Source organism: Gossypium raimondii, chromosome 11 (assembly GCF_025698545.1).
Source record: "Gossypium raimondii isolate GPD5lz chromosome 11, ASM2569854v1, whole genome shotgun sequence".
Taxonomy (NCBI): domain Eukaryota; kingdom Viridiplantae; phylum Streptophyta; class Magnoliopsida; order Malvales; family Malvaceae; genus Gossypium; species Gossypium raimondii.
This window is the reverse complement of record NC_068575.1, coordinates 52,009,546-52,081,634: the sequence shown is the minus strand read 5'-3', so window position 1 is coordinate 52,081,634 and position 72,089 is coordinate 52,009,546. Positions and strand designations below refer to the sequence as shown.

At 33.0% G+C, this 72,089-nt stretch overlaps 6 protein-coding genes across 15 annotated transcripts; 2 read left to right on the top strand and 4 right to left on the bottom strand.

Annotated features, from left to right (window-relative positions):
• Positions 1-20,062: 20,062 nt before the first annotated feature.
• Positions 20,063-23,677, top strand: LOC105803095 (protein trichome birefringence-like 11). 2 transcript variants are annotated; one of them, XM_052624456.1, is made up of 5 exons: positions 20,063-21,163; positions 21,868-22,006; positions 22,112-22,257; positions 22,533-22,691; positions 23,193-23,677. In XM_052624456.1, the coding sequence occupies exons 1-5, from the start codon at positions 20,688-20,690 to the stop codon at positions 23,524-23,526; spliced, it is 1,254 nt and encodes a 417-aa protein (XP_052480416.1). In that variant the 5' UTR covers positions 20,063-20,687; the 3' UTR covers positions 23,527-23,677. The 2 variants fall into 2 exon arrangements, with proteins under 2 accessions (XP_052480416.1, XP_012490546.1); XM_012635092.2 differs by having other exon boundaries at positions 20,074-21,163; positions 21,868-22,257.
• A 340-nt stretch (positions 23,678-24,017) lies between these two features.
• LOC105803097 (antifungal protein ginkbilobin-like protein) lies at positions 24,018-24,692 on the bottom strand. Its single transcript, XM_012635093.2, has one exon. It carries the CDS (start codon positions 24,606-24,608, stop codon positions 24,207-24,209), a length of 402 nt encoding a protein of 133 aa, XP_012490547.2. The 5' UTR covers positions 24,609-24,692; the 3' UTR covers positions 24,018-24,206.
• Positions 24,693-29,038: 4,346 nt separating this feature from the next.
• LOC105803098 (aluminum-activated malate transporter 14) lies at positions 29,039-31,396 on the bottom strand. Its single transcript, XM_012635094.2, has 6 exons — positions 31,108-31,396; positions 30,872-31,012; positions 30,376-30,648; positions 29,804-29,913; positions 29,551-29,694; positions 29,039-29,446 (listed from the first exon to the last, which is right to left on the bottom strand). The coding sequence occupies exons 1-6, from the start codon at positions 31,394-31,396 to the stop codon at positions 29,117-29,119; spliced, it is 1,287 nt and encodes a 428-aa protein (XP_012490548.1). The 3' UTR covers positions 29,039-29,116.
• A 6,738-nt stretch (positions 31,397-38,134) lies between these two features.
• LOC105803099 (E3 ubiquitin-protein ligase UPL7) lies at positions 38,135-41,322 on the bottom strand. 9 transcript variants are annotated; one of them, XR_008191141.1, is made up of 5 exons: positions 40,723-41,305; positions 39,937-40,041; positions 39,646-39,735; positions 39,049-39,508; positions 38,135-38,845 (listed from the first exon to the last, which is right to left on the bottom strand). XR_008191141.1 is itself a non-coding variant. In XM_052624226.1 (5 exons), exons 2-5 carry the CDS (start codon positions 40,309-40,311, stop codon positions 39,425-39,427), a joined length of 318 nt encoding a protein of 105 aa, XP_052480186.1. In that variant the 5' UTR covers positions 40,312-40,419; positions 40,723-41,322; the 3' UTR covers positions 38,135-39,424. The 9 variants fall into 9 exon arrangements, 6 of the variants coding, with proteins under 6 accessions (XP_052480186.1, XP_012490551.1, XP_052480185.1 ...); XM_052624226.1 differs by adding an exon at positions 40,273-40,419 and having other exon boundaries at positions 38,135-39,508; positions 40,723-41,322; XM_012635097.2 differs by having other exon boundaries at positions 38,135-39,251; positions 39,399-39,508; positions 40,723-41,306.
• An 11,390-nt stretch (positions 41,323-52,712) lies between these two features.
• Positions 52,713-57,719, top strand: LOC105803102 (transcription factor BHLH42). The gene is made up of 8 exons (XM_012635101.2): positions 52,713-53,227; positions 53,319-53,573; positions 54,665-54,761; positions 55,031-55,045; positions 55,165-55,221; positions 55,312-55,831; positions 56,363-57,216; positions 57,320-57,719. Exons 1-8 carry the CDS (start codon positions 53,124-53,126, stop codon positions 57,398-57,400), a joined length of 1,983 nt encoding a protein of 660 aa, XP_012490555.2. The 5' UTR covers positions 52,713-53,123; the 3' UTR covers positions 57,401-57,719.
• On the bottom strand, positions 57,475-63,237 carry LOC105803101 (general transcription and DNA repair factor IIH helicase subunit XPD). Its single transcript, XM_012635100.2, has 12 exons — positions 62,420-63,237; positions 61,820-62,100; positions 61,457-61,539; positions 60,957-61,360; positions 60,314-60,507; positions 60,013-60,193; positions 59,668-59,792; positions 59,309-59,398; positions 59,070-59,148; positions 58,895-58,971; positions 58,327-58,435; positions 57,475-57,973 (listed from the first exon to the last, which is right to left on the bottom strand). Exons 1-12 carry the CDS (start codon positions 62,951-62,953, stop codon positions 57,854-57,856), a joined length of 2,277 nt encoding a protein of 758 aa, XP_012490554.1. The 5' UTR covers positions 62,954-63,237; the 3' UTR covers positions 57,475-57,853.
• Positions 63,238-72,089: the final 8,852 nt, after the last annotated feature.

Genomic DNA, 72,089 nt, shown 5'->3' with positions numbered 1-72,089 from the left:
TTTGACATAGGGTCTCTAAATTTTCTCAAGCCAAAACGTTCCTTCAAGCTAAGAGCATAACCTAGCCAATTCAACATCTACAAACCTCGATGTTTCTGAGCGTGAAAATAATGCCAGTCCAGTGCTCGACCCTCCAAGTTCAACATGATTGTACAGACATTGTCATTATCAAGAACTGTTTCTGCTTCGAAAAATTGCTCCAGCTTTGACCACCTGGCTCTGAAATTGGTTCCATCAAAGTAATAGCAACCTAACCTGCAACTTTTATCTTGGAGTATTCCTAACTGGTGATGTTGTACAGAGGTATAACGTGAGACTACTGGAGGTCTAGGGACTTCAAGGGGTTCTTTAGGAGGGAACCTTGGGGGTGGTCTCCCTAACACGCCCTTTCATCGGTCTTGTACAACAGCATGGGTAGACACAACAGGGTTGCCAAAATATTGCTCAAGCAGACCATAAGCTCAGATCTAAGATGTTGAAGTTCATATCTGATTTCCCCCTTAAAATCATCCTTGAATCATTGTAGTCAAGTTTCTAGCTTTGCATCGAACTTAACATCCAGCTGGGAAAGCTCTACCTGAATCTTTTCCACCTCTTCATTAAAACATAACCATTTTATTAAAAACCCTACGCATCGTTTAACTCAAGTTTTCTAGCTCATAACTAAACCTGTCCATGGGTCGGGCCACCCGACCCGCTTGAGAAGTAGGAAGGTTTGGCTAAAAATATAGGCCCAAAAAATGGGCTGTAACACCTTTAACCCTTATCCGTCACCGAAACAGGGTTAAGGAACATTACCGAACTTTACAAATTAAATATGGACATTTCTTAATCTTTGGTACACATATTAAGAATCAATCACATAACACTCATATTGTCCCTTAGATGGATCCTCGAGGCCCAATATTCACTTTAGAAGTGAATCGGGATTAAACCGTGTACTAAGGGAACCTTTTTCAAAATCTCAAAAATTTTCTTAGAAGCAGGGGACACACACTCGTGTGGTTGGCCGTGTGGGCATTTGATATGAGGTACACGGTTGTGTCCCAGCCCGTGTCCTTACCCGTGTAACTCTCTGACTTGGGTCATACGGCCAAGTCACACGCCCGTGTGCCAGCCCGTGTGAGTAATTAATTTATGAAATTAAGGTGCAGGGGTCACACGGCCAAACCACACGCCCATGTGTTAGGCCGTGTATCACACATAACTGAGACACACGCAGTGTCTCTACCCGTATGAACGAAAATAAGTCATTTTAAGGCCACTTTTCTCACCCATTATGATATCACCCTATACACAATATTTTAATACCTCAATACATCCCAAACAAGCAATTAGCTCAAGCCAAATATCACATTTCAAGTATGACATACATCCTAAATACTCAAATACTTAAACTTACCTATTTAATCCATCTTATTAGTTTATCAAAATCTACTACTAGTTACATAAACATACATACAATATATATTATTCACAACCACATTTCAAATTATATCATTGCCAATTCAACCTTGTACATGCCATATAAACCAAAATTTACATTGCAAAAACTACCTGATTAAACTGAATAGCGTAGCTTGATGTGTTGATCCGATCTCCCGATTACACGTTAATCTACAAAAATATTAAACAACACGAGTAAGCTTAATGAAGCTTAGTAAGTTCAATAGGTTAAACATTGATCTTACCGAACTTAATATAATAAGTTAAATTGTAAAAAATCACACTTACTTCAGATCAATATCAATAATAATCTATAAATCTTTCAATTCAATCACATAAGTCTTTTACCATTTTCTTTCTGAATCGAAGAACGGTTTACGGATATAGGTACATCTTTCTTTTTGTGCCATAGTCCAACTATGGCCTTACACATGCATTGCCATAGCCCTGCCATGGTATTACATTTGTAGTGCCATAACCCAGTTATGATCTTATCATTAGAATGCCATAGCCTAGCTATGGTCTTACACATGTATCTATAATGCCATGGTCTAACCATGGTCTTACGTTCAATGTGTCATTACCCAATTATGGTCTTTTCATTAAAATGCCATAACTCAGCTATGGTCTTACATTTAAACATTGTCATGGTCCAAATATGGTCTTATCCGTCAATTCATTCTTTTTCACGGAACGATCGTACTCAATCCTATGCTCTACTCGTTTTAAACATTCAATTCAATTTTTATACTTTTACAATAATCTTAATTTCAACAAAAAAATATGAATAAATATATTATACCATTCCTAAATTAACAAATAATCATTAAATTTTAACCATATGAATTTACCTGGGTTGGATTGTAAAATTGGTAATAGTTCAGAGACTACTCGGCTAATTTCCCTTTTTCTCGTTGATCTACGAGCTCTTGATCTAGAATGTAAAATTTTTCATTCATTAGCATATATTTCAATTTTAGTCCACCTCACAATTTATACCCTTCAAATTTCAAAATTACACAATTACCCCTAACTTTTACAGTTTTTGCAATTTAGTCCCTTACTAATTAACTCATCAAATGAGCTAAATTTTCTCAATTAACACTTTATCTAAATATTATAAGCTATTACATAGCCTTTGATAAACAAAATTTAATGTCAAACCCTAAGATTTAATCTTCTTCACAATTAGGTCCTAAAATTAATTTCTATTGAAATTTCTTGATAAAATCTTTATATAACAAAATTAAAGCTTCAAATCAATGTTAATTCATTATAAACATCCAGCACTCATCAATGGTAACTTTCAAAATTACCAATAATATGAAAAACTAATGAAATAGATAGTTGGACGTAATTGTAAAACTCTCAAAAACATAAAAATTTCAAGAGAAAAGCAAGAATTAAACTTACATGAAGTAAAAATATAAAAACCTGCTTAAGAAGCTCTCTAATGGCTGTTTTCAGCTAAGAAATCTTTAGATTTCTTTTATTTAAGCTTAATTTCACAAAATTTACAATTTTATCCTTAAATAACGTAATTCCAAGATTTTTTCTGCTTATGCCTCCTCATCCATTCCTTGGGTGTCTAATTTCCCTTTTATTCCTCCCTTATTTACCATTTATGTTATTTAATCACTTTAACAAGTTTTGCACCTTTTTCAATTTAGTCTTTTTTAATTAATTAACTATCGAAACGATAAAATTTTCTAACGAAACTTTAATGCTATCTTAATGACACTCCGTAAATATTTATAAAAATATTTACGGCTCGGTTTATAAAATCGAGGTCTCGATACCCCATTTTCAAAACTAATTAACCTAATAATTCCTTCTAAACTCAAATAACTATTTGAAAAATCTTTCTAACATCACATTTAATTTGTAAATACTAAATAATAAGATTTACGAGCTTACTCATCGGAATTGGTGACTTCAAATCACCGTTTCCGTTACCACTGAAAATTCAGGCTATTACATGGGCTTATGTAAAAAAAATATGGCTTATTTAGAAAATGGATCGGGCCTTGAGGAAGGCTTTTTGGCCCGATCTTGGCCCAGCCCCGGCCCTAATATGCAAAATAAAAAAAACTGTAGTTTTTTTGTTGTTTTTTTAATTATTTTATTGGTTTTTTTCACTATTTCGCTACCATTTCACAATTATGTTGCTACTATTTTGTTGTTATTATTTGGATATTGTATAAGTCTTGTTTTATTGTTAATTTTGTTACTATTTTAGAGGTATTTGCTTGTTAAGTTACATATATCTTAGTGTTATTTAAGTATACATATATTTTTTTAAAATTTATTTTTAATTTGTTGGGAAATATTTATTTAATGTTTTAATATTTTTATGTATAATATTTTAAAAAAATTATATAAAAATTATATAAAAAATTAAGACAGTCAGGCCGGGCGAGCTTTAGGCATTTTTATCTGGGTCAAGCTTTGATAAAATTTTAGACTCCTTTTTTAAGTCGAATTGAATTCAAACTTAATAAATGAGCCTAAAATTTTTAATTAAGCCGACCCAAACCTAATCAAAGCTGACCCATAGACACCTCTAGTGTAAAAAAGCGTGACCAATAAAAATGAGATTCCTGTTGATTATGATGAATGAGTTGCGTGAATTTCAATTTTATTCAGAATTAAATTAAATATATTAGAAAAAGCGTAAGGCGCTTTAACTTGCTTTTCATAATAATAGAATACTGTCCAAAACCAATTTATGAATTACGTTTTCTTAGATGCCGACCTAGGAAATAAATCTTTTGAGTACGGGAAAAATTTGTATAAGGCTTAATCTAATCCTTTCTAAATTTAAATTCTTTTAAAACAGTTTAATTTATTTATCAACTTTTAAAAGAGTAAAATTAATTTTCTTAATGAAAATATCAATTAAAATGTTAAATTTTAAACATAATAGTTCATGTGACATTCCAATCGCACTTCATGCTTCTTCTTCTTTTGGAATTTTAAGGAATTTTTATATATATTTTTATATTTTATAAAATTTAAATTATTCTGATATATATATATATATATATATTAACATGAATTACGTGGGTTTTCACGGATTGTCATTCAGTTTTCTTTTTTTTTCTTTTGAATAATAGTCGGTTTTTCTTTAAAGAGAAGTGATTTAACTCTTTTTGAAAATTAATGGTCAAATTTAGCTAAAGAAAAATATGACCAAATTAACGTTAAATGTAAACACTAAAAGTTAAATTTATCATTATGTCAATTATAAAAGCTACACTTTTAATTAAACTAGATTATGACATATTCATTATGTAAGTAAAAAAATTGTAATATTAAAAGTTTATATAAAATTAGATGCTATTTTGGTTGAAATGATAAAGTTAAAAACTATAAAAAGTCATATTGTCTACGATTCAAATCCTTTAATTTATAATTTTTTTTTGATTGATATAAAGTATAACAAGTTAAAACACCCTTATAATAATATAATTTACTTTGTATAAAATAGTTTTTTTAGTCATTACCACAGTAGTCAATACCACACCAATGGTGGCACCATTTTTCTACAAGAACTAGTACGTCTTGGCATCAGTTTGTTTCGATATACTGTTTCGGAGCCAATTTTTAAAAAAAGATTTAATGAAACAATTCAATTTTAAGAGGTGTCGAAAAATATGGATTCGAAATCGAATACCATAAATAGAGTTATAAATATATTAAATATGGAAAATATATTATTAGACGGTTAAGTAATTGAAGCGAGAGCGATTAATTATAATAAAAATTACATTATTAAATTTTAATATAAAATGTCATGGAGTTGAACTAAGGTTCAAATAAATAACCATTTGTATAATCTGGATAGTGGAGTAGGATGTTAAGAAAGTTAATTATGTATTATAATTTAAGTAAGTTTAATTAATTCGTTACTCTAAAATATTTAAATTTAAGCGAGTGGGCATCATTTTTTTAGTTTTGTCGTCCAAAACTTGAACGAAAGACAGATTATAGTTTTAAAAACAACATATAAATTTAAAATTTAAAGGTTTATTTGTTAACAACGACAACTATAAACTGAGAATGATTTTGATATCATTTCCTTGTAGATGAAGGAAGCAGCAAGCAAGATGCGTCATTCATGGTGCTGTGTGTGCATATAGGGAAGAAAGTTGTTTAATGACGTATACATAGATACAGGCGTCAAGTTTGAAAACGTATATCATTTTTGTTTTTCCAATTTACACTTAGGAACTTGTTTTTTTAGTTTTGGATTTGTCAAATAATTTTATTTTTTTAATATTATTATTAGGTAACATGTGACGTTTTAATAAAATATTGAAAGAATCAAATATATTAAAATTTTACATTGATTTTTTAAAAGAAAATAATTTTTTAAGTTTTTTTAATTTTTGATAGGATAAACCTGGTCGTGCATTTGTTCATGTTCATTCTTAACATGCATCTTTTTATTTTTCTAATTTAAAGATCTTAATTTAGTTTTATTTATTTATTTTCTATAATTTTTATATTTTTATACTTTTATAACATTTATTATAAATATTTAATTTATATATTTATATATTCCTTTTTTTATTTTTTTTAATTATGTTATATCCCTTTTGGCCTAGAATGCATGGCAGCATAGTAAGTCATCTGAGAAGCCCCAGCAAACACCACTCCACTCATCACTGACTAGCTAGTCATGAGAGGACCAGTGACCTAAAATGCCTACTTCCACCCTACATCTCGTTTTCTTCAGGTTAGTCTTGCCTTACATCTTGTTCCTCCCTAAAAAGATATTGGTTACTCATCCACTCTCTTTGAAATGGTCTTGCCTACTCACCTCTGTGAACAAGCCACTCGTTCCTCAAGGAATCCACTCTTCTGTTGTGAACGTGATTCTTTAGGACACCAACTTTGCACTGCAACTTAGAATGAATGATAAAATGTGTCCTATTATAGACATAAAATGTGTCCTATTATAGACATACCTCCCATGCATTCCACAATGATGACCCAATAGCAGGCTTACCACGACAACACCACTAAACACATAACCTCCACTATATACACCCCCAACTTGATGAAGAATGGATCGATCCTCAAGCATTCTAGCCATCTTATTGTCCTTAGTCTACTCCTTTGTACTCCTAACCTCCTTGCTCACTTTACTCCTCTAGCTCTCCGCCCTATCAGGGTGAACCAACCTTCACCAGAACCACCACATCCTCCTTGTGGCTCCTCCCTTGTTGAGACCCCACATCAACAAAATATTTTTTTTAAACCTAGTTGATTGTGTGGAACTTAACATCAGTAAAAGCAGGATTAAACTGTTTGACCAAATCCAAGTTTTGAAATTAATGTGGACTAAAAAGAAGTTTAGGGAAAAGCTGTCAAGTTTAAAGATTAGATGTTACTTTATCACTTTAATTTAAATATTGATTGACTACTACTAATGGTGAATAAAATAAAGACACAATTTGTATATAAAATTATATATTTGTTAAACACGATGCCTAATACCTCCTATGCCTCCCATGCATGAACATCATGCTCAATGAAGAGAGTGTCGCCACAATGCCATCAATGATGTTTGTTACCTCATATCCAATCCCATTAATGTGTTCAACTTCCCAAGCTCACCAACTCTAAAGATGATCACATCAAGACACATCCAAGCCATACACTGACTAAGGTTTAGATTGGACTTTACCAAGGAGACAATCATACAATAAGTGACCCAACCCAAACCCTCTTTCACATATAAATACATTTCTTCCAAAATTAGAAAAAGAGGATAAGATCTACCATGCACAGACTGCTCAATACCACCTTTAACCCTTTTAAATAACCTTTCTTAGTGGTTTTCCACACCACCTACAATGTGAACAACCAACATTATCTACCCCACACCTTTTATAACTTAATTGGTACCAAAATTGGCACTGTCTGTAGAAAGTTGGATGAGAAACTATGGGTTAACAATACCAGAAACATTACAAAAATACAAGTAAATAATGTCAACTATGAGTAGTATGATCAATATTACTAGAACGAGTACTACAAATTAATATGAGTATAGAGACAATTGGCATGGTCAATTGGAGAACTACTAGTATGGTTATGATCAAAAGTAATATTATCAACAACAACTAGGAGCGAACTATCAAGGTTAGTCTTTTTACAACCAATAGGCCAACTAGGTGGCCAGGGAGATTGCTATCAACAACCTTTGCAAGAGCAACCACTTAGATATTATCATAATTTCCCAAATCAACCAAATCTTCCTTAAGGCAACCAATAATAGTAACACCATGAGACTAAGAGCCCTATCTTACAAAATAATAATCCCATTGCACAACAATACTTTAAGCTTCAAAAATTGTTTAGGCTCTTATTGGAAAAGTACAACTAGCAAAACGAAGATGATGCAATAGAACACCCAAATTTGTATATATTTGTTGAGGAAAAATAAATTTCGTGTTGGGCTAAAATATCTACAAGCCCATTTTGGGCCCAACATTACGTGTAGCCCATATTGTGTGAGTGGGCCCCAACCTTGATGAGTTTGGACCTGCACCCCTTGCACGCGAGGCAGGATTCCAAGCTTAGTTATTCAATTACCCTTTAAGAGGGTTCTCATATATATACACATCTCACACTTGGTATTTAGCCAATGTCGGATTTAAGCTTTTCTTTTCCTTAACAAATATTTCCAAGTAACTTACTTTGAGCATCAATTTCTCATTCACCACTCAACCATTTTGAGCACATGATATCGTTGTAAAGGTCTTATGCAGTAGAATATGACACCATAATTTTATGATTCAAATATCCATATTTACCTATTGAGAATATGCCTCAAAGTTCTCATAAATTACAATTTTTCCAATAGGGACCACCCCACTAGAGTAGGAAGGAGAGATGCGGAATGTAGTACATAAAGGGTGGTATAACAGCCCGATTTTTTAGTGGTGTAGGAAATAGTGATTTCAAGGCCACCAAATCCGACGAATAAGTTCGTAAATATTATTATTTAATATTTACGTGTCAAATATGGTTCTAAAAAGGTTTTTGATTTGGTAATTTATGTTTTATAACGATTTATTAGGTTCAAGTGGTAAGATCTTAACGTCAAGTGGTTTTAGAAAGTGAGGTATCGAGACCTTGTTTCTATAAACTGAGCCGTAAATATTTTTATAAATATTTACGGAATGTCATTAAGGTGGTATTAAAGTTTCGTTGAAAAATTTTAACGTTTCGATAGTTAATTAATTAAAAAGGATTAAATCGTAAAAGATGTAATATTTAGTAACTATTTGATTTGAGTGATTAAATGGTTTATTGAATAAGGAAAAGGGACTTATTTGGAAATTAGACCATTATTAAAAATAATGGACAAAGGTGGACATTAAATGGGTGAATTTTAATATTATAACAAAGGTTAAATTAGTAATTTAATAATTAAAAGAAAAGTAAAACAAATAAAATGTGGCATCATCTTCTTTAACCTTTGTTTTTCCACCGAAATTGTTAAAGAAGGAAGCCATAGCTAGGGCTTCGTATTTGGCCAACTTTGTTTTGATGATACGGTAAGCAAATTTTGCCCATTTCTTTTAATTTTTATGTTTTTGAGATCGTTGAAACTAGGTCTAGCTAACCAATACCTTCGTTTCTGATTTTGCTAAAAATTTTGAAAGTTTCCATTGATAAATGTTATATTTTTTTATAATAACATGAATTTGGAGCTTTGATTGTGTTGTGTGATGATTTTGTAAAGTGATTTTTGCTAAATATTGATTTTAGGATTAAATTGTGAAAATGTCAAAATATTAGGGTTTGATAGTGAATTTTAGGTTTATTAGGGGTTGTATAAGGGCCTAGAATATTTGGATAGATTATTGATTTGAGAAAATTAGTTAATTTGATAGATTAACTAATTAAGGGACTAAATTGGAAAAATTGTAAAAGTATAAGGTGATTACGTAAATTAAAAAAAGGTATTAATTGTAAAATGGATTGGAAATGAAATATATGCTAATAAATGAGTATTTTTATATTTTAGATCAAGATCCCGTAGATACTCGTGGAAAAAGAAAAATAGCAGAATAATCCCTAAACTTCTGCAATTACTACAATTCAGTCCAGGTAAGTTCATACGGTTAAAATTTAACATTTGTATAAATTGATTATTGGTATTATGCATATATTCTATTATTGGAATTGAATTATTGTTTGAATTATAATATGAAATTTGATATTTGGTTTGAATTGAACACGAGATTTGAGTACATTCGTGATTTGGTGTGTGACGAGGGTTTGGAGTGGAGATGGTATTGGAGGGAGATATCGGCATTTTACCTAAGTAAATCGGGGTTCAGAATTTGTTGCGAACGCTCGTGTTTTACTTTCTGTTTGGCTTGATTGGGTGGATCAGCTTTTACGAGCTTCTGTTCAGCTTTCGACCTTCTGTTGGCGTATCAGGAGGACCAGCTCTTATGAGTTTCTATTGGTGATGTAATCTTATCCATAAGTCGTTCTTCGAATGGAAAAATCTCGGTAAGGTGATTTAATTAATGAATTTGAAAGGCATATTATTTATTTTTGTATTAATTTGAGTACGGATGTATTTATTGATTGAAGTTGTGAATGATAGGGAATTGCCATGGATGATTTTTATTATTTGATTTATTATAGTTAGTTTGGTAAGATTTTTGTTGATCTCATCGAACTTACTAAGCTTCATTAAGCTTACTTGTGTTGTTTAATGTCATTGTAGATTTTCGGAAGGTTAGACGATTGGATTAGCACTCAAGTCACACTATCCAATTTATCTCGGTAGTTTTTGAAACGTTAAATTCGGATTATATGGCATGTATAGGCTCTTGTGCTATTTTGGTTAATGTTTGGCTTATGTAAATGTTATGAATGATATTTTGTGCAAATAACCAATTTGCAAAGGGTATGAAAATGAGTATGCTAGTATGTGTGGCTTACCTATATTTGATTTGTTGTGGTTGTGGTAACTTTGCTAGGTATTTTGATTTGATATTGCTTGAATGAGTTGATGAATTGAATTAATGTGTATTTTGAGATTAAATTGTATATAATTGTGGTACCAATGAGGGTACACTGGTTAGGCACATATTAGATTGGTTTTGATGTGTTTTTGACCTGATTAATGTCATTTCGATTTTGTATTTTGGTTAGTATTTGAGTTTCTTAAGGTCCAAGCAATTTGATTATGTTTGTATTAATGTATGATTTGAATGATTTACTATTTTGTTATCCTGTAATACTCCGTAACCCTATTCCGGTGACAGATACGGGTTAGGGGTGTTACAGGTGGGCTCTTCTCTTGAATAAAAAATGGAGACATTAAAGAGAAATGAACATGTTAAAAGTATTTGTAAATCCATGAGAGGCTTCATTGGTGTAATATGAACATGATCCATTAACTATATAGGTTGCCTCCCCTCTTGAATAAAAAATGAAGACATTAAAGAGAGAAATGGAAATGTTAAAAATATTTGCAAAGCTAGGAGACACTTTATTGGTCCAATATGAAAATGATCCACTAATTGTATTGGTGGCCACAAGGCCAATCCCAGTTTTTGTTTGCAAACTATCAAAGGACAATATAAGGGAACAAAATATTCAATGGATCATTTACATCAATATAAGAGTTATATGAGGATTATGGGAGCCTCTAGTGCTTTCAAGTGCAAGTTGTTTTCCTTGAAGTTGCGAGAGCACATTAGAAGGAGCCATGCCATTTGTACTCCCCTTTCAAAAAAGTAAAATGAAACAAGGCTTAGCTTCTGCAATCTAGTGAGAGTAAAATGAAACCCTTGCTTATAGCAGTTGAACTAACTCGTAGCAAAGCCATTTTCCACGTTGGGTCTCCTGATCAATTTCTTGGTGCCAAGTTCCTTCCAAGAATAACAAATGCGACAAGAAACTTACTAGAGTAATAAATTTGTTGAACTCCAAAAAGAGATAGGAGAACATTAGAAAACAAGAAAATGCACAAGTGAAGTACCCATAAAAACCCTAAGGTCCCTATTTCTATAAAAAGATTTAGACTTGGGAAATAGTAGAAAAATAAAAAGAATGGTCCTATAAATGATGTAATCGTTGGCCAATAGAACGCTACTACATAAAAAGGTTAGCAATTACAGTCATTAAAAGTTGTTTTGAATTTTTGAAATAACCAGAAAGTAATTATTAATCAAAATATAGATAGTCCAAATGAAAAAAAACTTCTTCTTCACCAAAGAAGTGACACCCCATCACCCCAAAATCATAGTATCAGTGACACTCACTTTATGAACTTCTCTTTGATTGGATGGCAATTGTTTACCCCAACGACTAGATACCTCAAATGCCTCCCATGCATAAACATCTCGCACCATGAAGAGAGCTTCGTTGCTATGCCATTAAGGACAATTGTTGACCAAACAGACTCGAGCCTGAAGCCCGCCCGTGACAGTCCGAGCTTGGAATGATTCAAGTTCGAGAAAGCCCAAGCTCGCAACAGATCCAAGCTTGAGAAAATTCAAGATCGAAAAAGCCCAGGCCCGAGAAAGCTCGTGTTCGACAAAATCTAAGCCTAATAAAACCCGAGCCTAGAACAGGTCCGAGCCCGAGATAGATCTGACCCGAGCTTGAGATCAATGTGACCCAAAGCCTGAAAATGCCCGATTTTATAACTAGACAGCCATAACAGACCTTAATAATTAATATAATTTTATATTATTACTTAAAATAAAAACATAAATAAAATATAAAGAAATGACCAATCTTTTTTAAAATGTATTTATAAGCATTGCATATTTATATTAAAAATTTATTAATAAGAAAATTAATTAATAGTAATTCTTTATGTTATATTATAAAGTGAAATAATTTTTAAAAATATTAATTTAATATAAAATATTTTTAATGCTATAATTATTTTTATATAAAATAAATATATAAAATTAATAATTACTAAAATCTATAAAATTAAACTTTACTGATAATATAATAATGTATTATAATAAATTAGTATTGTTAATACAGAAAATAAATAATATATAACTATTACTAAAAATATTAATGACCATTTTACCATTAAAGGCTCAATTCCAACTTTATTTACGGAAATGGGCCAATTTTTTTATTATTTACCAAAAAGGGGCCAATTTTAGCAAAATGCGTCTACGTAGGAGCATTTTTGGGGGAAATTTCAACAAAACGTGTCCCTAGGAGAGCTATTTTGCCATGTCAGCACAAAATGCGCCGACGTGGACGCGCTTTGCTAACGTGGCAAAATTGCTCCCTAGATATGCGTTTTAGCCTGTGTTTTTCTAGGATTAGGGCTTTTTGCATGTTTAGTCTCTAGGGTTTTTTGGTTTAGGGTTTTAGGGTCTTGTTAAAATAATTTAGGATTTTTTATAGGTTTACGGTTTAGGGTTTTTTTAAAAAAATTAATTAAGTTAGATTTTGGTGGTTTTAAATAAATTAAATTAGGATTTAGGGTTTAAAAAAAACTAATTAAATTATGGTTTAGTTTTTTTAAATAATTTTGTGTTTAGGGTTTAAGGAAAATTTGACAATATAAAAACTTTTATTTTTTTTCTACAGTAGTTTTTGAAAAAATAATTTTGAGAAGACGGTTCTAAAAGATAATGTAAAAAACGCTTCAAGCAGGATGCACTGTTAGCAAAATTACTAAAAAATAGCTCCCATGTGGATGCTCTTTTTCTACAGTAGTTTCTAAAAAAAATAATTTTGAGAAGACGATTCGGAACAAATAGTGTAAAAAAACGCTTCAAGCAGGATGCACTGTCAGCAAAATTACTGAAAAAAGCTGCCACGTGGACGCTCTTTTTCTACAGTAGTTCCTGAAAAAATAATTTTGAGAATACGATTCTGAACAAATAGTGTTAAAAACTCTTCAAGCAAGATGCACTGTCAGCAAAATTACTGAAAAAAGTTACATAAGTTACAGCAAGAAAAATTGAGGCTAACTAGAATAAAAATTGAAGATGAGTGAACGTATTAGTGTTGTTATTTACTATGATGGTGAGGTCCGTGACACCGAGAACGGCATTTTTTATCAGAGAATGCAGCACGATTGGTTTTTAACCATAACATAGATTTGACCGAACTTCGTAAAAAAATTAAGCGTAAAATATTCGGAACGATGCCAGTGAGAGTTTCCTTTATTAAGTATCAATTTTTTGCTTTGGTTGATCCTATGACATATGACTCATTTGATATCAAAGGTGGTCGTAGCTTGAAGGCGATGGTACAGACTCATCTCGCTAGTGGATCACCCTATCTTGAGTTATATGTACAATTTTCATCTCCAAATGAAGTATTTGCGACTTTAACATCTACTACTATTCAAGAGGAATACACGACCCCTGCCCTACACTCTATTAGTGGGACGCAGAACACAGAAGTGCCCGTGTTTGGTAGCAGTATGAAATACACAACCCCTGCATGAGACTCGATTAGTGGATGGGATATGCACCTCAGTCGGTCGAGGTTCGATACTGAAATACGTACTGGAAATGACATCAACTTCTAGTGGTTGGCAATCCGCATCTGACTGGGGACGTTATGAAACGTCCACAAGAACGGATGATGTACTTCCTACGACGTCCACCTGCGAGGGGACCTCGTACTTTGCAGATAATGGTGGGTTAGATAATGAGTCCGATGTGGATCCACCTTGAAAGCTCTGCCCCGATGGTGCAGAAGTTGCATTATTTTTTGAACCGAAGCCTGTTCTAATCGAACTTGAAGATGTTGAAGGGGGTTCAGATGAAGAAGAAGATTTTTGATTCAGGGCGGACTCGCCTCCAGCAACATGCATAATATCGATCTATTAGCAAATGATGCGTTAGAGTTTCCAAATCTACCGCACAAAAGGTGGTGTATTGAAACAATGCAGAATCATGAACGGGGTTAACTACAATGTGGTTAAATCCAAATCCGAGAAGTTCGAGGCCAAGTGTGCTGTACAAGACAGTACATGTTCATAGAAAATCATGGCTTCGGTTAAGAAAAAGACAAACTTGTGAGAGATGAAAAAGTACAAAGGTCCACATACATGAGTTGCTGGTACAGTATCACTGGTGTTTAGGGTTTTTGAATAATACTGATATTACGTAATGTTGCATTATTTAACGTGCTTCGTTGACAAGTGTTTCACAAGATCATCCCAAGATGGATTCAGATATGTTAGCTAGTTTAATACTACCGACGGTAAATGTGGATCCCAGAACTTCAGTGCCGGTCTTAATTGCCAATATTTGTAGCCAATTAAGGTACACGCATTCTTACTGCAAGGCTTGGATAACTAAGTAGAAGGCATTGGAAAATATACATAGTGGGTGAGACGCTTCATATAATGAGGTATGACAGTGGTGTCAGGTGCTGGAGAGGTACGTCTCAGGTTGCATAACAGACCTTGAAATGACACCTGCGTACTACAACGATTGATTGCTCCGTGGATGCCAAGTGTTCAAGCGTCTGTTCTGGAGTTTTAAGCAATGCCGAGACACATTTATGTACAGCAAGCCATTGGTACAAATTGACAGTACCTTTATGTATGTAGATATACCCATCGGCTATTGCTAGCTGTGGCACAGGATGGCGGTGGGAGAATCCTTCCAATTGCGTTTACAATAACACCGGGGGAGTTAGGTGATGACTGTGAATTCTTTTCTTTCTAGGTTAAAAAGGCATGTCTGCCACTAACCTGATATCTACGTTATATTGGATCGGGGCACTAGAATACTAGCCGCAATTGAGCAACAGGGAAGCCTATGGGATCGTACACAACATGGGTATTATCTAAGGCACGTTGCGTCCAACTACTACGGGAAATATCGGTCTACCACTAAATGACGACAAGTGACCAATATGGGTATTTAATCACTATTAATATAATTTCGTCTGTAATATTCAATTTATTCTAAATGGAAGAGTGGTATATGATTTTCGCTATCAACTTATATTGGTAGGGTACGAAATCAATAAGGACCGTTTTCATAAGATGTTGGCGATTTTGCGTTCAGTTAACGAACAAGGCGTAGACTACCTCTATAATATACCTTTCGAACAGTGGACACAAGCAAATGATGGCGGCCTACGACATGGTCATATGTCCTCAAACCTGGCTCAATGCATAAATTATGTTCTAAAAAGAACGTGTCATTTGCTGATAACCTCAGTTGTGCGAGAGACAAATTTTCGTTTAGCGACACTATTTCCAAAGCGAGCAGCGAGTTATAAAGGCCAAATGCAGGGAGGCAATGTATGGTGCCAGAAGGTATTGCAAGAAGTTGACAAGGCGAAGACGCGGGCCAACACCATGCACACAGTGTGTCACGATCGCGACAACCTATGGTTTCGTGTGACAGAGTTTGATAGACCGAACCAAGGTATTACAGGCGAGCAATATCATTTACACCTGAGAAATAGGACTTGCGATTGTGGGACGTTTGATGTACTTCGTTATCCATGCGCTCATGCAATTGCAGCTTGTCAGAATCTCCGTCTATATCGCTTACACATATACAATGTGTGGAGACAAGTATTGCCACTGGTCCTAGATGAACGTAAGTGGTCGTCTGTATTGCTTGCTCCATTTAAGTTGTTATTAGATAGAGAATTTCATCGCAAACCAAAATGTCAACCTTACTCGAGTAGGATATGTAACAATATGGATATCTGAGAAAGAACGAACCAACAGAAGTTGTGCGGATGGTGTAGGAACCCAGGTTATACAATTCGATTATGTCCAAATTAAAATAGTTGATAGTTGTTGTAATAAAATTATGATGCATTATTTCTATTTTATTAAAAATATAAAAATATTAAAAATATTACCTTATTCAAAAGAACTTCTATTTTATTGAAAATATAAAAATAAATTACTATTAAAATATTAAAAACAACTTTTATTTTATAAATTGAAACAATATAAAAATAGTTTGTACAAATATATTAAAAATATAAAAAATAAATTACTATCAAAATATTAAAAATAAATTTTATTTTATTAAATGAAACAATATAAAAAAATTGTACAAATATATTAAAAAAATCAATGTTGGTGCCGGTTGGAATCAGTGCCACATAGGGGTTGTCGATGGTTACGCGTTGGATTCCTCATTGTTTAGCTTTCAGCGGGGGTTGTGGTTGCTCCGGCAGGGGTTTTGGTTGTGGGTATTGGGAAGATGACCCATCTTGATAGAATAAAGAATGCAGAGGTGTTTGCATCACCCATGGGCGGAGGTGTTTGAATCCCATAAGGCGATAGAGATTGGTAATGAGAAAAGTTCACTGACGGTGCCTCATGTGACCCTCCTGCGATAGCGGCCTATATATCATTGGTTGAGTCAGAGTCATTAGAAAATGATATGCACCGAGCCATGCATTCTGACTTGGCATAGGACTGAGAAAAGGAAACATATAAGGTTAGGATACATATAAGGGCTAGAATACTCACCTGACATAATCTGAAGAGGCTGTGATGTGGGTGTAGTCGGTTAAGGCGTTGAGCCCGATGATTGTGTGGGCGTTGTTGATGGGCCCGTGTTGTTATCCCTTCTCCTTGGATTTAAAGGTCCCTGTCGTTCCTTTTCGACATGAATTTGCCGACGCCTCTGCTCTTCTGATAGTAAATATGGCTTACCATGGATCCTAAACCATAGCATGTAATCCGGCGCGTACGCTAACTCTGGAACAATGATTGGTTCCCAATTAGGTATATGATCAAATTAATTTTCCCATATTTCGATATATTTCGATCAGAATATCGACCAATTTGTATTCGATTATCGTAAGTCAATTTTGTGCTCATCATTGAGCTCCTCTAGTGCCATAGGAATCGGTTGTCGAAATCTAAATTGTCGTAACACTCTATCCGTCTGGTGCATCTCCACGGTAACATAGTTGACCAATGGGACCTTCACATGAAAATGTTCAGATTTTGAAAGAATTCATCTGAAATTACCGCCTGAATTTTCAGATCCTCGTATAATGTCCATTGAAACTACAAGAACATGATAAAAATATTAGTTATATACATAATACTAAATACTAAATATGAAATTACTATTTTATTTATATATATTATTTAATACTTACTTGCTCTTCAGACTGTTGGTATAATAGAAGCCGTATATCTTCAAGGGCAGTAAGTATTCCAATATAACTCACCGAATGGTTCCACCTAATTAAATATTTTTTTAGCATACAATTATATTTTAAATCTATGTAATAATTGTAAAATCTAATATAGATTTTACCTCGTTATGAGTGAGAATATATATGGGTGGTCCACTCGAGGACGTAAAAATAGAAAGCGAAACTGAGCCCATGATTGTATTAGTGATAGGCAACCTCTGTTTTTGGCTTTAGTTGGTGGCGTCGCCCCGTACATCTCCTGGTACAATGTTGCCAACACGACAGACCCCCAACTAAATTCGCCAGTTGCTCTAAAATCAACAAGTTTTAGCAACCACTTCAGATGTACGAGGTTTCGTGACAAGTCCGGCATTAGATAACCTCCAATCATCTCAAGATTGTATGCCCGGGCATATCGTATTCTTTCTACTTCAGTCGAATCATTCACCTGTTTCGAGAATGTGTCTCATAACCAGCTCATCTTGATCTGACATTCGTAAATATTATCTGGAATCGCACCCAAAAGATCGTAACATACGGCTCCCCAATTAGTAGATTGAGTGGACCCGGTGAGTGCGGACCCATCCACCGGCAATCCCAATTGTAACTGCACGTCCTTCAAAGTGATGGTACACTTTCCGTATGGAAGATGGAATGTGTGCGTCTCTGGTTTTCACCTCTCTATCAACGCATTGATGAGTTTTGGGTTCAACTTGCACCTCGGCCAATAGTGGCCACGTGCCAAAAACCCGCTTCCCGCGAGTATTTCTCTATAAACGGTGATAGAGGACTAGACATATTACAAATATAACATTGTAACACCCGATCTACAGACTGTTATAAAAAATTATAAAATGAAAATTAATTAAAATTACATAAATGAAAAAAACTAAATAATATTGAAAAATTAAAATTAACCCTTACCATTTTCATTTGTTCGACGGAGATATGTTTATGATCGAGACGAATTAATTCCCCGGTCATTGCTAACACGATCAAATATTTTTGAAATTATAAAAAGAAATACTAATTCAGAAAAAATTAAAGAGAGCTTTGAGAAATTTAGAGAGAAATTTGAGAGAAAATTGAAGAAATAATGTGTGAAAAAATAGGAAGGGGTTTTATAGGTTTTTTTTTACCGTTGGACCCCCCAATGGTCAAAAAATCAAATAGCCATTGGGAAAAAAAACACGGGGTAAAACGCGTCCTTAGGGGAGCGATTTTGCCACGTCAGCAAAGCGCATCCACGTAGGTGCGTTTTGTGCTGGCATGGCAAAATCGCTCCCCCATGGACGCTTTTTGCTGAAATTTCCTCTAAAAACGCTCTTACGTGGACAGATTTTACTAAAATCGACCATTTCCGGTAAATAATGAAAAGATTGGCCTATTTCCGTAAATAAATTTGGAAATGGGCCTTTAATGGTAAAATGGTCAATATTAATATATAACTATTATTATAACATAATTTATAGTAAAAGATATAGCATTGCATGATTTTATAATGTTTAATCATCGATGCATATATATAAACTATAAATATATGATATGATATGATATGATATAACATTATATAATATAATATGAGGAGTAAGTTTCAAATGTACGAAAAGTATAAGAGCTTAGAGCTTGTTTCAACCGGTATAATAAAAATAAAAATAATATATAATGTACTACTTCTATATATAACTAGTATTATAATAAAAATATAGTATTACATGATATTATAATGTTTAATAATTGATGCATATATATAAACTATTAATATATTATACACTGTATGATATAGCATTATATAATTTTATAAGGTAAATTTGAATTGTGTTACTATTGTATAAAAGCAAAATAATTATAAGATGTGGTATGATAGTTACTTATTTTATCCTTTAATTAAAAGGTTTGAGGAGAAACCCATGAGAATGAAGTATATTTTATGAACAATCGTTAGCTTTTTAGATAAGATTGTGACGAAGAGATTAACCATTTTATCCTTTTAAACCTACATCTTTAGGGTTCTTTGCAAAACATACCATGTGAATTGCACCATTGTTATAAAAATATCTAGTATATTTTATTAGCTTTTTCTAGAAAGTATAAATAACTACACATTTTAACCGTTTTTGAACAAAAATATTCCACCGGATATAATAAATTATAAATTTCTTTTTGTGTATTTTACCTTTATTTAATGAAAAAAATGATTCCGTGTTCATAAACTTGCACAAAGGGATACAAAAGGAATATGAAAAACAAGTTTCCGCCATTAATGCAAAGTACATAATCAGTGAAAATAGCTTGAAAGGGAAGGAGATTAAAAAGAAGGAACATTATGGACTCTAGAAATGCATTATTGAATTATACTGAAACAATTTAGTCATGAAAGAACTCCAACAAAACCTAGATTCCTTAAAAAGTTTAGGACCATTTATTTTTCTTTTTAAGGACAATTTCCTTTTTTTTTGGTTCATTGGTTTAAGGTCCATTTCATTTTTCATGTTTATTTATTTTTAGATAAGCAATTAATGGCCTTATCAACAAATAAGCTGACCCAGATTTGTTTATGTTTTCCTCAAAGAAGAAAAAAGAAAGTTGAATGCTGTTGAAATAATTGCACTTTTTGAAGCTCCTTCCTGCCATCAATGGCAGGGCGATGCTATTGTCGGGGGGTCTATATTTTCGTTTTGCTACGTTCTATATCCACCACGCAAGAACAACGGTCCACACAAGTCCTGAACCGCACGAATGACCGCTTGAGCCCACTCCAACTCTAACCGTTGCCTGCCATTTTCACTACTATCTACCTCCACTCTCCCACACCCCCTCTCTCTCTCTCTCTCTCTTTCTCACTCTGGTTTAGTGTTCTTCTAAGTCAACTTAATTTTTAATCATTCTGCTTTCTTTGGCTAAGACAGCTGCACGCTAAAAGCATTTGTTTTTTGGAGTCGTGGTAATTTGGGATTGCTATATTATTTTTAAGCATTCTTTTCTGTAAATTTTTGGGAACACAGCTCGTTAATTGGTGTTAGTTTTCCTTTTGCTTTTCTCTTTCCCCGTAACTCCATAAGAGGAAGATGACAAAGAACACAACTTCACAAGACTTGAGCAAAACGACCACCCACTTAGATTTCTCCAAGAAATCCAAGAATTTTAGCCCCCTCGAGCCTTTTCTGGGTGTTCTTGGCTTCACTTTAGTCACTTGTCTCTTCATTGGGGCATTCTTTTACTTGGATTACCGGGCTGTCCTCCACCCTGGGTTCTCTTTGTTTGGACGTAGTGGCACTACCACTCCATCATCATTACCATCAGAAGCAAAAGCAGCAATAGCTAAAGCACCAGCAAAAGGGAATGGACGGCTGGGATTCCTAAATGGAGGTGGAGTTACATGTGACATTTATGATGGGAAATGGGTGTGGGACGATAACTACCCACTTTACCAAAGCCAAGATTGCCCTTTCGCAGATAGCGGTTTCCGGTGTCTAGAAAATGGTCGGCCTGATAGTTACTACACCAAGTGGCGTTGGCAACCTCATGATTGCGATTTGCCAAGGTCCCTTTTCCTTTCTCTTTTGCCGACTCTTTATTTTTAGTAACTAGTGCCATCTCTGTTCTGCTTGCTGGAAAGAGCAATGGAAGCAAACTGTGTTGAACTCTATGTTTGTCTGTTTGGTTAGAAGAAGGTTGGAATTTTGGCATGTCTATGGAAGATGATTCACTTGTTATTTCTTATTTATCTACCCATAATGTTCATGTTTTTTTGTTCTTGATTAGTGTCTTTGTTTTTATCTTTGCGATTAAATTCGAATTTTATTGTAGTTTGTGGACAGTTTGTTGATCTGTTGGTAAGTTCTCCCCATTACAAAGAATTTCTGATTTTCATGGCTGACAATTTCTTTTTTCTCCCTTGAATTAGCCTAAAAATCCTTCATTGAAGCGTCAAATTTGTATTCTCTGAGAAGCTGCATTATAAGTTTATATCTTCTTCCTTTTCTTCACTTAGTTAATTCTACGGAGGCATTATTCATAATTTTTTTTTTTACATTTTGATTAATGGTCTTATCTGTTTGTTAAATAAAGCTGAAAATTCCCTCTTGTATGCGCTAACATCATTTTTACACCTTGGTTTTAACATGGTTCTATTGCCAAAACGAGCATGCCTCTTTTTATGATGTTCCCAACTGTTAACTATGTTATTTAGAAATTCTGTTTCATTGAAAAGGTATATTGAACATGACTTTATCTTCTTGATGACAGATTTAATGCAACAATGATGCTGGAAAAGTTGCGGAACCGGCGCCTTGCATTTATTGGTGACTCCATTGGAAGGAACCAATGGGAATCTATGCTTTGCTTGCTTGCTACTGCTATTCCCAACAAGGATTCAATTTATGAGGTGAATGGGAACCCGATTACTAAACACAAAGGGTTCTTGGTTTTTAGGTTTGAAGATTATAACTGCACGGTTGAATACTACAGATCTCCATATCTAGTGGTGCAGGGCAGTCCTCCGAAGGGGTCTCCAAAAGATGTTAGGATGACTCTCAAACTGGATCACGTGACCTGGACTCATCGTCAGTGGAAAGATGCAGATGTGCTAGTTTTTAACAGTGGCCATTGGTGGAGTTATGCGAAGACAATAAAACAGTAAATATCATCAACCTGATATATGATATATGTTATATATATTGTGTGGTCTTGTTTTTGTGTGTGTATGTTGAATTATACGAACTTAGTTTTTGAGGTGCTATGCCTGTAAATGGAAAATGTAGAGAATGTACTTAAAGTTATCCATCCTTTGTTGCAATAGAAATGACTGTGAGATAACAGATTACAGTTTGTTTGATGCTAGTTTAACAAAGCTGCTGTTGGTTCTCGTTATAATCACATTGTCTAATCTTCGGATTTATGTAATGTGGCAGTGGTTGTTATTTCCAAGAAGGGATGGAGGTGAAGATGAAGATGGACCTTACAAATGCATTCCAAAAATCCATCGAAACTTTAGTTGACTTTGTTGCCAGTCAAGTAGATACTAAGAAGACACAAGTTATGCTTCGCACCTATGCTCCTGTTCATTTCAGGTATGCCCCCTTTCTTTTCTCTTTAACCATCAATGCTTCATTTCTGATTCCTGTTCCTTTTTTTCTTTTCACGATCTTCACACTTTCTGCTATTGGCATTAAGATTGTTACATTACAGGATGCTACATTAAATATTTATTTGCTTGTATGTGCAAGTAATAGAACTAAAAAGGTTAGTTCATGGCTGTGATGAAATGCCTTTGGCCGAGTTTAAATGTGAAAGTTTTCAATTGTTTGCATATTAGAGCAGCATTGAACTTAAGAGGGTTGTAGATATGACTCGCTTTCTGATATAAGTATTTCCGGTAAGCTGAATGCTAATGAGCATGAATTTGTTTGGCATTTATAGTTTTGATATTGTTATGCAGTCTATACTTATATGAATCAGTTTTTCAACATTGGCTATTAATCTATTTTCAGTTTCCCTTTTGGATCAAAATGTATATATGATACGAAGATATGAATATGATTTAATCACCATTATTGTGGATGGATGAACAGAGGTGGCACCTGGAATACTGGTGGACACTGCCATCAATTAAAGCTACCTGACTTTGGTCCATTGCCGAATAACACTGGGAAACTTGTTGACATAGTCTCTGGTGTATTGTCAAAACACCCACAAGGATTTCAAGTGATAAAGCTGATGAACGTAACTCCCATGACATATCAAAGGCAGGACGGGCATACATCGTTGTATCATTTTGGCCCAGGAAACGGGCCAGGTCCTATGAACCGTCAAGATTGTAGCCACTGGTGTTTGCCTGGTGTGCCTGACACATGGAATGAGCTTGTTTATGCCCTTTTTCTCCAGCGGGAATACTCACGCTCATAAAGCTCCCAGGTTTCATTATGATGGGTATAATGTTTTCTGATAGTTGATCATATACGACAAATGGTTCATATTCCTCACCGATGTAGAGAGTTGAAACTTGGAAATCTTGTTCATTTGATCAATGAAATTATAACAAATTCTTTACTCCTCACTTCTAGTTTCGTCCATGTTCTAGCTAAGAGAGATTTCAATGAGGTCTCTACATCTTTTTCCTACGTTTTTTTTTCTTTGCCTACCATAAATTGCAGAATTGTTTTCTTGAAACTAGATTATGTCGGTAAAAAATTGCTGATAATTTGCTGGAGCCTGGAAAATGGCAATGAAACTTCTTTCTTGGTTAAACTGCATGGACTAAACAGAACCATGTCTTTTTTCCTTTGAATTTTGACAGATAAGCATGTTAAACTCTGCTATATACCCATCAAGGATCCTAAAAGGGAATGTTAATGAAAAGCCTTTATGGAAATTCTGTTGTCTGGAAGAACCCAGAATTAGATAAGAAAGTGAACCGCTGAATATAACATGAATCAATGATTACACCAAAATAGATAAGGTTTCAGCGTTGCAAGCACCTCTTGCTTTTTTTGAGGTACAAAATAAACATTATTAGAGATAAAAAAAGATGTCCATTAACACCAGTGGAGTGGAGTGGAGTGGAGTGAGTGGGAAAGGTGTTTAATTCAGTCATCAAATGGGTATTGCTCATACCTAATGGTACAATCATGGAGCACCGAGCGAGACCCTATTCGACTTTGACAAGTTGCAAGCATGACGGTTTTAGCAGCACCCAAACAAGTAGCACAATCGGAGGTGGTGAGGTTTTGGTTACAAGCCGCGTGACCGTAGGCAAAAGCATTAGGGTATGGGGAGATGTTGAAGTAATCGTAACCTTTGCGCTCAGGCGTGAGGGTCTCTAAGTCTTGGAGGACAAAGGCCAAACTAGTGGCGAAAGGATCGCCCTCGGAATAGCTACCAGAGTTGCAAAGAACACTTGTGATGCTTGTATCTGGAACACTTATGACATTACTGCATAACAAAAGCAAGCCGATCATGGCTGCTGCCTGTTTTGGAAGATAACCCATCTCAATCTCTTTTGCTTCTTCAACTGTTTCTGATAAACACAACGAAGAATCCTATGATTTTAAATGGTCTTTTTTTTTTCTTATTGGTTTCTCCATCACCATCAATAAATGGAGATTTATTAGAGTTTTTGTCCTTGTGCTTTTGTATTATTTTGTGATTTAACATAGATAACTATAGCAAGGCATATTAAGCATCATTTATGCGATAGCTAAAGAGAATTGTTCATTTACCCCTAAGGGAGAATATATATATTTTTGGTTCTCTGCAAATCCAAAATTATTGCGAAAAATAAGACAATTTAATAAAAAGGTTGATTTGTTTTTACTGTATTTGAATCTAAAAAGAGTTTCGGTTTGCTGGACAAAACAGCTTATAATAGGCTCAAACAAGATGATAATCCTACTTTCTGAAGCCTTGCACATCTCTCTTCTATTACAAGTCTATGGATTAAAAATTGATGATCATAGATTTAAAATTTTCAAAAATTGAACCACTTTGTGATATTCATAGTAATAAACTTAACTGTGTGAGATGGATTTGAGTCGATCTTGACTTTTAACCAAGCGACCTCCTCTATTATCCTCATACCTCAAATTGCACCGAATGTGGGCTCGAGCAACACAAACTAAACATAGAACAATATAATTACTTTAAGTAGAAAAGTAATTCCTTCCAATAGAAATCAACAAATATCATCATTCTCATAAAATAGAATTTATTCTTATTATGAGGTACAAGAATGTTGGTTGAACAATCGGTGTAAAATAATATTATTTAAACATAAAACACTCTCATAATCTAACTATAAGAGGGGCTGAAACGCTCTCTTAATTTCTCCTAAGTTGTCTCCTCACAAATGTTATGTGAGACTACTTTAGAATTTAATACAACTCAATATTTGTTGCCTTTTCTCAAAATAAATATTATTTATTCAACTAATTTAATTAATTAAATTAACTAAATTAATTTCTTAATTAAATAATTTTCTCAATCTAATTCTAATTCCGTTAAAGTCATGACAACTTTATCATAAAAGAATCTATGAGAAAATATATTTAATTTTTATTAATTTATTCTACAAATTCATAATGACTAATTAATTTAATTCCATCCTCAAACTTCAATTATTTAATTCAAAAATCTTAGTTAGTAAGAAAACACATTCATTTGTGAATGCAACACATTTATCTTACTTCATCATTTTCATTTATTTCTACTAATACAAGTTGTCTTTTCATATTAGATCCAACAACATAATACCGCTTAGCATTAGTTAAACCCTAGATAACGAGTGAATTAATATTTGTTTTCATTTTGCTTTATCTGCAAAAATTGTTGAGGACAATATGCAAGAAATATTAATGTAACCAATGGATATTTTATTAAACCAATTTGTTGAAAAAATACAAGTGTACAAAAACAAATACAAGTTGCACCGACTTCCAATAACAACAGCAACCCACAAGCTTACGGCAACCTGTAAAGTTTTTGATCATTAATAATCCACTCCAGCAAATCTAGTGTGTCGGAGGAAACTAGTGAGAAATGCAGATTCAATATAATGGTCTTTACCCACACGCTGTGACCGTAGCAAAGTTGACAATATTCTTTAAAAGTCTAAAACAAAGCTAATCTGTTTAGTATGTTTCTTTGAAAATTATAAAAGTTTCATTCAAATAATTTGTATAATAGGTAGCTATATGATCAAAACTATTTGTCTACACTGGTTATATTGCGAATTTCGCCCAGTTTCCCTTTTATCTTGTCCATGAGTTGCCAACTTGTTAAAGGAAACAGACAAAAATGAAACCAGAACTTATAATAGAATAACCAGGCCTAGGAGGACAAAGCTTCAACCCTCCATTGTATATTTGCTTGAACTAAAGTTTTCCGAGTCACTAATCAATTATTGAGGATTAGAACTTAGACAATCCCATATGCTCCATCCAAAAAAATGCATGGATTTACGGACCTCGGTCAAAGGGTCAAGTTTTCAAACATACAAAGCAGGTCATATTTACATATGAAGATAATGGGATGACAATAAAGCAAACTCAAGGCAAAAGACCAAATTGTTCCATCAAGAGCATAATGCAATTGCAAAATGGATATCAAAGAAAATATCTCATCAGAAATGTAAACATGGAATCTAGAATGAGGGGAATACATAGTCTAATTGCTCAACATCAAACCAAATGAACTCAGAAAAAGAAGCAGGTCTGTAGCAAGACAAACCTTGGAGGAAAACACGAAGCAATTCTATATCATAAATATCTCCAAGCTAATTATCAAAAAAAAAAATCACACGTATCAAACACAAAAGCAATTTTATCTAAAGAAAAGGTCAGAACTAAAAAAAATAAAAAATAAAAAATGCTACAAGCAAAAATAGCAATCAAACTTGAGAAACGGATATTATTCTATCGGGTTAGGAAAACTGACCAGTGACGCAAATCGACAGAAACTGAGCAAATCGGCCGAAAAAGAAAAGAAAAGAAACGGGGGGAGCAAATCAGTAGAAAAGAAAAGAAAAGAAAAGAAAAGAAAATCGGATGAAAAGAAACTGGGAGGGTAAATCGGCAGAAATGAAAAGCAAAGAAACAAGGAAGCAAATCGGATGAAGCTAGAAGGAACATAAGAGAAACAAAAGGGATCGGGGGAGGGTAAAACAGGGAGGCTTTGCTGAAGCGTCACCTAATCTGGGGAAAAGAGGGGGAATAGAAATCGGTGGTTTTCACCGATTAAGAAAGTAACGGATTAGAGGGGGATTAGCAATACATTGAACCAAACGGCGGATTAGAGGGGGATTAGGTAGGGCCCACCGATTAGGGTGTATTGGCATAGCCAATACACCAAACCAAACATAGTGTTAGGGTATTAGGTCCAACAATCAGTTCCTCATTTGCTGCTCAACAAGATTAAAGCATAAGTCATTTCATCAAAAAGTCAAACATGCCAACTCAAAATCTTTAATTGCACCAAAACTGTTGTTTTATCAATTGTGAAAGTTGCAATAATTAGCAATTTTAAAAAATCAATAACAAATTATTAGCACATAATCCAAACAAGTTAAAGGAAACTAAAATGTATCTCCTCCTAAGAATAGAACTATGCTCGATCATACACTTCCCTTATCTATGCTTTCATTTGTTGCACAAAGTATCCTCCTTTGTTATCAATAACTATCAATGTTTAAAATTTTAAAATTTTAAATTAATAAAGATAAAATTACACTTTGGCCTCCCTAAAATTATAAAAATTATAAATATATAGACTATAAAAAATTAAAATTTCATTCTCCCCTAAAAAATTGTTTTAGCTTCGCCCCTGTGTCCCCCCAACAAATTAGATGACAAAAGAGCTACCTTTCCATTTATCAAGTAAAAGTTTTCAACTAAAACCTGCTAGTTTGCTGTTCCATTTTTTGTTATAATAGGATTTTGAACATAAATATTCTCTTCACAGGTCGACTCATATTTTCCTTAGCATGTACTTCCATTCACCATTAGTTCATAAAGTACACAATTAAGTTTTTATAAATAATTCTCTCATTAGGTTAAAAACCATAAGAATAATGATAAGTATCAGCACTTCAAACTTCTTTCTTCTCCTTCAAGTTAGTCAACTAAAAGATGATGATCATAACATGGTTGCTGAATAATATTAAATCATAAATCATATCAACCCAAAAATTTTAATTGCACTAAAACTATTATTCTATCTACCGTTTCAGCATGAAGTGTAACAAGAGAAATAGTCAAAGTTGCAACATAATGTATATGTATTGTGAAAAAGACACCCAATGTTTATATAGACATGGAGGAGATGCATTTAAAATTTTGAAGAACCCTAAGTAGTTCCGAAGTTAAGAAAATAAAGACAAAAGTATAGGCATTCCGCATTGATGAACCAAATGGACCTAATGTCGATATGATGAATTAACCTATGTAATCTTAGTGGACCGAAATTAAATGATTTCATTAATTGACATAAATGTGATATAAAAATGAATAGTAGATTAAGTTCATATATTGGTTATTATGTTTTATATATTAAATATAACTTTGAAAATTAATAAAATTTACGTTTGAAAGGTTCTCATGAAGAAGGCAATACACTTTAATTATATTAATGATGATGTTTTTCCTTTTAACAATTACTTTTTTGAGTTCAAATACTGATAGGGACCATGAGCAAGATTTTTCAAATTCCATTTTCTTGTTCTTAAATTCAATTATTTGAATCCTGAGTTATTTTTGTTCTCATCTTTTCTTGTTTATTTGCAAAATAATAATAATAATAATAATAATAATAATAAATTATGGAGTCAAATTCATCTAACATTCAACCAGGACTCAATCTTTTGGAACCCAACTCACTTCCACTCGATTAATTAGCCTCAAATTATGATTTCAAAATTCATGTTTATAGCCGGCCAACGAGTAATATACCTATTTATATGTACAGTACAATCAATACATATGCACATACCTTGAAATAGTTTAATCTAACTGAAACCTCCACGTTGTCCAAGTTGTTCCACATGTTTTGCCAATTCTTCCATCTTTTCAACCATCTCCACCATCGAATACATGAAGGTAGCCAATCCTAACCCATCAGTTCTCTCCAAATTATTAGTTCCCAATGTGGAAGGACCCGGAATTTGGCTTAGTTCTTGTCTCACTGTCTTCAATTTGGGTACTATGGTATCCTCGGATCCACATTTTTTCATCTTTTTTATGCTTTCTCCCAGTTCTCTTAGTGTCCATGCTAGTGATGCTACAATTGCTTCACATGGTTCCTTCACCGGCTGACGACAGGTATTACTTTCTGATGGCTGATGATAACAATATTTGAAAAAGAAAATTCAGCAAAAGCGACTAATATATGGAAGATTCTCCCAAAGAAACATTTTGGTTTGTGAAGAAGATTTAGTCGTACCTGTGTAGGTGATTTAAGGCAGCCTTTGAGTGAAAGGATAGTTGTAGCCAAATCTCTTAAATCTTCCCCTAATTTTAGGTATATTCCCCAAGGGTAGCAAAACCCAAATTTTGCATGCCAGGGTTCCCAGCTTGCAAAATTTACCTGCACAAATTTTCGTTGTTTATCAAACAATAATAATTCTGATATTGATGTTAAGATGACAGAAACAAAGAAATACTATACTATAAACAAAAAAGAAAGAATAATATACCAATGATTCATCCTTTGTCTTGGAATGCAGGACTGATTTGCATTTACTACTGAAATTAAAACTAGACTTCTCCTTCTCATTGACATTTTCAAAGTACTCCTCGGAGAACCCTACAATAGGTGTATCATAATAAAATTCAAATTTGTGGCTATAATTTTAAAAATATAATTTTTTTTATATTCGATAATTACATTGGGTTTCAATTAAATTTAAAATCAAGTAAAATCAAATTTTTAAGTGACAAAACTCTTTGGATATTATTTTTTCTACCCACAACATTTGGACTTGAAACATTATTTAAAAAAGATTGGGTTACAACAAGCATGGGTATAAACTTTGGAATGATTTGAATGATAAAATTGATACACTTATCACAAGCCTAGGTAGTACCCAACTAATTTGAGATCTCTCCTTAGGCTTAATGTAAGGTATAAATTCTAGCACCAGGTCTAGCCCCAGGCCCTAACCTTGGGCTAAGGTGGAAATGGACAAAAGCATATGTAGAACCAAAGATTTAAGCATAAGGGTAAGTTTACTATGGCTTGTACTGTTAAAAGAAATGATTAGAAAACCTTCGAGAGAGACAGCAAGGTCTTCGAAGCGGGCGACTAAAGAGTCATGGAGTTCATCACTAGCCCAAATGGGGAAGACGAGCAAACTTATAAAGAGGCAGATAGCGAAGCCCATGGCAATTGTGGAAAGACGGTCACGGGCTATTTCCAACACTTGTTCAGCACGTAAACCCGACACTACAACCAGGCTAAACGTGAGAATGAATATCATTGCTCCGTAATCGAATTTCTTTTTAACGTTTGGAACCTGTCGAGTGTATGTTGCGGCCGCACCTGAGAACAAGATTCCAGTCAAAAGTTCAAAAATCATCGCAATGACTTCAAACAAGTCGAAAAACAACCCTTGATTACACAACAATGGTTTATCCATCCATGGACTCGTACAGGGAAAACTTGAATATAAAAAGTTTCTTTAGTTATGTCCATCCATGGACTCGTATAGGGAAAACTTGAATCTTGAGTAGAAGAGAATTTATTGCAAGCGCGGCAGCCATACCAAATATGAAGACAGTAATGCCGACAATTATAGCTTTGCCAACCCCACCCACTGCTTGGGCGAAAATTGCCGCTAAACACCCCAGTCCACCTCCTAATACTGTCCCAATTCCTCGATTTATGCCCTTGCTTAGTGTAGCGCCTGACAAACAGGTAAAAAAAAAGGTAGCAAACTTGTAAATTTAACTGAAACGAACCTAATAAATGTACAAATTAAGAAGCAATTAAGCATATCACCTGCAAAGAACTCGAAGACAACCACGACAGTCATAATGGCCCACATGGCATTTTCTCCAACTTGCTTGTACAGAGGATCAAGTAGATAGAGCAGTGAAACGAAAACTAAAGCAACACCAACCTTGATACTATGAATCACTTTTCTCGTCATATGCTTATTACTTTTCATTTCTTTAAAAAACAAATCAATGGGGAATTGACAGCAAATGTCACCAACTTTCTTCTTCTTTTCTTTAGAGCCAGGGACAACCCCTTCTCCATCTGGAATATCTATAACAGTCGAGCCCATTGCTCAAACAAACACTACCACTAAAACTCTCTTGCTCGTGATATATATATAATTTGATATCTGTTGAACCTTGATCACTTGCTAGTTGAGGGGTTTGGTGGGGGAGAACGGGCTATATATAAGCATGTCAGGTGATAGAGACAGCCATAAAGTGGGAACAAGATGATGCCTCAGCTCCAAAAGAAAAGTGGGCACGAACTAATACTAGCACTTTGTACTTACCTCTATAACCTAAAGATATGAAGCTTCAAACATACATGTGCGTAAATCCAAACATAGGATTAGCAACACCTTATCAAACATTTAATAACTTTTCATGAGTTTTTTTTTGGTTATTAGAGTGTATACTTTTTTTTATGTTTTGAATGAGAAGAATTATCAAAAGCTCTAATATTATATTAAGTATCCAACGTAAATAACTAATAATAGATGGAGGAATTGAATTTAATATAAAACTACATAAGGAAATTGTATTTTAAGAAGAGATACATATTTGAATTTTAAAACATATTATTCAGAGAGATAATTATAAACTCCAAATATAAAACATAAAACCAACGTAGAGAATACTAATAAAATAAAACATATTTACTTTAATGTTTTTGATGTATGCATAGTGTATTTTGCACTAAATCACATGTATAATATAACCATATATATATATATATTTAATATAAGATTTTCATGTAAATAAGAAACAAATCTTAAATGAAGGAGTTTATAGCGCAATGTGACGAGCCTATTGATAAATATGTAAACATTTTATAATATTAAAATAATATTTTTAAGAGATACTAGTAATCAAAATGAATAATATTTTATTATTATCTATTTTGGAATTAATTTAATTTTGGAATAAATTATTTTTAATCTTAGAACATATATGGATGTCTTATTTTTAATGACTATTTTTGTTGTTTGTAGGTTTTAATATTTGGTGTACTATTTTATTTTTTGCTATTTCTATAAATATTTAAATTCTTATAAAATGAAAAATATTGTAACATCCACCATTTGATGTTGGGCAGCTTTTGTTATATTTTATTGTCGTCCTTTTTGGCGTTCCTTAGCGATTGTGTGATGACTTTGGCAATTATCAGGCATTTTCATTTATTAATAAAAACTTTATTTTTGCTAAGAAAAAAATTTTAATATCTACCATTAGATTTAAAACTAATTTAATTTTTTAATCATGAATATTATAAAAATAATTTAATTAACCCATATAACTAATACAACAACATACATATAACTAGGAGTAAGCGTTCGATCGAATCGAATCGAATGAAAAAATTTCGAGTTAATTGAGTTAACAAATCATATTTTATCATCCTAACTCCATTTGTAATTTTCTCGAATCGAGTCGAGTGAGATGAAATTCGAATCGAATATATTTGTTCGAGTTAAATTAAAAAAAATAGGTCATTGTTACTACTGTCACCCACCGTAATCAAATTTGTTATTAACTTTCATTACCTCATAATTTATTTATTAATCTTTTATATATGGGTTAACTTCTTTGACTGCTTAGTTATTTCAATTATCTTGATTCTTGTCACTATGTATTTTGAAATTAAAATATATTAAGTGTAAAATGTGATTTTCTAATAAAAGTTATTTTAAAGAAATTGATACAAACATAAAATTTTAACATGAATATTTTATGACATCATTAATAATTAAATTTTAATATAAATATTCAATATGATTAAACAATTCAATAATATAAATAATAGAAACTATGAAATTTAATTTAATAATACAAATAGTAGATATAAATAAAATTATTACTATTTAGGTTTAAGGATTTTTTTGGATGATTTTGATTTTTTATATAGGAGTAAAGGGTGAGAAGTAAAAGTTTATGGGGAAAATAAAAAGTTTTGGGGGAATAAAATTTTGAGGGAAAGTAAATAGGTAAAATTTTGGAAGGAAAATATTAAAAAAAATTGGGGGGATGGGTTTGGGGTAGATGAGGGTGGGAAAGGAGGGGAGTAAAAGTTTTAGGGGGAAAGTGGGAGGGAGTAAAAATTTTGGGGAAAAATAAAAAGTTTTAAGGGTTTTTGGGAGTAAAATTTTGAGGGAAAGTAAATAGGAGAGTAAAATTTTTTAGGGAAAATATTTAAAAAATATATTTGGTGGGAAATGAATTTTGGGTAGATGGGGGATTGGGATGGGAGGGAAGTAAAAGTTTTGGGGGAAGTGGGAAGGAGTTAAAGTTTTGGGGGAAAAGTAAAAAGGTCTGGGGTTTGGGGTAAAAATATTAAATATTATAATTTGATATTCGAGTTATTCGAATTCGAAAATTCAACTAGATTCGAACTCAAATTTTGAAAAAAAAAATTGAGTTGACTCAAATAACTCGAATAACTTGATTCGCTTAACTCGAAATTTAAATTTTTTTCAATTTTTTTGAGTCAAATTGAGTTTTGCTCACCCCTACATATAACAGCATGAAAGTCTTGTAATTCTTACATATTACGGTCAATTCTCCCTATAACAACTCCATTTGTTTACTCAATTTTGTTTGTTATAAAAAGGTGGTTGTTATACACCTACAAAAGTATGATATTATAGAGAGATAATCGTTTAAGCTTACCTTAGAATTCATATAGTGAATTTTCATCAAGTAAAGAAAGTGATAATCAAATCAACAAAATTAAAAGACGTATAATAGACATGTATTATTGTTTTATACATCTTTAATTTTGCATTCTTTCACATGATTAATTTTAAAGTTCATAAATCTAAAAAGTTCAATTAATCAATATGATTTATCGAATTTAATTAATTAATTTATCATGAGTTACTAAAATCAAGTAATCAATTTATAAGTTTACAATGTTCCAAATTCATAATAGAATATTTAATTAGGGAACTTAACAATTTTTGAATTTATATATTTAATTAGGGAACTTAACAATTTTTGAATTTATATCTTTAACTCCACTCATTGAATATTATTTTCATTTAATAAAATATGATTAATGGATTTCTTCATGTGAAATTTAATCATTTTATTCATTAATTTTTAATTAAGATCATTTTCATTTAATAAATGATAATTATTAGGCTTGTTTATATGAAAAACTATAATTTTACTTTAAAACTTAGATAGTATGTTGTTATAGAGAGCTAATTTAATTAAAAAAATATATACTTCATAACTATGGATGTTGTTGTTATAAGTAAAAAGCTGTTATAGAGGATTAAAATAAAACATAAAAAATTATTCTAAAAACTTGTCTGTTATAGCAAAATGTTGTTATAGCGGGTGGTTTGTCACACCCGAAAATGTTAAAGGTTTGGTATAACAGAATTTCTGAGTATTTAATTAGAAAATCTTCTAGTTAAGCAGGTCCTAGTGTGATTATGAGAATCTTGTGGTTTGATTGGTAAATAGTTAGAATTCAAGTTTAGTCTCGTTACATTAGAACTAGGAGTTTTCTTTTAATGGGAAACATTATGATTAGGGGTATTAATAGTATTGACCGACTTAGGATTTAGGGGAACAGTAGTGGAAAGATTATATATTGGGAGGATTCTTTCATTCTGGTAATTCACTTTTCTTTCTTTTATCTTCTTCTATGGTTCATTCTGGAAAAAAAGAAAATTAAGAAGCAATTTGCATGATGGGAAGAATCTAGGGTGTTAGCTTAAATATTTGAGAATTTAACAATTTGGTACTATTTCTAACTCTTATGTACCTTTCGATTTAAGATAAAGGAAGGAAAATTTGAGGATTTCAGTATAATTTATTTTGAACTACGATGATTTAAGTCGTAGTTAACATTTATAACTCCTCTGCATGCATAAGAATTAAGGTTTTTTTTACATATATGCATATTTGTTTTGATATTTATATGGTTCTTATGCTTAGCTAACCAAGAAAGAAGAGACCCATGTCACACTCGGTTTTCCTTTAAGTCCCAAAATTAAAGGAATGTTAGGATTTCATTGAATGGATTGGCGAATTAATGGTCTTCACTCAAAAATTCAAAACTTTTAGTGGTTGAACTGTGATTAGTTGGATCTCAATTTTGGTTTAGTTAGATTGGAACCGACTATCTCCCTAGTGGGAGACAAAATAATGAGTAGTGATTGGCAAAAATGGACTAAGGAGATCATGACTAAAGAGATCGTGCAAACTTTGGCTATGAATATTTGTGTGTGGAAAGGAAAGAAGTCTCTTGAATTTAGCTGGTAAATTCCTTATTGTCTGCAACGTCTTCTTCGGTTGGTCCAAAGAAAAAGAGGGAGTTCGAGAAAGCTCTGCATAAAGTGGTAAATATGAGGTTCGAAGTTTGGGAAGTCGAGAATTCGATAAACTAGTAAGTCCTAGGCCTCCCTGTACTCATGGGTTAGAGGAAAGAGAAGTAAGAATTCTTGAAAAGTTTTTATATAATTATGGATTATGGGGTTTTAAGGTTTGAATACCTTTGAGTTAACCGATAATTGGTTGTTATGCTTAGCTACCAGGACAAATGAGGCTCTGGTGTTTGGACAAGCTAAGCTGTCGAGAATAAAGAGAGCTAGGTGAATTTCAACGCTCGACTTTTGGGTGATTGTTGATGGTGTGTTGCTTGCTTGAACCACATTTATGTCTGCTTTGAGTTGTGTCTAAAACCTTGGTCGTGTATGAATATGGAGGATAAGTAAGCTGTGTATGCATATGGTTGCAAGTGTTTTTGTTTAATGTTGTATGGTTGGAATTAACAAATAGATGCATGATGTAATGTATGCGATAGTAACTAGCACAATGAATTGTATGAAATGCATGAATATAGTGTATTGGGGAGTACGGAGGTATTTTACCTTGACTGGGTAGATGAAGTTAGGAATAATTGGTGGAATTAAGGAATGGGCGGTTTGATAAGGGACGACAATGGAGCATGGTAAGTCGTGGAATGTTATCAACTGGCTCGCTAGAGCGACACCGTGACAACAGTAAGGTCCTTCGGGGCGACACATGTGTAGATATTGGAGCAACATGTAGTTTAAAATTTTTGTTTTGTATTTGTATAAGAACTTTTCAAATATAGTTCAAATTGTAATTAGACTCATGAAGCTAGTTTGACAGGTTATTATAAAAATGTTAATATTATCAAAAGATTTTTTATCATATTATGATTTCACAGCAAAACCCTATGAAATTATTGATTAGTTATTAATTTATTTTATCTTACGATGATAGTCAAAATCATGAAGGGTCGGTCGTCCAGCCATTCGGTCTGGTGTTACATGGTTATTATAGAGAAGGCTAACTGTATTGCCTTTTTTATCCCATCAAAGACTCAAAGTATATATTTGCATTATCAATTATTTGGACTTGATTATAATTCAAAAGAATCGAGACATTTATTTGTATATATTATTAGTGAGATGTGAATAGGGCTAAAATTGGTACAAACTATAGTGTATTTTTATGTAGAGTCGGGGCTTCACGGTCTCACTATCAAATCCCACATATTATAGTGTTACAAATATAGGTAGTAGGAGTGTACGTATGGTTGAGAAAAAAATTGAAAAACTCGAAAAATGTTATAACATAAAGGTGGGGATGATTGATAAGTACGGTTTATATTGAATAAGGTGTGAAGAACCGATGATAGTGGTTCACATTGAATGAATCGCAAAGAATCATTAGTTGCAAGAAATGGTTGGTAATCTAGTAGAGCTGTAGAGGTTAGGTAGAAAATGTTAAGGGCACTTTTGGTTCGCTATAATGGAATAGAGGTGTAATGGAATAGAGATATAATGGAATAGATGCGTAATGGAATAGAGGCGTAATAGGTAATTCTTTTGTTTGGTTGAATGGAATGGAATAGAGGCGTAATGGTATTCTTGTGTTTGGATGAATGGAATAGAGGTGTAATAGCATAAGAAAAAAAACTAAAATGACTAGAATACCCTTAGTAGAATTTTTGTTAGGTAAATGATTATTGTTATTAAATTTTAATAAGATTATTAATATAAATAATAAATAATTTAATCATATTTTAACATAATTATTATTAAATATAATTTAATAAAATATATAATTTAATAAAATTCTTAATATTAAATATTCTTATATGAATTTACTAAAATCATAATATATAATACTATAAAATATAATTTAAAATAATTATTATTAAATATAATTTAATATCATGAATCAAAAGGTGAACCCTTTATAAAATTAAAATTAATTTCAATATCATGAATCAAAAGCTTAACACTGTATAAAATTATAACACATGATGAATGAAAAGAAATTAAATTATAATTCAACAAGTTTAGCCAATAAACTTTTATTTATTAAGTTTATATTGTTTAAGTTTAAAATAAAGATTTCAAAATTAAAATTAAATTGAAACAATTATAAATATAAAGAATTAATTTTTAATATTAAAATTAAATTTGCACAATGTGTAAATAATTTAAAACTAACAAAAAGACCAACATAAATTTTTTTACTGCAACTTTTCCAGTTTTTATTGCCAAATCCATAAATAAATTGATACAACATTAACTCAGTTAATTTTTTATAATTATAATGATTTTTCTAATTTGAAGTTATGAAAATATACTTAAAAAGTCCCTTCTACAGGTTAAAGCTAGTTAATAAAATGAAACAAATACCCTTATTTCTTACAGCATCATCTGCAGAATTATTTTCGACTCACGCAAGTTTTTTTCACCGACATCAATTAATGGATAGAATTTCATTTCAGAAAATTAACATGAGGCAAGCTATTTACTAGTCAAAAAGAAAATGTAATAGTAAATCAACCCTAAAACAGGGACTAAATTTCCTAAGATACATGAAAGAGGTCAAATACCTATGTTATCCGGCAAGCAAGGTATGGAAGTATCAGATAATATATTACTGGCATGACTATGTTCAATTTTTCTAAATTTTCCCGGATCATGCATCCGTCCCTACGTCAAACATGCATACTTCATGAACAATTTTGATTTTCTACCCAGTTCTTACAAGTTAAAATAATCTGAACCAGCTGTGGCTTTCTTCATCTTCATCGTCTGAACTTGATTTACTTCCCACTAATTCATCTGAACTATCATCACGTGGAAGGAGTTTTATCCTGTCAGCATGCTCAATCATCCAATCTGTGAATTCCGGAGAAGCTGCCAGTTCCACCATGGCTTTCCGAGTAGATTCCTGACTGAAATCTTCTCATTATTGCTCCGTGAATTTCTTCTGGAGGTTTGTCTTGTGAAAGGTTGAATAGTAATCTTGATGATCTATAGCACCTTCACTAAGCTTAGCATAATAACCTTTCACAAGAGAGTTAGTCCATGCTGGGGCAGTCTTCGGACTATTCCACATCTTCTGTTTAGAATCCACTCTTGGTGACCGACTTACAAATTCAGCACGGCCTTTCATCAGTGTTATTTGCCTCGACTGGTGCAGCCAAGGACTCTGGTCCCAGAATCCGGTAGTTGCTTGCATAAACAAAAATCATGGTTCAAATAAATCAATGCTATCAATAAAAACTCAGCAATCTTAGTATATTTGTTACAATTTCATTGAAATGAACCGAACTTTTAACATGATTTTACATACTGGTTTTTTTAAAGCACACAACTGTTTTATGATTGAAACAGAATCTGTATGGACTGGGAGCAAGGAGGATTGGAGTAACAACCTTACCACCAACAGGTTGTTTACCTGCAGCCATCACCCTATTTGGTGCTGGAAGTAACCAGTGTGTTGCAAGGTTAAACCAAGATGCCATTGCCTTCAACAATAAACTGAACAACACGTCACTAAGCCTACAGGACAGATTGCCTTGTCTTAAACTTGTGGTCTTCGACATATACCAGCCTCTCTTGGACATGGTTACAAAGCCTAGTGATAATGGTAAACCATAAATAAACTATATGTCAATTAAAACTTGAAAGACACTTGATCTTTAGCACGGACATACATAAAATTTTTAATATCTTAAAATCCTTATGGCAGATAGAAATGAATTTAGATAATAAGGAAGTTCACTTGCGCCAGTTAAAAATCTCAGGTCCTTAAGAAAGTTCAAATCCAGCATTAGAATTAATTGCATAACGAAGCTTTGCTTTCAGAGTACTTGACCGCTTGTATGTTGGAAGCTGTAACCATCCAATAGAGCAAGAAAACACATATACGAGACAATAAAAAATCACTTGTGTTGAAGTTTGATGTTGTTATGGAGCCTTTAAACATAGTAATTATTAAACTGGAGAGCATCCATCCCCCATTATTGTACCTTGAGAGTGTTATAGCATGTAGAAGCTGATGGAAGTTGCTCCACATCCGAACCTCCAATTGCAGCCCAAAGAGGAGCATCACTTGCAACCTATACAAGGTCAAGAAGATTCCTGACTTAGTTTCAGTTGTAGATGAGATTTTAGGATAGTCGTGTACCCTTTCTCCATTTGCAATTATCGTTCACCCCTGCCCTTTACAATAGATTTTTCTTTTAAATCTTGGGAAATTTCTTCCTTTTATTTTTTGTAAGTAGAAATTGGGAAAACTTTTAACAGATATAACAGCGTACCTTATGAATTGTGAAAGCCGGCTGCAAGTATTTGAACCCCAGTAAAGGAGCTCGTGAACAGCTGGTCACAAATTTTAGCAGCATATAACGTTCTTTGGGCTCAAACTGTATTCATGCAGCAGTTTACATGATTAAAACATTTGAGGAACTAAGTCAAACATGAGAAATATCAATTAAACTTCCATTATGCTAATACCTCCCAGAAAAGTTTAACAGTTCGACTTCTCTCAGAATAGCCACCAGTATACTCATACTCATATGTGAATGTGTCAGACACGGATATTTCAAGAAAAACAAGAGTCAAAGCAATTTCCAGGTATTTAAACAAAAACCTACTGTATAGAACATAGTTAATAGCAGACCTCCCATGGTCATTTCAAAAACCAACAACGGCTTTCAAGGAAGTTTTGCATAAAGAAGTGAAAACTTGTAGCCTAGGTTGCATATAAATCAATACGACTGCCATCGGTAGTAGAAGTGTACCTGAAAAATGAAGAGAATTGAAATGATACGCATGGCCCATTTTACAAAGAAATCTGATCTTTTTTTATCAGCCAAGGGGTTAACAAGGAAATCAAATAAGAAAATCAAACATGCAATACAAACAGTAAAATCAAAGCCCAATGGAAATCATAAGAAAAGAATCAATATTGCAGATTTCAGCAAAAGGAAACGAACGAGAAGAAGAAGAAGCGAACAAAAATCGATTTTAACAAACGAACGAGAATAAATGAATCACAGATAAAAAAAAGAAGCAGAAATCGATGGAAGGGAAAGGGAAATTACCTCTAAAAGGGAAACGTGGGAGAATCGATGGAACGAATGGAACGAAGCTTGATGAACACAAGTCTGTTTTTGGTCGACAAAACAATCAAATGAAAGTGAAAAGGAAGCGGTGGAGGTGACTTTGTTGGCAGCTTCTGTTTGATGTTGGGAGGGAGAGTTCTGAAGGTGGCTTTCGGCTTGGGAAAATGAGAGGGTAAAACAGGGCATAGAAATCGGGAGAGGGCTAAACGGAAGCGAAACTGAACTTTGGGCAGGGAATAGAAATTAGTCATTAAGCAGGAATACATACGTAATGTAATAAGCCCGTAATAGGGCATTACACCCAACCAAACATATGAATAGGTGGGGTCCACGTAATAGGGATGTAATGGCTATGCCATTACACCCAACCAAACATGCTGTAAGTATTTTGGCCTGTTTCTACCCATCATCAAGGGGTATTTATAGGGGAGATAGCCCTTATCTTTTGAGCCTAAGCGTCGTATCAGAGTGGTGAGTGTAAACTTAAGGTGTTGGAGTGGTGAGTGTAAACTTGAGGTGTTGTTGGACTTGACCTGAAAGGACTAGCTAAGGGAGTTGTTGTGTGGGTTTCAAGAAGATGGTGCTTAGGTGAGGGTATTGAAGAGGTTTTAAGGGCAAAACGAAAGTTACGTAATTTATAAGGGCGAGATGTCGTGAGGTTGCTTCCTTGTGGGTTTAGGCTCTATATTTTTAGTGGGCCTTCCATACTTATCCTGGGTTGAATATTAGGATATAACAAAAATAGATATGAATCATAATATTTGGTTCAATTTCAAATTGTTTTTATTAAAATTGATTCGATTTTGGTTTAATTGTTTAAATGTGTTTCGTTCGGTTTAGTTTTGTTTAATTTTCGATTCACAAACTGCAATTATTTGAACCAAGCTAGATTAAAATTTTATTCAATTTATAACTAATTTCATATTTTTAAATAAATTAATAAATAGTTTACATTTGAATTAATGAAAATAACTTAAAATTTACATAACAATAACAAGTGTGGTACAATCAATGTACAAATACAAATACATATTCTAAAAACTTGTACAATACATATTACTAGAGTAACCACACGATGAAATTTGGACCCAAAACCTTCACCTGATCTACAATTAAACCAAAACTCATTGGCATTTCATCTGATTTTTTAAACAGCATAATAATCATAAATTTCTTCGGAATCAATGTGAAGGGAAGGGTTAGTTGTTTGTGATTATTTATTGGGAGGGTTATACTCATAAAATGGAGTATTTCAAAAAAGTGGCATTTATAAATATGTCCATTGCAGAAAGGCCTGCAAAAAGCCTAATGGTTGGTAGAAGAATTAAGTTGCAATGTCATGTAATGCTGGAGTTTGGGTGCATCTTCTATCTCATGCTTTAATATCCTCTAATCATACAATATGATCACAGTTGTCTGATATTTTGATGCTACAGACCAAGTGTAAATTTAAGATTGAATATATGTTAGGAGAAAGCGCTTATTTATATTATATAACGAGGTTTAGAAATATGGTTGGTTGACATGAGTGAACAGAATGTACGGACAAACCATAGTGATAGTGGGGAATGTTGCCATTTCCCCACTTTATATTGTCTGTTTGTTCCGTGATTGATTTGGCTTTATTTCTTTTTGTTATCATTTGAGTCATTGAAGCGAAATAGAAAGAGCTCAATGGTTGATTCAATGTACTCTCTTTTTTATTTTATTTTAATAATGTGTACGAAAACTGTACGTTGTTGGGAATTTCAAAGCACTGAATAAGTGGGTAAAATCATACCTTTTAAAATCCCTACTATATTTATTTATTTAATTAAAATAATAATGTTGATTTGGGAGTAAAGCACTTTTATGTTTATGAGAGTGGTGCCCATGTTCTCTCCATAAAATGAAAAACAGCTGTTCTGTCAGTCCAAATTGGACCCATCCTCTAACATCTTCATCTTTCTATATTTAGTTGAGGGTTTATAATTGAAATCGTGTGGAGTGTATCATATCATCAGTTTTCATAGTATTGCAATCCTAGCTATGTAGTTAAGTAGGTTTTTTTTGTCTTATTGTATAAAATAATAATTGAAAGCAGAGGCAGAATATTACGCGGAATTAGCTCAAATTGGTGGACCCTAATTTTGTCATTCATTTTAATTGAGAGGCAGGAACCTAACTCGGTCGTAAGTGGAGATTAAGGTTGAAAATGACATTTGCCTCAATTCCATACCCAATAACACAATTAGCCATTTACTAAATCAATATAAGGGTGACCCATTTTATGATTAATCTTGGGAAGTTGCCTTTTAGGGCCATTTTCTTTTCTTCCACCTCGGTTTTCTTTTTAAATGTCTCATCTTCATTATCATATTGACATGTGTTATTCTTTTACTAAAAAAATTGAAGATGTCGCATGCCAACTGAATGTCAATGGTTGGTTAGGTATGTTCTTAAAGAAGATAACCAAGTTGCTGACTGCTTGACTAAATTAACTTTAAGCTAAAAGACAAGTTTACAGGTGTTTGATGACATCCCTAATGAAGTGTTAAGAGCCCTTGGTGATATTTTTGCTTAAATAAAAAATTAGAGGTTATGTGACATTTACCTGGATAGCCAATGATGTGTTTAGCAATAATACACGTAATAGTGATATACCTAAAAACAAGCACAATAGGAAAAATGAACATCTTCTAAAAGGAGGCATACATCCGTACATTGTGTTGACATCTTTTAGGAGAACGCATTGGAGAAACGATGAGAACCAGGGAAGGAATTGGGGTTTTGGGTTTAAGAACAAATGGACAAACCAAGCCGTGAAAAAACAACTAACCTTCTTTTATCATTCAGAAGTTAGACGGATTAATAAGTAAATACAAATTGAAATCAAAAGCATAAAAAAATAATTTTAGATATAGAGGGGATGCTATTTTACAACTCCAAGTAAAATCATATTATGAGGCTTCAAAAAATTTATAGATATCCGTCAATAGTAAACTATAAAATTTTCCAAAATGTTTGGCTTGGGAAAAACTTATCAAGAAGATAGCACCTTACTGTTTCCATACACATGAAAGAGGAGGACTCAAAATCGATGCTTTTACCCATCAAAATATGATGTCCTCTAATTTTGCTCTAAAGTGTCAGATCCTGCACTACAGAGGCAGCCTTTGCCCAGAAAAATAATAAAATTGCATTTAATCTCTTTAAAGTTATATAAAATTATAAATTAATATAATGACAAGAAAAGAAGTTTTATTAAAATCAGTAAAGCAGAGACAAACAATAAGTGGAGATTCCACTGAGAACCAAACCAATGTAAAGCACGGCAGCTATGCGAGCAAAGGTGATGTGCGGTGCAGGTGCCTCTTCCATGCTTAATATGATTGAATTTGAAAAGATTATCTGTATCCGACTTGCTTATTATTAGCCAAACAATCTCCATTTTTTTGTCATCCAACAATCATCAAGTGGGGTGGCCTGCCCATTTGTTGGGCCAATGCCACAACGACGAAACGAATCTAAGACTTACTCATTTAATTGCTTAGTGGGGTGGCCTTCCATATTCTAGACATTACCTACGAATAGATCCACCCTACTGACCCAGCCAGAAAGGCCGAAACCATCATGAAGAAATTAAAAATCTTGGGCTGGCACTCGCAGCAACCAATTTATAAGAAGGTTAGGCGAAGATGGCAGATGCCTCAGCATCACAATTGCTCATGGAGCTCTTTTTCAGTCACGTCCCATTTATAGTCGCATCGGCTGCAAAGAGATGCAAACTCCAAATGCACACAATGTTGGAGAAGGGTATCACTAATTCATGTCTTCCCAATTATATTTTTAGGCTGAGGGCCTTCGCATCATGATTCATAATTTCTGCAAATATCAAATGATCCCGCTCAGCCCCATTGCAACTTTTGTACCAACTATTGTTTTTAATTGCCGCTTAATTAGTTTTTACAGTGGTTACCTCTCATCTTCTGCTAATCCCCTGTCTTGGACCAAAAGGTAACTCATTTTTGTCCTTGGTGACACATAATTTGGGATTAATTTTTATTGGATCAGAAGTGTTTAAAGTCAGCACTCTTAATAAATGAGTTTTTTCGAATTTCAAACTTGGGATTTTCATCTTTAGAAGATGAAAAGATTACCACCTTAACCAATAGCTCGTTGACAAGAGACATTGAAATTCTATTAGGAATATGGTTAAGCTCAAATCTGAAAAATAGAACCCATGATATATAGATCTAATACATCATCCAGATTCATGAACTAGACCCGTGAATGGACTCTTGAACTAGATTCATGAACTCATATATGGAGTCTAAACTCGAAAGGTGAGAAGTGAATCAACAAATGCCTCTATGTCTAATATAAAGTCCTGTAGAAAATGTTGGGGCAAAAATTGACCCACAACTTGGCTTATGATAAGATGTATTCGGCTGTGTTCCTTTGCTTGAGCAGAGCCCTCTGTATCACTTTATGAATGCTATGGTTTATTGAATCAGATGAAAGAAAAGCAAAATCTCATCAGCCTTCTTTTGAAGTTAATGCATGCTTGGTAGCGCAACAACAAAACATTTCACCAGGATTTGATGCGGCAGTCCAAAGCGCATTAAGCCCTTGCCCTTTCACAGTTCTGGGGCTCAATCTATGACCCCCCATTCCCTTGATTCATTAGTTAAACCTTGAACTCCGAAATCTATGAAGTATTTACTTATTATATCTCAACAACAAAATATTGAGTTATGAAATCCTTATAGGTGAGTTTAAAGTAAGATAGGTATCGTTAAAAGTGGTGATTAATGTGCAAGGCTTCTATTGGTATGTTGTCCAGAAGTGGATGCGAAAACAACGTTCAAAGAGTTGTTCTTGAAAATTAAATTGTTTAAATTTTAAAAAAAAATAATACCACTTCAATTTTAAGACGTTGGTCATTCAGTAATTTAGTTAGCAGAGAGAGCTCAACTCTAACGTGTAGATAAATATAATGGTGGAAAAGATGTAAAAATGTAATAATTGATAAATTAAACAGCGGAGAAAAAGGTGGTACCAACTTTGGGGACAAAGACGTGGGTGGGTGGGTAAATTGTTAGCTGTTACCAACTCTAAAGAAAACTTTCAACCAAATTAAGGTAGTCAATACGCCATGTGGGTTTTTTTCCGGTATTAGTATCTACTTACTACAACCTTTCAAGTTTCTTTTAAAAATACTTTTAATATCATATATACATTATAAATTTAAGTATAATAAATATTTTTTAATTTAAAAATTAAAATTTTGTAGTGATACAAGTCAATATTGATTACAACATTAAAATTAAAATTAAAATAAAAACCATATGTATGGATATAGGTGCTACTATCATGAAGCAAACCCTAGCAAATTGAATTGTGAATCAAAGGTGGATAAATGAATATTGCAATATAAATGTGAAGAAAGTGAACTTATATTACATTCTAAAATGAAAACTATGGAATTACATAAATGAATATAGAAAATTCGCTTATATTTTATTTATTCTTGAGTGGGGGCGGTGCCCTTTGCCTTTTGCGCCTGGTATGTATATTGTAATTATTAGGACAATACTTTTGCTTTTGCACAAAAGAATGGAAACGGGTGAGAAGCAAGAATATGAAAATATAGAGCAGACAAGGAACTAGAAGTTATGGGACCAGAGCAAGTGAAACACCATATTCTAGGGTTTCGGTAAGGAGAAATTGTTTTCCATTCACATCCCAATTTAATTTTGGATTGCATGAAATTGTTTTCCATCAAATCCAAAAAATTAATGCTTGGGGGTGTAATAGGAAAAAGCATTACAGAAGCATACCAATTTGTGGGCGGGAGAAAAGGAGTGAAATGAGGGAACCAACCATCTGCCACACTCTCCGCTACAGCAGAGGCTTTCTACAGAAGCCTTTTAAATATTATATTTCTCCTCGAATGCAATTAAAATTTATATTAAATCATTTGTTTGATGAATTAATAAATATATGATGAAAGTAAGTATTGATTTTTAAGACATTATTTATCTTTTAATTTCAATCTTATTCATATAATATTTCATATCATTTTGAATGGTTTTAGATAAAATATAAATATGGTAATTTAAATATCTAAAATTTTCTTTTAAAAATAATTTATTTTAATTTATAAATAAAATAAAGTCAACTTAATTTTTTTAACATTACGTGATAAGTATGCACCTATTTACTTTATCTTATTCAACAATTTTTTAAGTAATAAATCAAATAATTTTATAATTTAAATTCAGTATTTAAATTTTCAATACTTAATTTTTCAATTTATCAAACAACACTTAAGTAAAAAAATTAAAATGATTGTCTAACCTATCTAAAATCTTCATTGATTTATTAAACACACCCTTATATAAAAATTCAAATATTACGATAATAAAAATTCAAATCATAATTAAAGTGTTTTTTATCAAATTCAATATACACCATAATTTTGCTTCATGTAGTTAACTTAAAGTAATATTATTTAAATTAATAACTATTTAACATATATAATTTATTTTAACAATTCAAATATAGTGGTAATAGAACTTTTTAATCATTATTAAATTATTTATAAAAAATATAAAAATTTACTATCTAAAACAAAATTAATGTAATGTTTTATTTTTGTTAATTGAAAAAAAATAATATAAAATTCGAAATTTTATTTAGTATTATATAAACTCATTTAGTAACTTTTTTAATAGAATTAGAATGCTTATTTATAAGCCTGGTATATTTTCTTATTAAGCAAAATTCTAAATTAATTATTTTAATGAAACTGAAACTCTAATTTAAAAATGTGAAAATATCAAATAAAAATATTTAAAATGACAAACTCAACACTATAACAGGCAATAAAAATGATATTCGTCGGTTTAAAATTTTTCTAAACTCATACTTTTATATTTATATTTATATTTATATTTATAATTTATTTATTTTATTAATAAATTAAACTTCAAATAAAAACTATTTATTGTGCAGCTTGAGCTAATTTTTATTTTTAAAATAATTAAAGTTTGTGGTTTTAATAAATTAATGCTACATTTGAGTTGAGTATAATTTTTAATATGAGTTACTAATAAATTAATTTATTTGGTTTATTATATTTGAAGTTTAAACTTTTACAGCACGTTTGGTTCGCTGTATTGGAATAGAGACGTAATGGAATAGAGGCGTAATAGCAAATCAATTGTTTGATTGAATGTAATGGAATAGAGGCGTAATAGTAATCTTGTGTTTGGTTGAATGGAATAGAGGTGTAGTAGCATAATGAAAAAAACTAAAATGACTAGAATACCCTTAGTATAAATTTGTATGGGTAAATGATTATTATTGTTATTTAAATTTTAATAAGATTATTAATATCAATAATAAATAATTTAATCATATTGATTATTATTAAATATATTATAATTAAAATATATAATTTAAGAAAATTCTTAATAATCAATATTCTTATATGAATTTACTCAAATCATAATATATGATACTATAAAATATAATTTAACATAATTATTATTAAATATATTTTAATTAAAATATATAATTTAATAAAATTCTTAATAATCAAAATTCTTATATGAATTTACTAAAATCATAATATATGATAATATATAATTTACTAAAATAATTATCACTAATAAATTGTCTTATATGAATTTGTATAATTTAAAATAATTATTATTAAATATAATTTAATAATATATAATTTCATAAAATTCGTGATTAAATTTTCTTATATGAATTTATATAATTTAAAATAATTAATGTTAAATATAATTTAATAATGATATATAATTTCATAAAATTCTTGATAATAAATTTTCTTATATGAATTTATACAATTTAAAATAATTAATATTAAATATAATTTAATAATAAAATGTTCTTATATGAATTTACTAAAATCAAAATATAACTTGAGAATTATATTCGCATAAACATAATTAACTTATATTAAGAAAATGTTAGATGAAAATGAAATTCTACATCATAATCCATATGTTATATAGTTTTACAACATCAAAAGTTTGAACATTGATTTTTAATTTGAACATTGATTTTTAATGGTCAGAAAGAAATCTTCTGACCCATTCCAATCGCGCAACAGAAGGTAAACTAAAGAAAACGATCATTTGAGTTGGATGATCTGAATTTTACTCAAAGCTCGATACCGCTGATCGTTGGTTAAACCTTCAATTTCCCATAAGGTTGAATATAAATTTGAAGCTTTCTCTTCCATCTTTTGATATTCTTCTGACTTCTGCTGAAGTTGCAATTACACATTATCAAAAAAGTAGAATCTTTATCAATATATTTATAAATTATAAAATTTTTTCGTCTATAGCAATTTGCATAAATTTTTCGTCTTCGAAATTAAAATTTGTAGGTATATGTATAATTGAACTAAAATTAATTGTTGGTATTTGTTAGATTATAACTAAACTCATTATGATTTAATAAATTATAAAGCATGTTCAAATTGTAGCTTTTGCTTTTGAGTTCAAAAATACTTTTCAAAAATAATTATGATTTAGAAAGTTGTTTGTTTGGTATTATATACGGCTCTAACACTTTTGAGAAGCAATTTAAGAAGTAATACTATTCTAGGCTTAATAATTATTAATCAAATTTTTTATCAAATTTATTACTAATCATTAAATTTAAGGTAAATTGCACCTAAGGTAATTAAATTGTTAATATATTTACCTAATGTGTCTCAACATTTCTAAAAACTTAAAAGAGAAACTTTAAAATAGACCTTCAAATTAGTTAACTAACTATTAAATAAACATTATAAATGTTTTTTTAAATTTTATTTTTAGACTTTAGAGATGCAAAATTATTAAAATCAATCTTGTATAAGATATCTTTTTCAATTAATAAAATAGCTAATTCATTCAATTTTGTTGAGATATTGTTAATCTTCAGAAGATTTTATCAATTTTAATTTTGAGAACATTTTCTCCGTTGATGTAACAAAACATGAGTAATTAACATTATACGCATTTGAAAAGGAATAAACTCTTTATGAATAATTATGTCAATTGAGTGCCATTTTATAATTTGATAATTTATTTGAAAATAATATTATAATCAATTCAATTAAATAAGAAATTTGAATATTATTATCAAGTATAAAAATTTACGTTAGCATTTTAATCGGTTGATGTACCGAATTATATTTTAATTAAAATATGAAGATTTAAACTTAAATTTGGACATTATATAAGCATCGAAATTGGAACTTGATTGATTGTTTATACATAATTTAAAAATAGAGAGCTTATTATATAAAAAAGCCTTGTAAATTAATTCAATAATTATTTGAGTCTTTAATAATAACAACATAATTAACCCTTAATCGAATATCTACCTCTACCTCAAGTAACTCTTTTACAGCGTTTCATTTCAAAATCTAAAGAATAACAGAACTATATCATACCAAACTTGCAATTAATAATCCCCAAAACAAACAGGAACCAGAACATATCAAGAACAATATCAAAACAGACGCAACAATTTCCAGTGTCATCTTCTAGTCACTAACAACAACTAAACAATTTCTGAATTGAAAAAACAGCACTAACAACATTTTCCATTGTAAACTCTTTCAAACAACAGCAGAGTATCACAAAACTGTCTGAATTTAAATGGCAATTCACAAGTCTGGATCAGTCAGTAAGCTAACTTAGAAAATAAAGCCGTAATTGCTCACTACCTCAAGTCTGCAGTTAAGCTTATTAACTTTGATTGCAACCAAAATGAACCTAATGGTTCTGTACTACTACCTATGAAATAATAAACATAGCTTAAACAACTTCATATAACATACTTGCATGCCTTAAAAGTCTTTGGATTACATAACAAAGGAAAAGAAACAACAATCTTCCATGTATCAGATGTAAGATATCTATCAAACCCAACACCATTCCACCTAAGCTAAGCAAACTGGAACCAAATCTAGCCAAAAGAGCAGAGCATTACTAACAACAAAATATAAACAGACCAAACAGACCAAGACGCAACAACAACTAAAATTACGCAAATAATATTTGTTTGGAATTTGAGCAGATTAAGTATGCCAAACAACAACTAAATAATCATAAAGCTTATTAGCATGCCAAAGAACAAAAACAAAAGATCGAAAGCAGTTAAGTAGGAATAGCAAGGGAGAGCAGATTCGTCCCCTAAAGTTTCTCTTCACAAATCGCAGAGGAGTTTTACTTGGGGAGGAAAACTAACCTGTAACCAGGGAAATCGGGGAAGAGTTCGATGAACAACAACCTGTAATGAGAAAAGGGAAATCGATTAACTCAAACAAATAATGCAATACAGGCAAGAACCGAAACAAATAATGCAATACAGGCAAGAACCGAAACAAACTATTTAGCCCTAAAATTATGTCTTTCAATCGAACATGCAAAACAAACTTTGGAAAAACCTCTGGAAAACTAACCGGGTAATGCAAAATCGGGGAAGAGTGCGATGAAGAAGGTGTCTGAAATAAGAAAAGGGAAATCGATTTGGGTTAGTGAACAGTTAAAATACAACAGTAAATCGGTTCCTCCTTCTTGATAAAATGAAGAAAATCAAAGAAACCCTAAACTCAAATCAATGACGGACTGAGTGGAAGGGAAAAGAAATTACCTGTGCAAGGAGGCGTCAGAGAATCAGAAGGTTGAGGACGAGGGCAAAAAACGGAATAGCAGAAAAGGGGAAAACACGGATTAGGCAATCGGGGATGAGGGAGCGTAATAGTTATTACGCGCAATAACTGCATAGGGGGGTAACCGATTACACGCGGAATGGGGTTACAGCGAACCAAACGGCCGTTTAGCAGTGGGCCCGCTGCATAGGGGGGAATACGCATGCATTCCCCCCAACCAAATGCGTTGTTAATGTTTGTTTCACTTGTATAGAACACACCCATCCTATCTTCTTCTAGAATTTTCTTAATAATATGAAACTTTCAAAATTATTGAATAAATAATTTCACAATAATTACTCAGCACTTTTCAAATGTATATATTTTATTTAAAAAAATAACTTTGTACAATGGAATTGAGGTAAAATAAGATTGGTTTCCTTAGTCAAAAGTAAAGTCAGAAATTCAATATTTGAAGTCAAGATGAAATATTATTCTTGGGTTAATGTATTTTTTCCTTGAATTAGGCATTAGGTTGATTTTTATTTTGGTTTATTTTAATATTTGAATTTGTTTTTTTGTAATTTTAATTCTTAAACTTAAATTCTATAAAATTGTGAAATTATATGACATAATTATCTAAAATTTTAAGAATTTTATTTTTGAATTATATATAATTTTAAGTTTGGAGTTAATTAAAAATGTATACCTTTTGACTAAATTGATTAGTTGTTATAAAGTTGTGATTGAATGGGCCTACCCAAATCAGCAATGTTTGTAAACTTGTTTTGGACATGATTCCAAGCGATGGTTTCCAGGGCTGTGAATAGCGAAGAGGACTGTCTTGCTAAATCAGGTGTGGGTAGGATTCTTGAATCAGGGCATGACGGTACTCTAATGCAATACCTCTGCCTTAATCAACTATTTTGGAGTTTGGACCTTTCATTTTCTTTATTTAAAAATATCAACGTAGGACGGGTGTTGGAAGGAAAAGAAAAATGAGATGAGAGCTTAACGCCGCCTCTGAGCTTAGTATAATGAATGAACAGTGATTGACAACGGCTAGTCAAGGCGCTCATTTCCCGTTTTGGATCCACCAATAATGTAGACAGTCAAGAACACACGCACGTAGCCCACAACTAAAAAGCACCCCGTAATGTTGTCAGCTCACATCAAACTGGCTGGTACACCGACCAGTCAAATTTCCATATCTCCAATAATATCACTTTTCTCGCTCTTTACGAACCCTAACTACTACAATATTTTCTTTTCTTATAAAGTTTATATTACATCAATTTCTAAGCTAACGATCCTTCAAATTCCTTTTATATATACATTTTGTTATTTTTAAAATCTCTGTCTCGTTAGAAAGTATGGGGTATATGTGTTGGGCAACTAAAACAAATCTCTCCTCAAAGTCATCTAGTATCTTTTGAATTTGTCTGTGTCTGATCTCTCACCTGTTGCTCTTTTTTCTTCTGCTACCCTTCCTCGGGCTCCTCTTGTCTACCCTTCTTTTCCTTTTCCTTTTTGCTCCTTTTTAAGGGGTTTTGGGGTTTGGGTAAAGGGTTTTTTGTGATTTTCAGCTGCAGATATCATGATATATAGGATGATTTTATGATTCTGCTTCTTTCTGTTTCTTCACTAGTATATAATATCCCATTTTTTTTCTTCTCATTTTCTGACATTAATATCCAGCTCAAATTTGGAGTGAATGGCTGTGCCGCCTAGTAACAGGCTTCGGAATATGTTGCAGGCGGCGGTGCAATCAGTTCAATGGACCTACAGCCTTTTCTGGCAAATTTGTCCCCAACAAGGGTGAATTTTTTCTTCTTCTTGGACTAGTTCTGCAATACAATCGATTTAGTGTCATTGGTTATAATGATCGATTTGAGTGTGTTTTAATTAGGATCTTAGTATGGTCAGACGGATACTACAATGGAGCAATCAAGACACGAAAGACACTGCAACCAATGGAGGTCAGTGCGGAAGAGGCGGCTTTGCAAAGGAGCCAACAACTTAGAGAGCTCTACGACTCATTATCCGCCGGAGAGTCGAACCAGACAGTCCGGCGACCATCTGCAGCGTTGTCACCGGAGGACTTAACCGAGTCCGAATGGTTCTATTTGATGTGCGTCTCCTTCTCTTTTCCTCCTGGAGTAGGGTAAGTTAAATTCTTTCCTATATAGTAGCTTACTAGCTTATAGTTGCCCCTTAGCACATTGACTTTTTGTGCTCAGTGCTCTCTTTTTCCTACCATCCGTTCCACTTTTTTCCCCTTCAACGTGAGTTACTTATTCTAGTGAACCCCAGTGCTGGAATCTGCCAATAAAAATGGGGAAAAAAAAAAAGAAAATTACGGGTGGGAAGGAGGATCTTTTTTGTTTTAAACTCTTTGTCATGATTCATAGTTTTTCATTCCAAGATATTAGGACCATTTATCATATAGAGAAAGAAAAGAAAACAATGAATAAAATTAATGGAGTAGCTCATCTTCCTCATTCAGCAATGGATAACTTCTCAGTGTAAGAAATGAGGTTTGGGACTGTAGTTACTAAAATGGTAAGTGAGGACCAATTGCGCTACAAACAATTAAGAAGAGTTAATGAGACAGTTGGGGATTCGTTATTGCAACAGTGAGTTTCAAGTAATTTATTCAATCTAAATAGTTCATCACAGTATTTCATGTTTGATGATGCCCTTGACATGTGGTTAGGTGAGAACCTTTAATGTCGTCGTCTTCTTCCTTTTTGGAGGAATAGTGACTTTTTTTTTTTAATGGTGAAAGAAAGATAACATGCTTCAGTTTGTCTTTTGACAAATTTGATTGAAGAAACTACTCAAGAGGAATATATTCCACTAGATATTGTTCCAGATATTAACACTGAAATAGGTAAACTAGAAATTAGAATGTAATAAAAATAATAAACACTTGATTGAAAGTTGAAACCGACCTAAGCGACTACAGACAGTAAACGTTGTTCTCATGGCAGATGAGAGTCGTCCTGTCTTTGTACTTAGAACAGGAAATTTGAGGTAACACTGTTGTAGCATGATGAAATTAATGACAGGGGTAGGCCGCAATCACGTTCTGAAACTCTTCAACTTGGTCTCTAATAATGTGTTTGGTACCAAAAACAGATTAGTGTATATCAATACCAGTACTGTGTTTTGATTAACCACTGATTTATTTCAAACACACACACACATATATATATATTTACATGGCCGGGATGTGATAAATATTGTGTACAGGTTGCCTGGAAAGGCATATGCAAGGAGGCAGCATGTATGGCTTACGGGTGCAAGTGAGGTTGATAGTAAAATTTTCTCAAGAGCTATTCTTGCTAAGGTATTGTTGCGACATTGCCTTTTGCTTGTACTATTTTATAACTAATAAGGACATAATTTTCTTACTTAATGCAAGCGTCTCAACTAATTTTATAAATTACTTGAATTTGGAGGGTTTTATAAATTACTCTTGGCTTTTTCATCACTATTAATGAGCAGCAGTTCATCATGTGCTTATTCTTCATCTTGTACCTCAATTCAGTGCACTAACTACGTTGTATCTTCCTGTTTGTCAACATAAATAAAAATGGCGCCGTACGGTTGCAATAGAGTGCTCGTATACAGGTACCTATATCTGTTATTGGACTCATGCAGATGCAGTTTAAAATTAAAATGCATCATTCTTTCATATATTATTAATTTAATTATTGATTGACATTGGTTTATGTTGTATATTGTTGTAGACTGTGCTTTGCATTGCTGTCCACGATGGTGTTGTTGAACTTGGCACTACGGAAAAGGTAATAAAAGTTTCCTGTTTGTGTCACTAGAAAATTCTTCCGTCAATCTGCTGATATTGACAGTAGATAGTCCGCTTGATTCCATTTCAGCTCCAAGAGGATCTAGAGTTAGTCCAACATGTCAAAACCTTCTTCACAGATGATATAATTCGTAACCCCAAACCGGCTCTCTCCGAACACTCCACTTCGAACCCCGCCGATTACACTCGCTTCCACTCTCCTGCACTTCCTCCTACGTACGCAGCTGCAAACCCTAACCTAGACGGCAATGAAGAAGAAGAAGAAGAAGAAGAAGAAGAAGAAGAAGAAGAGGAAGAGGAAGAAGGACCTGAATCAGACTGTGCCGAAACGGATCGAAATAGCCGCCGAATGGTGAGAGTAGCAGCTGAGCCAAGCGAGTTAATGATGCAGTTGGAAATGTCGGAAGACATGAGGCTAGGGTCACCAGACGACGCATCAAATAACTTAGACACAGATATTCACATGGCAGGCGTAAGTCAAGCAGAGAAGCAGCGGCGAGCCGAGTCGTTTAAAGCCGAGTTGTGTAGGAGGTGGGAAATGGTACAGGAGGAGGAGGCAGCAAACAGTGGGCTTGAGTCACGTTATTCAGGTAAAAAGACTAGAATGGAAAGTTGGGAATGGGAGAAAATACTTTGTAGAATATTGTTGGCCAATAATTAGAAATATAGTACAAAATCTTAGTTGTAGAATTCAGGGTTAATAAATAGATTTGCAAACAGTGGCCTTTTCCTGTCACTTCTCACTCACACAAATCAAATGAGGGTCCTTTTGGTATGGTGGGGCTTGGCTTACTGCATGGGGAGACTTCCAAGTTTCTTCAGCATAAAATAATGATTGATGTATTATTGCTCCAACTCTGATCAAATTTCTTCTTCATAGTTATTTATTGCAAGCTGCCAAATGACTGTACACAAATCGAAATTTCAACTACCTTTGTTTATTTCACCCGCCCCGTAGAGTTCAATGTTTATTATATTAACTGTCAATGTTTTTGTCGGCATTTTTATGGGGAAAATTGAAAGGCTTCCCGGTAATCAACCAAAAGATTTTGGAGTGCTTTTCGTTTAGTTTAGTGTGATAAAAATTATCAGTTGAAACTTGTTTTTGAGTTATTTTGTAGGGCTACTGCCGATGGATGGACTAGCACAAGAAAACACCCACTATTCTCAGACCGTCTCCGCCATCCTCCAAGGCCAACCAACCCGTTGGGCCGACTCATTGCCAACCTACTCAACGGAATCAGCGTTTTCCAAGTGGACAATCCGTTCAGACCACCACCAGCTCCCAGTGGCCCTCGAAGGAGCGTCCTCCCAGTGGCTCCTCAAGTACATTCTATTTAGTGTTCCGCTCCTCCACAGCAAATACCGCGACGAGAACTCACCCAAGGCACGTGACGCCGATGCCGCCGCCAGGTTCCGCAAGGGGACCCCGCAGGAGGAGCTCAGCGCCAACCATGTACTAGCAGAGAGGAGGCGACGGGAAAAGCTCAACGAACGGTTCATCATATTAAGATCCTTGGTTCCATTCGTTACCAAAATGGATAAAGCTTCCATACTCGGGGACACCATCGAGTACGTCAAACAGTTACGTAAAAAGATACAAGAACTGGAAACACGAAACAAGGAAATAGAAGCCCATAACGAACGGCCAAGATCAGCAGATTCGCTGCAGAGAAGTGGGGTAACGGTGTCGGAGAGGGCACGATCATTGGGTCCAGAACCAGGGCGGGAGAAAAGGAAGATGAGGATAGTGACAGAGAGTAGAGGTGAAGCTAGGCCAAAGAAGACGCAGCCCGAAACGGCGTTGGAGGTGTCGATAATAGAAAATGACGCGTTGTTGGAGTTGCAATGCGAGTATAGGGAAGGGTTGTTGGTTGATATAATGCGGATGCTGAGGGAACAGCTTCGAATTGAGATAACGACGGTTCAGTCTTCTTTGAATAATGGAGTGTTAGCAGCTGAGTTGAGAGCCAAGGTAATTTAATTCTCCACCTAATTGTTATATCTTTTCCTTTTGGGAATAAGGCTGACAGTTTTGTGTACCATGTTTACCTTGTGAATGGTACTTACATTTGCAGGTGAAGGATAATGTAAACGGAAAGAAAGTAAGCATAACGGAGGTGAAGTGGGCCATAAATCAAATGATACCTTCATTCTAATCCACATACTTTATCTCCATCTTAAAATTATTTACAAACAGGAGTACAAATTTTCCCAGGAATGGGGAAGGATATTATGAGGTTGAACTGCAGTAATTCCTTATAACTGTAAATTTTAACAGAAAATAAAATGAAATGTTGCCAGAAACAAACCTGTTCATGTACATTGTTTAAAATCTCCTCTCATCTTCAAGGGGGATGAGCTAATCTCATTCAAGTTCAGTGTGCATTGTACGGGGTGAATCCCAAAACACTAGAGGGATTACAAAAATTGTTGTGTGTATGTGCCATTGCCATAGGCTATATGTTTAGCATTCAATACTCGGCTTCTCAGTTTACAAAACTTGGTGATAACCTTGATACTTAAAATGGATAATACATTGAGGTGGACTCAAAACTTGTTCATGGCAGAGACATCTCTTCCATTTCTGGTTTTAATGAGCAGAGAATTCCTTAATACAACATTTCATCCATGCCTCCATCCCCCATCTTCTCCAAATCTTCTTCTGATAGTAATGTCTTCCTACCACTGCCACCGATCTTCTCATAAGGTTGAGCCATTTTTCTTAGGAACTGCACCCACCGAGAATAAAATGAAAAGCAAATCTTAGGGCATCAAATATATATCGTAAACAACCAAGGACTAATTCAGATACACAAATTTTAGCTTAAGCCATAACAAGATTTCAACCTTCTTTAGGAGTCTAGGTTCTATATATATGATTCCAATCCAAGCAGACAATTCATTATGTGCATTTTTCTTTTTAGTATTAAAAGGCACCTATTGAAGACACCATATGCCTCAAGTAAATGAACTACATCAGAGAAAATATCAGATAATATACCTAACTATATTATATCTAGAATGACATTTATCTTTCTCCAAAGTGCTAACAAAATACTGAACAATGAACAAGGGGGAATACCTCTTTTGCTATATGTAAAGCCATGTCGGTGCTCAAATTCAGGTTCACATCTCGTAAATGAGACAGTATCCAGCTTGGTAATTTTGAGCGCTTGTCATGTCGGCTATACCTGCATTCATCCACTAATTCAGAAGACGGGGAAAGTAGGAAATCTCCCATGACTTAATCAGCCAAAAAGGAGAAGAGTAAGGTATAAAAATCTCCATGTGTTGTCCAAAACGTCTCTACATTTATCATACAGAACCCTTGTAAAAAGGAGATAGGTTTCATGAAGAAATAACAAACTTTCAGGCTCCCCTTTAATAGCCCTGGCAAGTAATCTAACAGAAGAATAGCTTCAACTGTTTTAAAACATACTGTGTTTATTCTGTTAACAATTCAACATTGCTTTTACAGTTGCAAAGTTTGGACGGAGGGCATCTCAACCATAAAATTAATAAAGACGATAAGAAGTTAAAAACTATAGGTTGGAATGATTTGCCGCTAACCAGAAAAGGCAATACTTCTAGCTCAAAGACAGAATTTTCAATCTCAATATACTAGAAAAGGAGTAAGGAGATACATATACCTCTTATCAGCAAATATCATCATCCCATAATCCGCCTTTGAACGGATAACTCGTCCCACACATTGAGCAGCTTGCCTCTGTTTCAAAAATCACGTAGTCAACAAACCGTTGTCATATTTCATAACTATATGTTTAGGAAATGCAAGTTTATTCAGGAAAATGATGGATGTAGTACCAAGGCATCAAAAGTAAGAAAATCTCCTTCCTTTATCTGGAATGTGTCTCGTAAGTACTCCAACCTTGCCAGCAATATTCTGAAAGGAAACCGAAGTTTATTGATGTGCAGGCAAAGAAAACATAACTTGTGATAAGTTCATTACTATAAAACCATTGTACCCATAGATTGCCTATGGCTACAACTGCAAAAGGCAAACAGAAACCAGAAAGGTGATTAAATTATTGGATGAAACTCACTTGCTTAATGTATACTGGAATGGAACACCAAACATTATTACTAGTCTGCCATAATGTCGATCAAAATCGATACCTTCAGCAACCTTTCCCCTGTAAGATACATAAGCATTCAAGGGATTTATCAAGATGTGATAAGTTACTTCCACCTTTATTTCTACTAAATAAACTACAAGTACAAAGTTAAAATGATGAAGACAACTGGTTTTGGTTATTTGCATTGCACCAAACATAAAAAACCAAGAATGGCCATAAGAATGAATATAGGCCAATGAACCAGTCTAACTGACACCAAAAACATAATAGAATTACCTGCTCTACTAACAAAGATTCAAAGTTATACATTTCATCATCAATAGTACCTGGCAACAGAAAAAAACACTGCACCTCTTCCACAGTCACAAGCCTTGCGATAATTGTCTAGAGCCAACGTGGTTTCTACAACATCTTGCGTCTCAATGAAGACAAGCTTATGTTGCATTATTTCCTACAATAGATGGATTAAAAACGTTTTGGGAAAACCATATACATATGCTTCCAGTATAAAGAAAGGTTATTCTCAAGAACCAGCCTATATAAAGGAGACAGGAAAAGATATAAAATAAGGAAAGAAATAAAGGAAAAGCAACAAGGGCAAGAACCAGAATGGAGCGAAAGATGCCCAAGTTCTTTGCACAATTTAAGAAGAGAAGCCAAAAGATACTAACCTTCAGAATTCCACTATCATTCCAAGTGTTAATGATTCCATCCATGTATGAATAACTGACAAAGAAACAGACAATTCCATCAGGGACAACAGAGACCATCTCCAACAAGAGTTTCCCATAATTCCTCACAACACCAGGGTCACTTCGCATATCAAATTTGGTACTAACAGGAAGCTGATCACTGCAAGAACAAACCAAATACAAATTGACACATAATAACTATATTCATAAGGCTTAATATCTTACAAGTTACAAACTTGTAAGTGTTCATAAGCAAAGGGAAAAGATTACAACTGCCCACCTTCCACGTGTGAGAACCATTGGACATATGCAGTCTCTTGTCAACGACATTGTAAAGCTACGACTAACAACTGGATGAAAGTTAAGAAGGCGTGGGTACAGATCAATTGGGCTGAGTGTGCCAGATGTAATGACAACGGATTGGAATCGGTCAAACACAGGCTTTATGGCAAGCGAAGCATCATGACAGCTAAGCTGGAATGCCAAATCATGAAGATTAGTATATTAACAGCTTAAATAATATCAAATACTATTGTGAGTGAAAAAAAAAAAAAGAGAGTAGGAATCACAGGTATGCAAGCACTGGAAAAGCCATAAATTAGACCCCAGTGAGAACAAAGGCATACAATGAGAACTAAAGTCAACATGGAAGACAAATCATCTAGATGACCACCTCAAACAGATAGATATCATGAAATTAAATATTCTGTATAAACATATAAGGTAAAAGGAATAAAAATTTACCATTTTGACTTTCTTACACTGAACCTTCCAAACATACAGTCTCAATAACAATAGAGATTTGGGAAAAATATCATTAGCATGTAGGGACAAAACCCTTACGTTATTTTGAGATTTCTGGAAGTTAGCCAAAATACTGAAACATCAGTAATTTAGAAAAGAGAAAAATAGCAAAAACCAACCTGCAAGATAGGATCTGGAATATGTGGCATTCTTTCATCAAAAGGTTCAATAATAATTGAAAATCCACGACCATAAGTGCCTACAAGAGTTGCAAAATCACATATTGTTTGGATGTGTAAGAACTCATCTGTGTCAGTAATTTCTAGAGTCAACATGAGTGAATGCAGACGGTCATAACAGAACTTCAATGTTTTCTGGTCAATTCCGGCATGACTATTGATAGATGCAACAAAGCTAACTGGGCTTTCTTTCTCAACATTCTCGGTGTCTAGTCGGCCCCTTAGATACTGAACTAATCTACGTAGGACATGCAAAAAGTGCTCAGCTCGACGGATATTTCCAGGCACAGCTTCCTTTAGAATATCATCAGGCAGTGCAGGATTTGAAAGCCAGTTGTCAGTGACTGCATAAAGAAGAGAGAGAAATGATAATCTGGAACCATCATTAAATCAAGAGTCATGCTAAAAACATCTACAAAAAAGGCTTCCATTCCACATACTAGGTAGGTTTCCTCTCAATGCCAAACCCTCTACAAGTCGGTTGTATTCAGCACGAAGTCGGCTTGCATCAGTGGCCTTGAACCTTCCTACCATGATATACAATTTAAATAAACATATATAGAATTTCATATTGAGAAGTTTAAGGGGGTGATACACTCAAGAACTAATATAAAATTGCTCCTAGGAAACTACTTGACACATATAGAAATTTCGACAGTGAAAACGAACAAGTGCAGTAAGTCCCGATACTTGAACTTCATATGTTCTAGTGCCCTATCAATCCAATTAACCATCTAATTTAAATCAAAATGGTAAATTTCACTGATGTAATAAGAAACTAACCGAAGAGAAAGAAAACATACCTATCAATCTCTTGACTTATCCTATTAAGATTCCTTGTAGCTCCTTCAAGTGTCTGTCTCCTAACACTAACACTAAGTGCTTCAATACACACATTGTCAATATTATGCGCCTCATCAAACACCACAACAGACTCCTTCTGCATTTCCTTTGATATGATCCCAGCCACCTTTGGATCAAGTAAATACTGATAACTATAAACGACCACATTAGCAAACTGTACCATATGTCTGGCCAAAAAATACGGACACCACCCTTTCTCCTTCCCAAACACCCTCAAGTCCTACAAAGACAATGCCAAATACAGAGAGCATAAAAATATAACATCGGTTAAAACATAATTAGACTATATAAATGCAAAATTGTTCCTTTTGTTATCTAAAAGAATTATTTGTTGTTTCACTTCTAAGAAGCAATTCTTCAAATAAATTGTTTGTTTTTTAATTGTCGCACATTTTGCTCTATACTTCCCTAAGCAAACAACGAAATGGTACTTTAAATATTCTTCAAGACTCAGTGTTCACAATTGAAACATATAATTCAAATAATGCATTTACCATTTATAATATAATTTATGAAAAAAAATACAAAAATTTGAATACCTGAAGGGTATAAACTCCAGGTGGCAACACGGCGGCAGAAGCAGCCCTCTCATAATTCTCAAAAAATTGGCATGTAGGCACATTGGGATTCTCCGCAGCCATAGCTCGAACCCAACTGGCCGTCAATTTCCTACACCCAGCATCCACCGAATCCCGGTTCTCGGCCGCTAAAACGGTAGGGTTGACGCACAAGTTCTTCCTCGAAGAAAGCCCAATGGCAAGAATCCTAGCTTGAGGACCCAAGTGTTTAATCTGATAATTGTGCAAAAGCTTCAATTCGGCAAGGGTTTTTTCCATCTCATGGACAGTGCGAGTACAGTAAATGAGCTTGATGGAGGTCTGGGGTTTGGAGAGGGAGTAGCTGGTGATGAGAGAGAGTAAGGCGATGGTTTTGCCGGTGCCGGTGGGCATTTCGAGAAGGCAATGGCCTTTGGCGTCTAAGGCTCGTTTTAGTTCGATCATGTAAGAGTATTGCTCGGGGTAGATGTAGTCATAGGGGAAGTAGACTGTAACGTCTTCGATTTGGAACTTCATGGTCTTTTTATTTTCTGAGATTTAATTTGTTTCAAGCGGGATTTATAAATGATGCAGAGAAAGTAGGGTTTAGAGATTGCAGAGAGAAGAGGGTGCTTGCTTGACTGTTGGTTGATTTTGCTAGAACTTGAACCGCCCTTCCGTATTTCACCTTTTTCTTGCTAAAACAGATAATAATAAACTGCGGTGGACCAATTGCTGGCCCGATCCCTCATATACTAGAAATGGTATCGACAAACTTCACTGCACTTGATTTGACTTGACTCCAAGGTTTCAACAACCCATCCGTATTTGAGTTCATCCAGTGGGAAAATCCATTTTTTAATCCAATTTAATCTATTTTAAGTGTTGTAATCTCTCTTTTCAAAACAACAATTGAACTGGGCTGTGGAATTGGCTGCTTTGTTTGTCCACTCCACAGGGAAATGGTGTTATTTCGAATTTTGCTTCTGAGGTTACTTAGCAGTTTCCCTAGTGCTGATGCGTCTGTTTGATCCATCAAACCCATTGCTTGTTTGCTGCATGATTTTCGACCTCAAACCTGTCTATAAATTATTTAAAGTTCTCTCTTCTTTTCCTGTTTCCATTCCCAAAGTTGGCCTTTGGTCGAGGCCTAGTTTGGGCTTTCCAGCCCAAAAAATAGATTACAAAACTTGACCCCTTCATTTGCTCTACTAACTCGTATAAACAACTAGATGGATGCTCTCTATTTTTTTGTTTATATGGTTCAAGTGAAAATGAAAAACTCTTAAAATAAGAACCTATGTTGCCATTCACATCCTTTATGCTTAATGAGAATGTTAAATTGGTAGCCCCATTGGCATTTCATCACCCACTTGAGCCATGCACCATGGTTTGTCATTGCTACGGTTTTTATTCATTTACTAATATCCCTTCTCTTTTTTTCTCTTCATTATCAACTACATAACCTTTCTCTTTCATCACCTCAAAATGAAAACAACTATATATATCCACTAAATTAAATAGTGGTATTAATTTCTCGTTGTCTATTATCCTATAAAAGTTTCACACAATCTTAATTATAAGCTTCACATAAATTAAAAGAAATAGCTATCACATTCATCATCAACATTCAACACACACACGTGTATACATATCTTAATAGTTGGTATTATATCGATATCATTCGTATTCATCAATATATATACTTTTTCGATTCTAAACAATTATCAAATAATTTAAGTTTTGTTCGTTAAAATTTTACGGTGTTTTGGCCGATATCAATTTATTAAATTAGTACAAAATGTGATATCTTAAATATTTTTTCTTAATTTTTTATAATTATGACTAGAGTTAAATATATAATTATCAAATTAAGGTAATTAATTATTTTGTATATAAATATGTTTATATTCATGTAACTAAAATATATTAAAAAGTTAAAAATTAAACCATAACTACATATAAAAGGTAATTAAAATGACATTGAAATATATTTTAGAAAATGATACGCTGACTAATGCAATAGTACAACCTCGATACATAAAAAGATATAGCACCCAAAAGCTTTTGGGTGGCCTTCTGTGAGCCATTATTTTATATATATATATGGGGCCCTTTCAGGGGCTTATGGCTCTCATTTTCCCTCACTTCCCTGTCTCTCTTTTTCTTAATTAAGAGTGTAATCCTATTCCAATCCAAATTGTTAACTTAAAAAGTTTGAATAGCATATGCTGCTTTTAAAACTCAAACGTGTGTGTTACAACTACAACAAAATTTGGTTTTAATCTCGTATAATCTTCGCAAATTTTAATTAATTTCTGAAAAGTTAAAGCATGGGACAACATTTTTGTACTACTTAGTGAGTGATGTAGAGGATAAATACAGGAAAGTGTTAGAAAAGCATAAAGGGAAACAAAACTGGATTAGATTGGTGATATGGATTAGGGTAGCAATGAAATAGATGTGGAGAGCAATGAAGTAGAATAGGTGACGTGAGGTGACATGAGTGGAAGACCACAAAAAATATTGGTGGGGGATGGATATCCAATTCTGGTTGGGCTTGGGGAGGATGAGGCCGACCAAATGGAAGGAAGACCTTTTCACTCTTTCATGTATTTGAGGATGTTAATTGGTGCGGGTGCGGTCCTCCCTCACATTGTCGAGTGTTTATGTGGTGCATCTTCAGGTATATATATTTGCCTTGTCATTCCCTACGCAATCTTACCTATATTTCCAAACCCAAACAGACAAAAAAAAATAATATCGTGAGTTTATTCGTCGATGTTGTAAGTGGACATGTGGGTTTTTTTTTCCTTTGAAAATAACAAAAAAATTTTTTTTTATCAAAATAGGCATGTGTAGTGGTCAATGCATGATTAAATCACCACACAATCTTGGCATTGGCTATCACGAAAACAAGTATTATGAAATAAAATATAGATGATCTCGACATTCATGAGTGATAAGTTTAAGTCAATCAACATATTTACTATCCATCTATCAAATCAATTTATTCAATAGTAAGAACTTGACACCCATGTGTTTCAATATCCTCTCTTATAAATATCTCACCGGTCTCTCTTTTATTTTCATTGTAAATCCTTTCAGAAAAATCTTTCAAACTTTCAATTCTAACAAAAAAAAACCCTAACTTTTTTACTTATTTTCCCAAAAATGATTGATTTAAGGTTTCAAGAAGAATCCATAACATATCACGCCATTGATATGGTAAATTTACTTTTTTTTTTAAATTTATTTTGTTAGTATGGGACTTATTTTAAGATTTACAAAATAAATATTGTTTTTTGTGATATTTTGAACAACAAAGAAATTGAGATATTCATTAAACTTCTTAGAGCATAATGGACGATTTGAGACCACTTAAACAATATTGGTTTATTTGTGACATTTACAATAATAACATATGAAATGATACGTGAAAACAAAAAAACATATATATATTCTATTTTTCATGCAAAGAAGCGATTATAACATAGGAATATGCCACTTTCATAATCAACCTTCCAATCAACTGACAATAATTGAAGCCAATTGCATCAAGGCAGAGCTAGAGTGTTAACAATTGTTGGTTGTTATGCCATCTAAGTCATGGTTTTAAAAATCAGACCTGTGGTTAAACTGGTTAGACCACTAGTTATTGATTTGGTTAATTCGATCACCGATCCAATTTTAAATTTAAAAATTAATAAAAATTCTTTTTTTAAATACACTAAAAACTATTTTAAAAAATCAATCCAACCACTGGTTCAACTGATTTTTTTTTGTCTCAGTTCAATTCCTTTGTCCAGACTAATACACTAATTGGTTCCTTGTCCAACCGACTGATCCGCTCTCCAACAACCATGGTCTAAGGAAGAGAAGAATTGGATGAAAATCAAGTGAAATGCACATGGTTGAAAATATTTGTTAAATTAAGTCCTTCACATAACACAATTGTGGAGAAAAATAAATCAATATGCCAAAGCTTGGATGCTTCGGATGATAAGAGGAATGATACTTCCAAACAAGTTGGCAACAATGTACAAACCATGTATCTTTCTCTACAAGAATCTTTTTATGCAACCAGAACATTCAATTGGGTCAATAACGTATTCGTACAATGTGCTTTTATAGGGTAACTTGATATTAAATTGATAAAATAAATGATTTTTATCTACTTTTTGCAAACTTGAGCATGGATAAGAATGTCGTGGTTAACAACTCTCTATTCCCATCAATAGGTATTCTCTCTTATTAAAAGGTAAAAATATAATAGTATTGAATATCTCAAAATATACGTATTAGATTATAAATATTCATAAGTTCCAATTGTATTTAATATTTCATCAAATTTAAGGGTCGCTTGGGTAATAACGATTATAGAAATGACCCTACTTGGATGCTACGAGAAATCGATCAACTAGCCAATCAAGAGGTACTTAGTTATTACTTAAAATGAACATAATTTTACTTATAGGAAATGTTTGCAATTTCTATGGAGATCGTACTTGGGAAACTCAATTATTGTCGTTCTATTAAAGACAACGTATGAGCACTTTGAGTTGTGAAGGTTGCTAGTTTCCATCATATGTTTCCACATTGTGGAGTGGCACTATCTAATCCGAGTGAAACAACCATATTAGTTTGTGCAAGATTTTTCGAGTGACCCAAAGTTGAGAGGGTAGGATAAGCATGCACGATGCGTTATGCTTTGGAACCAACGAGCTCAGTATTCCATCTATGGGAATATTTTCCATGGATGTAATTTTCGTTCTTCTAAGGCATATATCCAATGGTTTATGCAGATTGGTGCAAGATATAATGGTTAGGGAATGGTGCGTGCTATCAAGCGGTCAACAAGCATATCAGCAAAGTTGTGGTCTTGCAGCCCCCAACAATTCAATTAGATCCATTTATACAAAAATTTGACCCACAACCACATTTTGAAGCCAACTAGATCATATTGGCTCTACTTACAAGTAACAATTCGATTTACAATGGTACCGAAAAGTGAGATTTTGGAACCCCATTTTTGTAAAAGAAATTCGTAAATATTAAATATTAATATTTACGTGTATAATATAAAAATATATCAAATATTGGTCAAGAAATTTTGTCGATTAATAGTTAATTAAAGCCTAGGAACTAAATTGTAAAAGTTTGAGCTATAGAGTTTTAATTGTCAAAAGTCTCGAGGACTCAAATAACAATCAACCAAAGGTTCAAAATGGTAAATAAACCATTTTATATCATAGGATAATGGATGATGATCACATCCCGAAAATTAGGTTAATAAATCGAGGATTTGAGATGAACACTGAAATTAGGGTCATAAATAATTAATTAAAGTATTAAAATAATATAATTAAGTTTTATTTTATTAATTAATCTAAAAAAACTTAATTACGAGGTTTTATTTGAAAATAGTGTGTTTTAATTGAGTTAGGGCCTAATTGGAAAATGGGAGAAACAGAGAGTGACCAAAAGGGCAAATTGCTCAAATTTTGGATAATTAGTCTTCTTCTAGGAATTGTCATCGTCTTCTTCTTCCCTCTCTTAACCTAAACCATTCAAAAATTTTCTAAACCTAAAATCAGATAGTTCCTTCGAAATTAACTCATTTTTTTAGATTTATTAATCTTCCAAACACCAAAAGCAATTTATCATATGATATCCTTGATTCATTTTAGTTAAATCCGTTCACTTAATACAATCCTATTTTATTTCATTGTCACTGTAATACACAATTTTAGCCCGGGCTCACAGAAAAAAACCCAAAGTAATATCATTTGGCCCGATCGGAATTGCCTATTACTTGAAAAGGTTGAAGGTCCATCTACAAGCTTATGGAAACATAATCTTCAGGGATATGCAATCTTAGATATGATATGCAATCTTAGATATAATATATAATCTTAGATATGATATGCAATCTTAGATATGATAAATAATCTTAGATATGATATGCAATCTTAGAAGATATGATTTTGTAATCTTAGAGATTTAATTTGTAGATACCCTTTAATCTCATAGTTGATGTAATTGACTGCATCTGTTGGATTTGGGGAGGCTCAACTATAAATAGAGGCCTCTCCTTCATTGTAAAAAAAGAGGAGGAATAAAAAAGAGAACGATTGGCGCTTTTTAAAGGTGGCTTACTATTTTTTCTTTCGATTATTTTTTACTTATTTACGATTTTAAAAAAGGGAGAAGGTGATACCACTGCGAATTTTATTTATTTATTTATTTAGCCCCTCCGCCTTTTAATGTTTTTGTAATTAAGTTTTTTTATTTTAAATTTACCCTTTATTTATTTTCGATTTCAATTGATCCTGATTGAACGACGCCGTTTAGGAAATAGGAAAATTTCCTTCCGGTCCCTCCATGTAATATGCTGCGTTCAATTTGGTTCTTCATTTCTATTTATGTATAGATTTGCCTCGAGTTTTTATTTACAGTTCAAATTAGTCTTTTTTATTTTCTTTATTTTTATTAATTAGTTTTTATTCTTTTTATATTTAATTATTTTTAAAAAAATATATGTATATATATTTTCATATATGCATATTTATTTTTGTAGTATAATATAATTTTTATATGTAATTATTTTTTATCTATATGTATATATTTATTTTAGTATACATATGTATGTACACATATTAATATTTTTAACTAATTTTATATATATGAACATATTTATTTTTTTAAAAATGCAAATATATATTTTATATACTTTATAATATTTTTCTTTTATTTTCATAAATGCATCATGTATGTATAAGTTTCATAGCCCAAGATTTCATATGTAAATTATGTGTATGACTTTTAATTTCAATGCATATATACTATGTGCCTTTTATTCTTTATATTTTGTTTATTTTCTTCATTCGATTATTAATTCATGTTTTCGTTTATATGTTAAAATTCATTTTTTTATTTTGATCATTCATTTGATATTTTGTATGTGATTATTTTTATTATGTATATTGATTCTATTTATTCATTTATTTATATTATTTCTACGACACTGTAATATTTATTATTGCATGGTATATTTAATGTAGCATCACATCATTTTTTTACTCGATTTCAAACTTTTCAAAATTGAGATAGTGCTTCTATTTAGGATTTTCAAGGAAATTTAGCCCTAACGTATTGGGTTCCGATTTTCTTCATTAAATCTAACAATCGAGCATTTCTCTTTAATCAAAAAATAAGAACTCATTATTGGGAATTCAACACGTTGTGTCCTAAAGTATTGGATGTGATGCATTGATTTCTCGAAATGAATATTTTTAAAAAAATAATAAAGAAAATATTACGAGTTTGGGATTCTAAAGGAATTGTGCCCTAACGTACAATGCGATTTCTTAAATCTTGAATAAATGGATATTCTTTTAAATTTTTATTGCACTAGTATTTTGCCCTAATTCATTTTTGGGGAAAATTAGAATGCCGTGCCCTAACGTATTGGGTGTGGTACTTTCTTTCTCTGAAATGATAAGGGTCTTAATACGTAACGTTTTAAGTTTTTTGCTAAGGATTACGTTTTTCAAATTTTCGACATTAAGACATTAATTATTTAACTAGGTACCAATTTTTGGGCGTAATGAGGGTGCTAATCCTTCCTCATATGTAACCGACTCTCGGACCCGTTTTTCTAAAACTCGTAGACCAAAGCCGTTTTTTTAGGTGATCCAATCACACCTTAATAAAAGATTGGTGGCAACTCCCAATTTTCATTTTTTAAAGTCGACAACCTAAAATTTTTGTTTTTTTTCAAAAAAATGGTTTCGACAGTCACCATTGTGTCTTCTTAATGATTAAAATGATAATTGTCAACTAATGACTATTATAAATTGCTCGTTTGAGAACTCGTAGCCACGTTTCATATTTATCAATCCACACAATATCAATGAAAGGATATCGTTAACTCTTTAATCGAGCAATGAATTCCATTGTTGCTAGTAAATCTATTTTGATTACTTGTGTACGGCATGACTTTACTAGCAACAATGGAATTCATAGCTCGATTAAATAATTAACGATATCCTTTCGTTGACATTGTGTGGATTGATAAATATGGAACGTGGTCATGGGTTGCTTGTTCTCCAACGAGTAATTTATCACAGTAATTAGTTGACAATGATCATATTAATCATTAAGAAGACACAATTGTGACAATGAGATAAAATAAGATTGTATTGAGTGAATAGATTTAACTCAAAGGAATCAAGGATATCATATGAGGGTAACACACATATGGCGAGGTCATTAGACAAAGTAGTTAGATGAATTGCTTTCGTAAAGAGTATATAATAATGAATTTCCAACATGGTACTTCTGAACATAATTGCAATTAACTTGAGTCTAATTGTATATGTCTGATTGGTCCCTTCGCTAGCTCAACAAAAGTTCGATCGAACTGCATTTGAATTAGAAGAAAATTCTATGACTTTGGAAATAATTTAATTGAGTCAGTTTATTCAATGTGGAATTAAGTTAGGTGGTTGTGAGAATTGTTCAACTAGAGAATTTGATTAAAGAATTTTCTTCAAAAATTAATTTGGAAAATCTCAATGATTTTTGGAAAAATTAATTTTGATCAAGTAAAATTAAGCTAATCAAATTAATTAAAATATATATAATATTTTTTGAAAATCAATTTTTAAGTTAAACAATTAGCCCAACCCGAGATCGAAGATTAGACTCGAGAACCAAAAACTAAGATCGAGACCCAAAACTGGTTGAATCAGGTCAGGTGTATGAAACTGGGTTAACGGTCCAACTGGTGGTTGGATTGGACTGGTTAGGCCGTCACTGGCCCAGACTAAACTGGTAGCAGCCAAATCGGCTGTCGTACCATCGGCTAGACATTTGCATGCTTGACTGGTGCAACACCGTTCGAACAGCTAGTGCCCGCTCCAGCGACGACATTGGCAGCCTCACGAGGAGATGTTGAGCCGACCAGACCTATTTGGGCAAAGCGACGATAATTCAAGGTGTCAGGGGATTCTAACTGGCGGTGGCACCACTAAGCACAATAGTTACGACAATGACGATCTAGTAGTCAGCGAATGGTCGACGGCAGCGGTTCTTCGGTGGTAGAAGAGTGGAAAAATTAGACTCCTAGTGGGACTTTATCAAGTAACTTGATTTCAAATTAATTTTACCAAATATAATATTATTTTAATGAATATAATATTTATCTAGATATTAATGAGATATTAAATTTAATTTAATATTTATCTAGATAATATTTTATTTATTTAATATTAATGTGATTAATTCTAATACTAGTTGAACTCTCTCTAAACTCTTTCTATATAAAGAGAGTATGGACCGTTATTCACATACACCTGAATTCAAGAAAAGATGTAGAGAGAAATTTTTTTGAAGAAATTATTTTAGAAAATTCTTAAAGATATTCTTGTTATTTACAATTTAACCCTAAAAGTTTAGAGAAATTATGAAATTGCCCCATTGGTAATTTTGTGAAAAATTTTATGATTTGAAGCGAGCCCACACTCAAAAGACATGAGCTTGATGATAGTAAAGAAGACTACTCAGTTTGATTAAGTCTTCATCCTATACAAATCATAAAGGTACGATTTTGATTAAGTGTTTATTACTTTAGATAACACAACCAAGTTATTGTTTTTGGAGAAATTTT

Excerpts from the sequence above, each read along its gene's own strand:
- LOC105803101 (XM_012635100.2), bottom strand. The coding sequence starts at position 62,953 with ATGAAGTTCCAAATCGAAGACGTTACAGTCTACTTCCCCTATGACTAC. Across the intron at positions 60,194-60,313 it reads ATGGTTCTCACACGTGGAAG|TGATCAGCTTCCTGTTAGTA; the intron begins GTGGGCAGTTGT and ends TTGTTCTTGCAG. Across the intron at positions 59,399-59,667 it reads GTGTTTTTTTCTGTTGCCAG|GGGAAAGGTTGCTGAAGGTA; the intron begins GTACTATTGATG and ends TGTATCTTACAG.
- LOC105803095 (XM_012635092.2), top strand. The coding sequence starts at position 20,688 with ATGACAAAGAACACAACTTCACAAGACTTGAGCAAAACGACCACCCAC. Across the intron at positions 22,258-22,532 it reads TATGCGAAGACAATAAAACA|TGGTTGTTATTTCCAAGAAG; the intron begins GTAAATATCATC and ends GTAATGTGGCAG. Across the intron at positions 22,692-23,192 it reads TATGCTCCTGTTCATTTCAG|AGGTGGCACCTGGAATACTG; the intron begins GTATGCCCCCTT and ends ATGGATGAACAG.
- LOC105803098 (XM_012635094.2), bottom strand. The coding sequence starts at position 31,396 with ATGGGCTCGACTGTTATAGATATTCCAGATGGAGAAGGGGTTGTCCCT. Across the intron at positions 31,013-31,107 it reads TGTCTTCGAGTTCTTTGCAG|GCGCTACACTAAGCAAGGGC; the intron begins GTGATATGCTTA and ends CCTGTTTGTCAG. Across the intron at positions 29,695-29,803 it reads AGACAAAGGATGAATCATTG|GTAAATTTTGCAAGCTGGGA; the intron begins GTATATTATTCT and ends AAATTTGTGCAG.
- LOC105803097 (XM_012635093.2), bottom strand. The coding sequence starts at position 24,608 with ATGGGTTATCTTCCAAAACAGGCAGCAGCCATGATCGGCTTGCTTTTG.
- LOC105803102 (XM_012635101.2), top strand. The coding sequence starts at position 53,124 with ATGGCTGTGCCGCCTAGTAACAGGCTTCGGAATATGTTGCAGGCGGCG. Across the intron at positions 53,228-53,318 it reads CAAATTTGTCCCCAACAAGG|GATCTTAGTATGGTCAGACG; the intron begins GTGAATTTTTTC and ends TGTTTTAATTAG. Across the intron at positions 53,574-54,664 it reads TCTTTTCCTCCTGGAGTAGG|GTTGCCTGGAAAGGCATATG; the intron begins GTAAGTTAAATT and ends TATTGTGTACAG.
- LOC105803099 (XM_052624223.1), bottom strand. The coding sequence starts at position 39,462 with ATGCAATTAATTCTAATGCTGGATTTGAACTTTCTTAAGGACCTGAGA. Across the intron at positions 39,252-39,398 it reads GAGATTTTTAACTGGCGCAA|GCTTTGTAACCATGTCCAAG; the intron begins GTGAACTTCCTT and ends CATTATCACTAG. Across the intron at positions 38,846-39,071 it reads AAATAGGGTGATGGCTGCAG|CAACTACCGGATTCTGGGAC; the intron begins GTAAACAACCTG and ends TGTTTATGCAAG.